This window comes from Eucalyptus grandis, chromosome 10 (assembly GCF_016545825.1).
Source record: "Eucalyptus grandis isolate ANBG69807.140 chromosome 10, ASM1654582v1, whole genome shotgun sequence".
NCBI classification, from domain to species: Eukaryota; Viridiplantae; Streptophyta; class Magnoliopsida; order Myrtales; family Myrtaceae; genus Eucalyptus; species Eucalyptus grandis.
The window spans coordinates 6,020,806-6,089,851 of NC_052621.1; the positions used below are offsets into that span (position 1 = coordinate 6,020,806).

General features: G+C 40.4%; 9 protein-coding genes, 1 long non-coding RNA gene and 1 other non-coding gene across 15 annotated transcripts in view; 4 read left to right on the top strand and 7 right to left on the bottom strand.

The window, feature by feature from the left end:
* Positions 1-6,695: 6,695 nt before the first annotated feature.
* On the top strand, positions 6,696-8,109 carry LOC104421389 (inactive protein RESTRICTED TEV MOVEMENT 2). The gene is made up of 2 exons (XM_010033313.3): positions 6,696-7,009; positions 7,278-8,109. Exons 1-2 carry the CDS (start codon positions 6,910-6,912, stop codon positions 7,985-7,987), a joined length of 810 nt encoding a protein of 269 aa, XP_010031615.1. The 5' UTR covers positions 6,696-6,909; the 3' UTR covers positions 7,988-8,109.
* A 57-nt stretch (positions 8,110-8,166) lies between these two features.
* On the bottom strand, positions 8,167-13,342 carry LOC104421392. Its single transcript, XR_005546771.1, has 12 exons — positions 13,126-13,342; positions 11,985-12,337; positions 11,794-11,881; positions 11,556-11,683; positions 11,069-11,460; positions 10,815-10,978; positions 10,394-10,474; positions 10,137-10,303; positions 9,928-10,033; positions 9,565-9,815; positions 9,242-9,443; positions 8,167-8,827 (listed from the first exon to the last, which is right to left on the bottom strand). It is a non-coding gene; the product is annotated as a 5-methyltetrahydropteroyltriglutamate--homocysteine methyltransferase (transcript).
* A 2,381-nt stretch (positions 13,343-15,723) lies between these two features.
* On the bottom strand, positions 15,724-23,212 carry LOC104421390 (5-methyltetrahydropteroyltriglutamate--homocysteine methyltransferase). 5 transcript variants are annotated; one of them, XR_720992.3, is made up of 13 exons: positions 21,927-22,276; positions 21,736-21,823; positions 21,498-21,625; positions 21,011-21,402; positions 20,757-20,920; positions 20,367-20,447; positions 20,110-20,276; positions 19,899-20,004; positions 19,537-19,787; positions 19,214-19,415; positions 18,432-18,796; positions 16,888-16,944; positions 15,724-16,124 (listed from the first exon to the last, which is right to left on the bottom strand). XR_720992.3 is itself a non-coding variant. In XM_039302754.1 (12 exons), the coding sequence occupies exons 1-12, from the start codon at positions 22,274-22,276 to the stop codon at positions 16,941-16,943; spliced, it is 2,298 nt and encodes a 765-aa protein (XP_039158688.1). In that variant the 3' UTR covers positions 15,724-16,940. The 5 variants fall into 5 exon arrangements, 3 of the variants coding, with proteins under 3 accessions (XP_039158688.1, XP_039158687.1, XP_010031618.2); XR_001981788.2 differs by having other exon boundaries at positions 18,419-18,796; XM_039302754.1 differs by having other exon boundaries at positions 15,724-16,944.
* A 2,657-nt stretch (positions 23,213-25,869) lies between these two features.
* LOC104421393 (molybdopterin biosynthesis protein CNX1) lies at positions 25,870-33,003 on the bottom strand. The gene is made up of 13 exons (XM_010033318.3): positions 32,732-33,003; positions 31,758-31,884; positions 31,345-31,475; positions 31,116-31,217; positions 30,795-30,878; positions 30,317-30,544; positions 29,898-30,088; positions 29,705-29,809; positions 29,246-29,554; positions 27,819-27,976; positions 27,632-27,738; positions 27,085-27,141; positions 25,870-26,338 (listed from the first exon to the last, which is right to left on the bottom strand). The coding sequence occupies exons 1-13, from the start codon at positions 32,921-32,923 to the stop codon at positions 26,120-26,122; spliced, it is 2,010 nt and encodes a 669-aa protein (XP_010031620.2). The 5' UTR covers positions 32,924-33,003; the 3' UTR covers positions 25,870-26,119.
* A 2,304-nt stretch (positions 33,004-35,307) lies between these two features.
* Positions 35,308-38,468, top strand: LOC104421394 (BTB/POZ and MATH domain-containing protein 5). Its single transcript, XM_010033321.3, is given in 5 exon segments — positions 35,308-36,025; positions 36,443-36,555; positions 36,558-36,787; positions 36,914-37,193; positions 38,018-38,468. Coding segments are annotated over 5 exon segments (1,521 nt in total). The 5' UTR covers positions 35,308-35,315; the 3' UTR covers positions 38,206-38,468.
* Positions 38,395-39,510, bottom strand: LOC104421395. The gene is made up of 2 exons (XM_010033322.3): positions 39,083-39,510; positions 38,395-38,923 (listed from the first exon to the last, which is right to left on the bottom strand). The coding sequence occupies exons 1-2, from the start codon at positions 39,354-39,356 to the stop codon at positions 38,763-38,765; spliced, it is 435 nt and encodes a 144-aa protein (XP_010031624.1). The 5' UTR covers positions 39,357-39,510; the 3' UTR covers positions 38,395-38,762.
* A 2,347-nt stretch (positions 39,511-41,857) lies between these two features.
* LOC104421396 lies at positions 41,858-45,043 on the top strand. Its single transcript, XM_010033324.3, has 5 exons — positions 41,858-42,269; positions 43,247-43,311; positions 43,391-43,451; positions 44,326-44,472; positions 44,687-45,043. The coding sequence occupies exons 1-5, from the start codon at positions 41,975-41,977 to the stop codon at positions 44,812-44,814; spliced, it is 696 nt and encodes a 231-aa protein (XP_010031626.3). The 5' UTR covers positions 41,858-41,974; the 3' UTR covers positions 44,815-45,043.
* A 184-nt stretch (positions 45,044-45,227) lies between these two features.
* On the bottom strand, positions 45,228-51,764 carry LOC104421397 (T-complex protein 1 subunit eta). The gene is made up of 14 exons (XM_010033325.3): positions 51,622-51,764; positions 51,221-51,481; positions 50,462-50,587; positions 50,176-50,379; positions 49,445-49,614; positions 49,231-49,366; positions 48,885-49,001; positions 48,605-48,724; positions 48,412-48,510; positions 48,204-48,293; positions 47,052-47,139; positions 46,766-46,854; positions 46,594-46,668; positions 45,228-45,618 (listed from the first exon to the last, which is right to left on the bottom strand). Exons 1-14 carry the CDS (start codon positions 51,634-51,636, stop codon positions 45,520-45,522), a joined length of 1,689 nt encoding a protein of 562 aa, XP_010031627.1. The 5' UTR covers positions 51,637-51,764; the 3' UTR covers positions 45,228-45,519.
* Positions 51,765-53,368: 1,604 nt separating this feature from the next.
* On the top strand, positions 53,369-54,138 carry LOC104421398. Its single transcript, XR_720993.3, has 3 exons — positions 53,369-53,477; positions 53,597-53,757; positions 54,083-54,138. It is a non-coding gene; the product is annotated as an uncharacterized LOC104421398 (long non-coding RNA).
* An 8,683-nt stretch (positions 54,139-62,821) lies between these two features.
* Positions 62,822-65,386, bottom strand: LOC104423458 (GDSL esterase/lipase At1g71250-like). Its single transcript, XM_010035947.3, has 3 exons — positions 65,175-65,386; positions 63,759-64,391; positions 62,822-63,099 (listed from the first exon to the last, which is right to left on the bottom strand). The coding sequence occupies exons 1-3, from the start codon at positions 65,371-65,373 to the stop codon at positions 62,861-62,863; spliced, it is 1,071 nt and encodes a 356-aa protein (XP_010034249.3). The 5' UTR covers positions 65,374-65,386; the 3' UTR covers positions 62,822-62,860.
* A 774-nt stretch (positions 65,387-66,160) lies between these two features.
* Positions 66,161-69,046, bottom strand: part of LOC104421399 (F-box/WD-40 repeat-containing protein At5g21040) — a 3,069-nt gene continuing 183 nt past the window's right edge. Inside the window, exon 2 of the mRNA XM_010033326.3 lies at positions 66,161-68,747. Coding sequence (XP_010031628.1) covers positions 66,911-68,659 — 1,749 coding nt within the window. The 5' untranslated portion in view covers positions 68,660-68,747 and the 3' untranslated portion in view covers positions 66,161-66,910. The remainder of the gene's footprint in view (positions 68,748-69,046) is intronic.

The window sequence follows — 69,046 nt, forward strand, 5'->3', positions numbered from 1 at the left end:
TTTATTTATTAATATCACCAAAAATCCAAAACTAATACTTCAAAGACAAATTTACTCCAATTTTTTATCATCAAAAATCTTAAACGGATATATGTATGACATATTTACCATCCATTAGCTTCTGTCAAATTACTGACTTGGATGCTCCATAAACTTAATGTGGCAAGTCCATGCGGATGAATAACATGTTGATATCATAAAAAATCTCAAATTATGAAAATTGATCTAAAACCATTTTTTAGTTATTAAGATCCCAAATCAGTACAAATATGACACATTTACTCTCCATTAGCTTCCGTCAAATTTTACTATTAAATTTAATGAGAACTCAAGATCGCCTTCCTCTCCATCAAGTCTTTCATCATTGTCTCCGACTAAAGTCGCGGAAATTGCCAACACCATTTAGCGCCAACTTTTTAGTGACATTTTTAGTAACTTCAGTATGGCCCGAACAAGTACCACTATATGGCGTAACCATTGCCTAATGTGGCATCTTGTGTCAGAATATTAATGGTGCATTAAATCCTTGCAAATTTCTTCTAACCAAAAAAAAAAAAAAAAAAACCCTTCCAAATTTTACTTGACTTCTGTTAATACTCCCTCTTCAAGGTGAGCATAGGTAGCGTCTGTTCACAAGGGTTACACGGTAATTGTTAGACTATCAAACCCCATTCAAAAGAGAGTACTAAGCATTTGAGGTAATAACTTTTCTTCATAAATCTAAGTGAAATTTGACAAAAACTAATGGAAAGTAAGAATTTTACCTGTGACAATTTAACGTTAGCTAACAAAGACCATAATTTCTCTTTATGATTATCCAAGGACTGCTTCAAGGCACTTGTATAGTTTGGGTTAAAAACCCAAACTAATTTTACCCATGACAATTTTTCAAATACGAAGCACTGCGAAGCAAATCCTAAATGTTTCTCCCTTGTATAGATTTTTCTAGTTATCATCAATGTGTCGAGCACAATTCTTGTGATCTGCCTCAAAACCCAAACTATAGTCCTCAAATAGTGTGCACTGACATAATTTTACCGAAATATACAAGTGCCTCGAAGCATAAAATTATGGTCACGGGTAAAATAATGGTCCTTAAATAATGCATGGTAACATAATTATACCCAAAAATTTAGCATATACCTACTTCAAGGCACTTGATTATGCGGCAGAGAGATTATAATTTGATGGTAAAATACAACAAAAGCTAACGGAGGGTAAATGTGTCATGTATGTACCAGTTTAAGATTTTTGGTGATCCAAAAATTAATTTGGAGTAAATTTGTTACATGCGTACCAATTTATGATAAATTTGTCATAAGCAAAACAGTTTTAGATTTTTCGTAGTATTAACCCATTAATTAATCCACGTGAACTAACCACATCAAATTCACGTAATATCCAATTCAATAATTTAACGGCAAAATTTGAAGGAATTTAATAGAGAATAAATATGTTACGCGTGTACCGGTTTAGGATTTTTGATGATTAAAATATTAGTTTGAACTAAATTTTTTATTGAAGTACCAGTTTGGGCTATTTTATAGTATTAACTCTTCTTCTTCTTCTTTTCCAAGCATGCAACCCATTCAAACTAATCCCTACTCTTGAGTATAGATTGAGCAATCTTATAAAGAAAATGACAATGAGAAATGTCGAGAACTCTTTGTGATGTGATCTTAAATTTTCAATATATATAATATGTTCATAATTTTTTTTTTAAATATTAGCAATTCAACAATTTAAATGGGATATTTGAAAAGTGAGATCCATCTATCAATCGCTTCTATTTCAACATGTTCTTGCCAATTTACTTGATAATCGGCCCCTAAACAAAAATATTAGTTAAATTGCATATAAGTATTAGAAGCATTTCAATGAAACCCATATAGTTACAGTGAAGTTAATGGACTAAAGCAATGGGAGGGTTTTGAGCATACTTGAATTAATTGGATTAAGCTTGCAGCAATATAAATTCGGCCAAGCTCTGAACTATTAAAGAATAGCCAATATTTTTATGGGTAACGAAAGTTTGAAAGTTGGAGATTGTATCACAAGATTTTTGGTCACATGAAACACAATCGGCATAACCTTCGTAATTAGCGGTTGATTGGGAAATAAGTACGCGTTTGATTCGACTTTATCAAAGTCCTTTGGAGCCGTAAAAGCCTTTTAGGTAAGACGCTTTACCAAATTTTACTTGCATTTTGAGAAATCCCTTTATACTTAAAACCCTTTTATATTTTCTGAAAAGCTTTACACCGAACGCTTTAAGGAGAATTGATAGTGGGGTGGATTATTTTACGATTCTCTAGGCTTGGTATATTGACTTTGACCATGCAAAAGACGAAGGGACCGCAACTATAGAGGATTCCCCCACACACCAAGCTCGACGAACCTCCGGATTTTCACACGTTCGATGCAGGAAACGCACGCCAATGAGGACGGACGCACTACGGACGATAGGAGAGAGCAGCTGGAGAATACATAGAGAAAGGGCTAAATACGTTAAGACACTCCTGAGGCTGTCCACTGAGATTGAATCCGCCGCTAGCTTCGCACTGTGAAGGTCATCTGCTCCGGAGTTCCCTCGCTTGCCAGGCATCACACCTTGCCGTCGCGATTAGCACCCGCGCCGGGGCCTTTGCTCCTCCTGCCAGCTTGCTCCGGTGATCTCTGCCGCACCACCTAGCAGCAACGCCCATCCTCATTACAAATTCTCCGAGCTCTTCGCATTTTGCTGGTTTTCCGGCAAGTTCTCACTGTCACACAGTAATCCCGGACCACCCGCCGCGAGCTACCTCCAAGCGAGTTCACTAGTCCCCATTGGACAAACCTTCTATTTTAGGTAATTTATAGAGCTATTCCTATTTCAAATATATTTAGGGCCTGTTTGTTAAAATTTATTTCTGTTCTCAGGAACACAAATTTTTGTTTTTTTTATTCCCTGGAAACAAAAAAGAATGAAACGCGTTTGTTTGCGTTTTTATTCCAAAATTATTTTTTTTTCCCGAAACACATCTGAACGGAAACAAGAAACAAAAAAGTTGTTTATTATTTCTGAAACAAAATTTAGGAACACTTTTTCTCTCTCTTCCATTTTCTTCTCTCTTTTTCTTCTTCTTTTCTTCTTCTTTTTTCTTTCCTTTTTCTTTGGCCGCCGAGCGTCGCCGGCCCTCGGCGAGGCCGACCTCACGCCAAGCTGGGCGAGCTCGATCTCACCTAGATCCGGCGAGGCCGAGCTCGCCTGGCCGGCCGGTGAGGCCGAGCTCACCCGGCGATGCTCGGCCTCACCAGCCACCGCTGTGCCCGGCGGCGTCGCCGGCGGTGGCCCAGCCGACGCCGAGCCTCACCGGCCACTAGATGAGTTTAGCCTCGCCGATCCGGGCGAGCTCAAGCTCGCCCGACAAGGCGAGGCCACCGGCCAAAAGAAGAAAAAAAAAAAAAAAAATAAATAAGAAAAATAAGAAAGAAAATAGAAAAATTAAAATAAAATATTAAAAAAATAAAAGAAATAAAAAAAATTATACAAATTTACCAAACGTGTTTCTATTCTTTTTATATTTCTGGAACAAATTTACCAAACGCGTTTTTTGTTCAAAATTGTTTCTGAAGCGAGAAATATTTTTTCTATTTCTGTTCCCGAAACAATTTTTAAACAAAATGTTACCAAATGCACCCTTAGTTACCTATTTTGGATTATATAATTCTAAGGTTTGGAGTGAATTTTTAGGCATATCCCAATTAGGAAGTTTTCCGTTTGCGTTGTGCATATAGAAGATTTTGATATTCAAGAATTAAGACGTTTGTTTCCTATTTTGAATTGAGGAGAATATATGATTACATGTGCTTGTCATATTGCATCTAGGTAATTTAGGAAATTTTCCTATTATGAAATATACAAAAAGAAATTGCATAATATTTAGAAAGGAAAATTCTAAATAATGACCTAAAATACTTTTATTTTCTCAAATAAGAGCCTGAGTGGACATAGTTTCAAATAAGGATTTAAAATGCCCTCATTTTCTCAAATAAAGACTTGAAGTGAATATTATTTTAAATAAAGGCTTAAAGTTGCCATATCAGCCTTAAGGAAGAGCTTAACTCACCGGTTGATAATGATATTTTCACCATTTACTTTTTTGAATTTTTTTCCCTTTTTTCTTTCTTTTTTTTTTTTTTATGTATTATAAGAAAAAAATAGAAAAAAATGCCCTTAACCAACTAGAATATTTAGCCAATCAGAGATTAGTTCCTTATTTAAAACTATCATGGTCATTTCATACATTTATATGAAACTGTCATAACTACTTCAAACCCATATTTGAGAGAAGGTCCACTTCATACTATTATTTAAGAAAATAAATGTATTTCAAATTCTTATTTGAAAATTTTCCTATTTAGTATAGACCGCATGCATTTTAGTTTCCTAATTTAGAATTGAATTATTTACTAAGTTTAAATGAGGTAATTACATATTTTAGATATTTTTTCGTATGAGCCTTAGAAGAAAATCACAAAGATATAACAAGCATATCTCATTTAGGATTAGTTTCATATTTCTAGGTCATCGCTGCCATGTCATCGTTGCCATAACTTCATTGTTGCCAAGTCGATTGCCACATCGTCACTACCAAGTCATCATTATTGCCATGTCATTTAATTGTAGCGTGTTTGACCTTATATAAACTAGATTGACTGGCATTGAAATTAGATTGCATATAAATTCGTGTCACATGGCATAAGTATAATTAGAATTCATGCGTGTTAAACTTAAATTAAAATTTTGTATAGCTTAGTTTTCATAAATAAGAAAAACCTAAAAAAAAAAGTTACTTAAAAGTGCGTAAGTATTTAGAAATCATATTTAGACTAGGCATAATTTATGATTAACACTTTGTAGATATTTGGGAAATTAATCATAATAAGGTTATGCTTTGCTTTGCTTAAGGTTAGCCATATTTCTAGCAATCAATTTATTGTTTTGATTTATTAAGTGTTACATTATTGATTGTACACTTGCATAATCACTCATCGCATGTTATTAACTTAGGCTTAAAACCAACCAAATTACTTGCAAAAATATTTTTGAAAATAAAAAAAGGTGGCCATGTCAATGCCGGCCGACCAATTTTGGCCAGAATGACTAAATTGGTACGATCGCAAAAATTTTAGGACTTAATTAGCCAAAAAAAAAAGTCTAAGAACTGAATTGGCACAATTGTAATAAGTTTAGGACTTTTTTGGTAATTTTCTCGAAATGGCATTAGACTTATTTAACGTAATCAAATCCCTATATCTGTGAACCTCTCTCTCGCATTTTACTTAGGTGCCCATTAGATCAATGGCAACTCCTAAATAAACTATTGGCATGTTTAAATTGATTAAAACCCAAAAGTTACAGTTTGTACGGACTCAAAGTCCGCTCTTAGTTTTTAGTTTAGCAGTTCATTAGCTCTCATTTTGGTGGTTCACCTAAAGAGGTCGCAACTGATAAATATTAAGAAATTAGGTTGTTTAGCATTTCTCAAATATACAATACACTACTTGATTTTTTCAATTTTCATGTTTGGGATTATATAAAGCTTATTATGCGTTCCTGCACTGCAAATCATTAAGATAAAGCCAAGCTAGATAGCCAAATCCTTGTTTCCTTGGGTTTTTTGTAATGCAGTGGAATTCCAATGGGAATCCTCGTTCCCCTCCTTGGGGGGAACCATGATTCCTTTCCAATTATAATATTTCCCCTAAGTAAAGTATTAAGGAAATCTGTTATTAATTAATATGCATAACGATTGGAAAAATATTCCTTTTTTAACTTTTAAATATAATAATAGAATATCAATTATTGCGATTGATATTAATTAATCACTACTGATGAATTCTTAATCAAGCATGTAATTGTTAATATATTAATCAAGATAAGATATTTTAAAAATGCGACTATAAATTTTTAATTACTTATATTGTCTTTAGCATAAATTTTTTAACTATGATTTTAGCACAATGTTTAGTAAATTATTCTATGTCTGTTGGAAATCCTTTACAATGGACAAAATAAGAGGCAAAAATCAAATGTTTGAGCGATCATTAGTAGGTTGATGGTGATCAAAACACAATTCTTTTCTCACATCATTTAGTCCTACCATGTTTCGTTTCCTATAGTTTACCGACTAATCACACATTTGGAAAAATAAAGCCAAATCCGTGGGCAGTATAAGTAAGCTCGCCTTATATCTCTTCATATCATATAAAAATCGGGATTAGACAATGTTTTAGCACTTGCTTCACAATGAAGCTATTCATCTCGATCGTAACCTATGACCATCATGCGAAACATACTTCGATGTTAAGAAAGAAAAAAAGGGCATTTACAAAGCCTTTTAATTGTCGGAGTCGGGGCTTTTCTCAAGATTTGAGAGAGCATCCGATTCACATTGTCAAAAGATATGACAAAAATACAAGAAAACCAAGAGAATTAATAGTCCTAAACGAAGTAATACTCTGAAATTAAAATTATAATTATTGAAGTCATGATTAAAGTGCCCTATAACCGACCTCAGTGCCACAATAAACAAGGGAATTCTAGACGGGGAATCTCATTCTCAGTTATCTTCCTGAAGTGTCCACAAGAGGCAAAGAATATCAGCTTTTCTTCATGCATGGAGATGAACAAAGCATACGTGTGGCCCTCGGGCAGCCAACCAAAAAGGCCTAATACACAGAACACGATCATTCAAGGGGAAAACCCAAGGAATAACAAAATCCCAAAGGAAGCAATCCCCCCACTCTTGGCTTGTTGGGTTATAAAACTCACCGAATCCAAAATTTCTTTCTTCACCGGACAATAAGACCTTCCTCTAATTCAGAGAGCAGAGCGCGCGCACAGCAGAACACGAAAGGGCGAGGATGGGCACAAGAACGCCGGCCCGTGAGTACGAGGCATTCGAACCGACCACAGACTGGGCACGAGAAGGAGGATTCGACACGTTTCGCATCCATCTGCCAGGTGATATGAGATTCGAGTCGGGGCATTTAGTCATCATTTCTTTTGAAAGTGGTTAGCCATCACCTTCACTACATAAGATCACAGATGATGTACCAAAAAGAAAATACACATGCTGGTTAAGAAGAGAACATACAGAGAAGAGATCGGCATCTTTGATAACAACGATAATCCCTGTTGTATATTTCCTTAGTTGGAAGTTGGCGTTATTCTGCCAAATAGTCTCAGAGTCAAAAATCTGCTTAAATGGAATGAATTGGTTATTCAACAGGTTTTACAAAGGACCAACTGAAGGTTCAACTCACATCGACCGGCAATTTTAGGGTCACGGGAGAGCGTCCAGTTAGCGGCAACAAATGGATCCAGTTCCGCCTAGAAAGGCCTATTTCATCCAATCACGATGATACCAACGTCAGCGCAAAGTTCGAAAACAGCATCCTTCTTGTCAAATTTCCGAAGATTATCGTTCAAGCCGAACCCCGTCCAGAGGCAAAACCAGCAGTCCAACCTATTAAGCCCCCTGAGCCCACGCCTCCGGTGGAACCTCCAAAAACCGGTCAAAAACAGGATACCAAGGAGCCGCCGAAAGCAGAAAAAGCGCCAGTTCCAGCAAAACAGACACAGGAGAAACCGAAGAAATCGACAGAGGATGAAGCGAAATATGGACCGGAAACGGCTTTACAGAAGAAGAAGAGCGAAGATTTGGCTCAAAGGAAAGCAACTGAAGAGGATCACAAGTGGGGCGAAACTGCAAATATAGGCAAGAGGATGGAAAAAGCGGGAACATCGGACGCCGGCGACATTGGTAAGCCCAGAGCCGAGATTTACAAGGAAAACGTTGGGAGTTACGTCACAAATCCAAGGAAGCTAAGGAATTTGATGAACACCATGGTGGCAGCTCTGCTAATTCTGGTGCTTGGCCTGTACGTGAAGCACGTACTCAGGTCTCTTGGAACACCCAAATCCGACCCAGAACTTTAAGCTTGCAAAAACGATTTGTTGCTCCACAGTTCATACAGCATTAAATGTAATTCTAAGTGTGACGAGTGAATAATGTGCCTTCTACATATTATAAATTATTAACTGATATTGATTCTATTTTAGATTTTGGTACATATGAACCAGTTCACAATTCACGGGCAAACTTCGCTCTTGACATATGATAAATTCCCTCAAGTGTTATTTATTTTTATTTTTTTAAAGGGGTTGGGGCCGTCAGAGAGAACGATAAATCCAGAGTACAGAGAAATAGAGAGAAAACCTACTCCAGTACAAGTACGAGTACTCTGTATACATGACCAACTTGTGAAACGTGAAGAAAAAAAAACAAAGACAAAAATGTGGAATGTTCATCTCGCTAAAAAAGGAAGGGAGGGGGGGCCACTTATTTGAGCTTTCGACGGAACCTTCACATCACAAGGATCACTAACATCTCATAATTACCTAGTAAACTCACTTAGCACTGGCAAGCTGGCTGCGGAGGAGCTTGGCGGCGGCAACCATGTTGCTCAAAGCAGGCTTAACTTCAGAGTATTTGCGGGTTTTGAGGCCACAATCGGGGTTGACCCAAAGAATGTTGCTCTCAAGGACCGCAAGCATCTTGTTAATTCTATCAGCAATTTCTTCTGTGGATGGAATTCTGGGCGAATGAATGTCATAGACACCCGGACCAATGCCAGCACCATATTTCACTCCTTCACGGAAAACTGAGAGCAGCTTCTCATCTGATCTGGAGTTCTCAATGGTGATCACATCAGCATCCATGTTGATTATCGAGTGGATGATGTCATTGAAATTTGAATAGCACATGTGAGTATGGATCTGCAAATCAAATCAGGTTAGCCGTTCAGTACTAAAGGGATGCCGTCTTTGCTATCTTTTCCATTAAATCATAAGGCAGGAACTAAAGGCTTGATTCCCTCCATATTTCCTTACTATAAGTTCATGCAGTGAATAACTAACAAGAAGATAGCAAGATAATAACAATCTTTACTCAGACAACAAATGCACTCTCAATTGTAAAGAAATCTACTAATCAGTTCAGCAGCAGTTCCTAAATCTACAGATGGATTTCTAACATTTTCAAACCAGGACCAAATTCAGTCACCAATTTAATAGAACTAGAAATTAATTCCTAAGCTCTCATTCATCACAAGAAAGAAAGAATGAATGGTATTATTATAATTGACCTTTTGGGATCTGTCATCAATTATCAAGAAGGGAATGGAAAGTGACCTGGGTAGTATCTTTAACACCACAATTAGTGATCCTGAATGAATGAACAGCCCAGTCAAGATAGAAAGCCTGCTCGGACTTCCTAAGAGGCAAACCCTCTCTTAATGCAGCCTCATCAATTTGAATAACAGTGACACCGGCTTTCTCAAGATCCTCAACCTCGTCCTTAATAGCCAGAGCAATTTGATAGCAGGTTTCAAATCTGCAAGAGCCAGGTATCTTTGAGCAACAAAGGAAACAAGAAGAGAAGCCCACTAATCAGCAGGTTGAAAAAAATCTTGCTTCCTTTCTTTTCTCTCTCCTCTCCTCTTCCTTTTGTTTACCTTGGTTGGTCATTTCTTACAAAAGACCAGTTCAGAATGGTAACAGGACCAGTGAGCATTCCCTTCATGGGACGTTTTGTCATGCTTTGAGCCATTGAAGACCAAAAGACTGTCATAGCCTTGGGACGGCTGACATCACCATAGATGATAGGTGGTTTAACACATCGTGACCCGTAAGATTGTACCCACCCATTGACAGTGAAGGCAAAACCAGACAATTGCTCCCCAAAGTACTCAACCATATCATTCCTCTGCATCAGCAAGATCCAGGAAAGAACAGCAAGGAAACTTGTAAGCCTTCTTTCAGAAAAGCTATTTTATACAAAAATGGGATTTGAATATCCAGATTATACAAAACCTCACCTCAGGCTCTCCATGTACCAAAACATCAATGTCAAGCTCTTCCTGAAGCTTGACAACTTTGCTGATCTCCTCCTTGATAGCCTTGACATAATCATCCTCGGAAATCCTAATATTCCAGGAGAAGTACAGCTTATAACTCACACAAATTCAGGACTGAGTAAAAATCACTCTCGACAGAACCATAGGTGGCGCCAAAGAAAATTGCTTACTTTTTGGCCTTGTATTCCCTGCGTACTTTTCTAAGCTCCATTGTCTGAGGGAATGAGCCGATGGTGGTGGTGGGAAGAATTGGAAGGTTCAGTTTCTTCTGCTGAGCATCTAGCCTGGCACTCACATTTGTGGCCCGGCGGTGATCAGAGCCCTTTAGAGCAGCAGCCTAAGAAATACATTTCCATGAATTAATGGGAACTGTCACACTGGGCTTTCAGAATCTCAGACTGTAAAATAGTTGGGTTAAATCACTCACAGCCTTTTGGACAGCCTCATTTGTCACCCTCGGGGATGACTTTCTCGAAGCTAGGGCGGCAGCATTTGCAGAGAAAACAGTCTGAAGATGCTCAGAAAACAACAAATAAAGTGAGCTTATAATAATGTGCCCCAACTTATCCAAACCAAAAGATTTAATATCTTGAAACAAAGGACAGAGCACATACAGCAGGGTTGTTGCTTGGAATGAAGGAATAATTAAAGTTTATAACAAAACAACTAAAATATATTTGAGTCCGATATTGCAGACAAATACATCCAAACAGTCACACATAAATATCTTTACCAAAAAAACAGTCACACATAAATACTTAACATTGTATATGCCCTTCCTTTCTGGAAATTAATCAATTTGGAAAGAAAATAAAATGTTCATAAACAATCTCAGCATCTGCCAGTACCTCATCCTTCAGTCCAAATAATGCCTGGGCCAAGGCATTTACTTCAACAACTTTTTGAGCAGCAAATGCAAGCCATGACTTGATCTCTTTATCCAATTTAGTTTCATTTACTAGGTCCACGGCAGTGTGAAGAAGAGAACAGGATGTTGAAACAACGACCTTATCTGACAGGTCATACACAAAGCGTTAGTCACTTTGCAAATAGATTTCAAGTTCATGCAGAATTCTATAACTGTGCTATGATATATACATACCTTTTCCAACGACGCCCTCAAGGGCCTGCAGGGTTTTGAGAGATGAATCCAGATCGTTAGCCCAAATGTTTCTTCCATCTACTACTCCAGCAAAAAGATATTTTCCAGAAGGAAATCCACCTTTAACCAAATCTAGGGTCTTCGTTCCACGAACTAGGTCAAATCCAAAGCCTGCAATGCCTTTCAAAGAGGTGAGTGTCTTGTACGCCTCTGCAGGCACGTCAGCAAAGTATGTCTCGATAAGAATACTCAGGCCAGACAGGGATGACTCTAGCTCTGAGTAGGCATGAGTAAATGCTTGCAATTGGTGAGAATCGAGATCCTTCACAAGAGTTGGCTCATCAAACTGTATCCAGGTGGCACCTGCTGCCTTCAGTTCAGCAATAACCTCCCTGCATAGACAAAATTTAGTTGATGCGACATCAGAAAATTCACTATCAATGAACCATGGGTCAGGAAACTATTTCAGAGATGCTCAGCCCCCTACTTGTAGATTGGAACAATCTTTCCGATAAGGGAGAGAAGAGAAAAGGATTTCTCAACACCCTTGGCAGGTTTGGAAAGCAACAAGTAGGAAACAGGGCCAACAAGGACTGGAACCGTATCAACTCCAAGCTGCATCAGAGAGAAAATTAAGAGCTTCAGGAAACCAGGGAGAAATTCTCTCAGAGAGAGAGAGAGAGAGAGAGCAACAGTAAAGTGATAAGCTGATTTAGCACACTTACAGCTCTGGCCTCCTTGAACTCATCAACTGCCTTATGAGATGCATAAGAGAACTTAACATCTGGTCCTAGCTCAGGGACAATATAGTGGCTGTAAATAACAAAACAAAAACATTATAACCATTCCACAGACACAGCAACATGAGAATGAGGATATACTGGGAATATGGTCACAATGTGAGCAGAGAACTCACTAGTTGGTGTCGAACCACTTGGTCATTTCCATAGCTGGGACAGAGGCATTACCCCTCGCCATGGAGAAGTAGGTGTCAAATTCAATCTCACCCCATTCCAGCCATATCTGGGAGGAACAGCACCCAGCATAGCTGTGGTATCTAACACCTGATCATAGTAAGAGAAAGTATTGCTGGGAATGTATTTGATTCCGGCAGAAGCCATCTGCTTCCATATCGATGCCCTCAGGTCAGCTGCCACCTTCTGCAACTCCTCAGCACTGCTCTTCCTATCCCAGAAAGACTCCAGCGCGAACTTCAGCTCTCTCTTGGGCCCCATGCGAGGATAGCCAACGATGTGGGACGCCATAGCTCTGTTTCATAACATTCCGCAGATATCATTTCCGTGAAGAAACATAATTGAAAAGGTGGATGCACCATGCTACAGTCAACCACTTAAATATCCTTCCACTATAAAGAAACATCACATAATCATAAACTCCGAATCCATCTATCTGTCCTCCCATCAAGTTGCGTATCAATCCGACACACCTCCAGCACAGGACGACAGACCAGACTCAAGGTTAATCTACATAATTACAAAACTGAAAACGCTAGCCAAGTCTCAGCGAAATTACGGCAAACACCTTGTCTCCGCCATCTTGCGTGGGAGAGGGAGATCAAATAAAAAAATTACCCGGACTTCGACCCGACTTCCGTTTCAATCCTTGTAATCGGGAACACACCGACCAGCGGACAATCATCCCCAAAAACGACCTAAAGAAACCATACCCTCCGAAACGAAACCTCGAGCACAGACTCCCCGGGCACACTCATCCATCGAGAGCGTTCGAACCCAGCACAAATGCAACGATCAACTACTTCAGGCTTCACCTTACTCTTCATCCCTCAAACACTTAAAAGCCCCAAAAAAAGGAAAAAATTAAAAATTAAAAAAAAAACCGCCAATCGAGCACCTCAAGCACCGCGACTTCGGATCCTATTAAATCCTATCGGAGTCCCTTTTTTTTTTTCTTTTTTTCCTTTACATCATCGGAACGACTCGACCGCACCAGTCGGATCTATCATAGCGGGAAGCAATCGCAAGCGGCTCCGTCCATCGCCGAGGCGGGGACCGGGACGGCGAGGGGCGCGCGCGTACCTGACCGGAGGCGGACGGAGAGCGAAGCGGAGGACGGAGAGGCGGCGGCGGCGGGTGCCGGTGCCGGTGCCGGTGCCGGTGCTGATGCGGGCGGGAGAGTGGCGGAAGTGGAGAGAGTCAACTGAAATGAGGCGGAGAGATTGGATGGACGGCGCGCGGGAGTGGAGAGAGACTTGGCCCATCTATTTATAGAACCGCAAATCCGCACGCCCGCACGGCTCTTCTTCTTCCTCCCTTGCCCGGATCCGAACCTGACTGTGGTGGTTGGAACTTGGATATACTCTTTCGGGTGCGATTTTTTTATTAATGAATAATGACGTAAATGTGTTTAAATTTCGACTTAATGTCAAATGTGATTTTTGAATTTTAGCCAAACATAGAAGTTCACCATTGACCTTTTAATTTATTCAATGTAGTCTTGAATTTTTTTATACATATTCAATTTAATATAATATATTGAATATTTTTATACAATCGATGCACTAAATTAAAATATATACCAAAAATTTAAGGAGTGCGTTATACAAATTAAAAGTTCGTAGTTTACTGACAAGTTTAAAAACATTTATGTTATATACTCTTTTAAAAAAAAATATTAATTAATTTAGTTGTTTATTTTTGTCTTTTGGTGATTTTTTCATTTTCCTTTTGGCCTCACAAAAATTGTTTAAAGCAGTTTATGCACTTCAAAACTATTCGAGGGGAAAGTAAATATCTTGAAGCTTTCATTCTAGAGAATGAGATTCCAATTCATGCGCAATTCAACCTCTTGATGATATCAGTCCAAAAGAACAACTCTAGAGAATGAGATTCCAATTCATGCCCTGATATCAATCCGAAAGAATAACTCTTTGCAAATCCTCAAATCCTGACACACGTACGACAAGCTTGTATATATATGCGTCGATGCAAGTTTGCTTGAAAGTTGACCTGATCGTCATATATATTTTTATCATGACTCGAAATTTTATATGTAAGGGGGCTATGCTCCGAGTAGAACTCAACAAATGCAAGTATTTACCTCTAATATGACTTATCTTATTGAGATCAATTTTTAACATCCAGCTTAGTTCTTACTTTAGACATAAGGCCTTTTGTCCTTAATTTCTTATGCACAAGATCCTTACGAAGATGATTACAGAGCATGCCATCGGAATAAAGTGCTATCTTACCAGCATGAATAGATTCATATTTTGGAAATGCGTAGATCTTGAGTGTTGATATTAGAAAAATCATGTCTTTCTATGAAACGAATTTTGACGTGGTGGGAGGCAGCATCAATGGTGCCTTAAGAGGGCAGACGGGAGAGAGAGAGAGAGAGCGGCAAGAAGTGACCGGAGAGGCAACGACGATGCCGATGGTGGTTGGGGGCTGTGGGTAGGCGCGGCAGCGGTTGGTGCCCTGGTGGCAGGTGAAGTTGATGGTACTTGCAATTATCATAATAACAAAAAAATATAGATCATAGATTGTGAAAATGGTAGTGGAATTCTGATAGTGCAATCATTCAAATACGGTAGAATTTACATGATGATGCAAATATTACTCCAAAGATCACTGGGAATTCAAGTAAAATCTGATCGGGTCAGTCAATGATGTAGATATTGTAGAGGAGCTACCCGTGTCTACATCTCCAGTATCTACATCATTGACTGACCTACCACCGAGAGATGATTCAGCATCATCTGAAATGAGGCCTCTCTCTTACCTAAAATCAAAACCTATGACAATTTTCTTTTATAGCAGTCCCTGCTAGTGTCCAGATCAACTTTCGTGCACCCAAAACAATCTTAAGGATGCACTTCCCAAATATGATATATTCAGAATCTCTCATTGAGTAAAGGCTGGAACCCCAAAAAAACGCAAGTAAACTACCTCACCATCCAAATCAACACCTTCAAGCATGACAGGTCCATCGCATTAAATATTACTATGTTTAAATTTATCAGCTTATGATACTTTTGAAGTCACTTTTAACATTAAAAAGTTGCTAAGAAAGTCACTAATTACTTGTCCATATTACTAACGAGTAATTTTTAACTTAAAGTTGCAAGAAACCGCGACAGAAGTACTATTCTTTGATAGGAGAAAACTCGCTTTCTAATAAATAAAGTTTCTGGTCAATGTGAAAGGCAGATTTCCAATCATCCACGTTTAAACTGCGCCACCAACTTTTAGCAGTTTTAGAATAACTTTACTTTTCTTTTTTTGCCGTTAAGAAATTACTTTTACCTCTTAAAAGTAACAAAACGTGTAACAAAATCACTAATACTCGACATGGGAAAACTTCTTTCTTGTGAAAGAATAGTTTACCAACTAATGTTAAAGTCCTTTCTCCTGTAATATATAGAAACTTGCTTTTTCATAGGAAAAGTTACTAATCAGGTTAGTAGGACAGACGGCATGCTAAAACTGGCCCTTCACATCTACCCATCACCACGACATCTCGCATTTTTGTGATGCAACTAAAGCACATGCGATGACTGGACTCTACTAATTCAAGAAAATCTTAAAGACTTCAAATCACCATTCAAATGTCAATTCGACCGCATGACTTTGTTCCTTTTATTCAAAGTATATATATAACTGTGTATAAGCAAGTGTTCATCAGATGACTTGTTACTAAGAAACTGTCCACCGACCATCCACGTATCACGGAACTTGCTCACTACAGAGGCCATAAGCATGATAATTCTCTAGGTAAGCTAACACTTTGCCTCCCAGTAGACACAAGACAGATAGTTGTAATAATTTACAAGAATGAAACTTCACCTCAAATATCATCAGTGGCAACACGAACAACCACATTCTGTTTCACTGCCAGAGGCCGACTTATAACTACGTTCCCAGGTGTCCGTGGGCACTGCTTGAGCACGAGGGACATGATGAGGATGCTTCTCTCTCTTGTCTCCCTTGATTTGCTTCAAGGCGTGCTTGAGGGCAGGCAACAAAGCATCCATGCATTCCGCAACAGCATTTGGATTGCCGGGCATGTTAATGATCTGTGTATTTTTGGCATCACAATTCACAATGTGCAGAAATCAAGGAAGTGAAGCATCTTCATATTTCTAATAGTGAAGCATCTTCATATTTCTAATCCCCCGCGTGTTCGACAATATCAGAATGCTTCCACAAATATCATATGAAAACAGAGATATACAAGATGAGCTATTATATAATCGGGGCATCTCTATATTAAAATAATAAAAATATGTCAGTGAATTGGAAATTTTTAGTGGATCATCCTTAGGACTTAAAAAGCAGGTGAAATATATGTTGCTATGTTTTAAAGGAAATTCATACTGTTTGGAAGGAGAATTGGCCGATGCAGCAATTTCAGACAGTTAATTAATCAACACAACTTCAGTTCAACTAATTTAAAAGGGTAACTTTCCAACAAATTAAACAATAGAACACTTTAAGAAAAATCTGTATCCAGAAAACTGCTCTTTTCATCTTTGGAAGTGCAGCTATTAAAAGAAGTGCAAAAACCAAAGTCGCCGAGTTCAGAAGCAGTTTAAGACTTCAAAAGCTATCCGAATGCTGGTTTGCCAATTTTCCACAATTTAAAGCTCAACAACAAGTGGGAGCAATTTGCTATTCTAATGTTTTTACAGTTGGTTACTTTGTGGAAGGTCCCTAACAGAGGTTTTGACTTTTAACTGTGCAGTCAAATAAATGACTTCCCAGATATAAAAGCCACTAAGATTTTTTATTTCGTTGCACATTAACATCAGTTATGGAGGAAAATATTTGTAGCATTTCCAATGAAGAGCCTCTTATTCCAGCAGCAGCACGGGAGAGCATCGCAAAAGGTGTCACCTACACAAATTAAGGACAACCAAGTTCAGTAAATTAAGGTAAGTAGATCGACATAATCTCAGTACAGAAAAAGTTAACTTTGACACTGAATATTTTCAATAATAACATAAGCAAAAGCAATTTTTTACTGATATCTCCTAAATTAAACAGCAGTTGCTCAAGGCTAGTATGAGTCCCTTCCTATTGGTCAGCCACTTCCTTTCACCCAGACAGAGATTTGACAGTGAACTTCAAAGAGTACATCAACTTTCTTACTCATGATATTAATATCGTGAAATAAATCAATAAAGTCATTACTTAATAATATTAATGCATATCCTAAACAGAAATGGTGAAATAAACAAAAAAGAATGTATTCATCTAAGGAGGACATCAACTCTTGGCCAAAAAGGAGTAAATGTCAACTGCAACTATCCCTTAAATCCCTGACAGAAAACTTCATGTTGGACGTCTTGCACCAAGCTGGCACTCGTCAGGGCATATAGACAGAACTAGGGAGTTACTTTCAAACTTTCCTGCATCATTACATAGAGTAAACCCGGGGTTTCTTTTTCAATCAACTCTTTTGTTGCTTCAGGAGTCACATCCCTAGGAGTGAAGCCAGTGCCACCTTAAAGAACAAATGGCAGAGGAGGAGAAACAGAAGAAATCAACAGAGGATGAGCAAAAACACAAGGAAGTCGAAGAAGAGAGCAAGAAAGCAGACGAAGCGAAATATGGACCGGAAACGCCTTTACAGAAGAAGAAGAGCGAAGATTTGGCTCAACTGAAGAGGATCAGAAGGGGGCGAAACTGCAGATATAGGCAAGAGGATGGAAAAAGCGGGAACATCGGACGCCGGCAACATTGGTAAGCCCAGAGCCAAGATTTACAAGGAAAACGTTGGGAGTTACGTCACGAATCAAAAGAAGCTAAGGAATTTGATGAACACCATGGTGGCAGCTCTGCTAATTCTGGTGCTTGGCCTGTACGTGAAGCACGTACTCAGGTCTCTTGGAACACCCAAATCCGACCCAGAACTTTAAGCTCGCCAAAACGATTTGTTGCTCCACAGTTCATACAGCATTAAATGTAATTCTAAGTGTGACCAGTGAATAATGTGCATTCTACATATTATAAATAATTAACTGATATTCTTTCTATCTAAGATTTTGGTACATATGAACCAGTTCACAATTCACGGCCAAACTTCGCTCTTGACATATGATAAATTCCCTTTATTGTTATTTTTTTTAAAGGGGTTGGGGCCGTCAGAAAGAACGATAAATCCAGAGTACAGAGAAATAGAGAGAAAACCTACTCCAGTACAAGTACGAGTACTCTGTATACATGACCAACTTGTGAAACATGAAAAAAAACAAAGACAAAAATGTGGAATGTTCATCTCCCTAAAAAGGGGAGGGAGGGGGAGCCACTTATTTGAGCTTTCGACGGAACCTTCACATCACAAGGATCACTAACATCTCATAATTACCTAGTAAACTCACTTAGCACTGGCTAGCTGGGTGCGGAGGAGCTTGGCGGCAGCAACCATGTTGCTCAAAGCAGGCTTAACTTCAGAGTATTTGCGGGTTTTGAGGCCACAATCGGGGTTGACCCAAAGAATGTTGCTCTCAAGGACCGCAAGCATCTTGTTAATTCTATCAGCAATTTCTTCTGTGGATGGAATTCTGGGCGAATGAATGTCATAGACACCCGGACCAATGCCAGCACCATATTTCACTCCTTCACGGAAAACTGAGAGCAGCTTCTCATCTGATCTGGAGTTCTCAATGGTGATCACATCAGAATCCATGTTGATTATCGAGTGGATGATGTCATTGAAATTTGAATAGCACATGTGAGTATGGATCTGCAAATCAAATCAGATAGCTGTTCGGTACTAAAGGGATGCTGTCTTTGCTATCTTTTCCATTAAATCATAAGGCAGGAACTAAAGGCTTGATTCCCTCCATATTTCCTTATTATAAGTTCATGCAGTGAATAACTAAGAAGAAGATAGCAAGATAAATAACACTCTTTACTCAGAAAACAAATGTGCTCTCAATTGTAAAGAAATCTACTAATCAGTTCGGCAGCAGTTATTCCTAAATCTACAGATGCATTTTTAACATTTTGCAAGTGGGGACAAATTCAGTCACCAATTTAATAGAACTAGAAATTATTCCTAAGCTCTCATTCATCACAAGAAAGAAAGAATGAATGGGATTATTATAATTGACCTTTTGGGATCTGTCATCAATTATCAAGAAAGGAATGGAAAGTTAACCTGGGTAGTATCTTTAACACCACAATTAGTGATCCTGAATGAGTGAACAGCCCAGTCAAGATAGAAAGCCTGCTCAGACTTCCTAAGAGGCAAACCCTCTCTTAAAGCAGCCTCGTCAATTTGAATAACAGTGACACCGGCTTTCTCAAGATCCTCAACCTCATCCTTAATTGCCAGAGCAATTTGATAGCAGGTTTCAAATCTGCAAGAGCCAGGTATCTTTGAGCAACAAAGGAAACAAGAAGAGAAGCCCACTAAGTAGCAGGTTGAAAAAGATTTTGCTTCCTTTCTTTTCTCTCTCCTCTCCTCTTCCTTTTGTTCACCTTGGTTGGTCATTTCTTACGAAAGACCAGTTCAGAATGGTAACAGGACCAGTAAGCATTCCCTTCATAGGACGTTTTGTCATGCTTTGAGCCATTGAAGACCAAAAGACTGTCATAGCCTTGGGACGGCTGACATCACCATAGATAATAGGTGGTTTAACACATCGTGACCCGTAAGATTGTACCCACCCATTGACAGTGAAGGCAAAACCAGACAATTGCTCACCAAAGTACTCAACCATATCATTCCTCTGCATCAGCAAGATCCAGGAAAGAACAGCAAGGAAACTTGTAAGCCTTCTTTCAGAAAAGCTATTTTATACAAAATGGGATTTGAATATCCAGATTATACAAAACCTCACCTCAGGCTCTCCATGTACCAAAACATCAATGTCAAGCTCTTCCTGAAGCTTGACAACTTTGCTGATCTCCTCCTTGATAGCCTTGACATAATCATCCTCAGAAATCCTAACATTCCAAGAGAAGTACAGTTTATGAATCACACAAATTCAGGACTGAAAGTGAAAATCACTCTTGACAGAACCATTGCTGGCGCCAAGGAAAATTGCTTACTTTTTGGCCTTGTATTCCCTGCGTACTTTTCTAAGCTCCATTGTCTGAGGGAATGATCCAGTGGTGGTGGTGGGAAGAATTGGAAGGTTCAGTTTCTTCTGCTGAGCATCTAGCCTGGCACTCACATTTGCGGCCCGGTGGTGATCAGAGCCCTTTAGAGCAGCAGCCTAAGACACACATTTCCATGAATTAATGGGAACTGTCACACTGGGCATTCAGAATCTCAGACTGTAAAATAGTTGGGTTAAATCACTCACAGCCTTTTGGACAGCCTCATTTGTCACCCTCGGGGATAACTTTCTCGAAGCTAGGGCGGCAGCATTTGCAGAGAAAACAGTCTGAAGATGCTCAGAAAACAACAAATAAAGTGAGCTTATAATAATGTGCCCCAACTTATCCAAACCAAAAGATTAGATATCTCGAAACAAAGGACAGAGCACAAACAGCAGGGTTGTTGCTTGGAATGAAGGAATAATTAAAGTTTATCACAAAAAAACTAAAATACATTTGAGTCCAATATTACAGACGAATACATTCAAACAGTCACACATAAATACTTAACATTGTATATGCCCTTCCTTTCTGGAAATTCATCAATTTGGAAAGAAAATAAAATGTTCATAAACAATCTCAGCACCTGCCAGTACCTCATCCTTCAGTCCAAATAATGCCTGGGCCAAGGCATTTACTTCAACAACTTTTTGGGCTGCAAATGCAAGCCATGACTTGATCTCTTTATCCAATTTAGTTTCATTTAATAGGTCCACGGCAGTGTGAAGAAGAGAACAGGATGTTGAAACAACGACCTTATCTGACAGGTCATACACAAAGCGTTAGTCACTTTGCAAATAGATTTCAAGTTCACGCAGAATTCTATAACTGTGCTATGATATATACATACCTTTTCCAACGACGCCCTCAAGGGCCTGCAGGGTTTTGAGAGATGAATCCAGATCGTTAGCCCAAATGTTTCTTCCATCTACTACTCCAGCAAAAAGATATTTTCCAGAAGGAAATCCACCTTTAACCAAATCTAGGGTCTTCGTTCCACGAACTAGGTCAAATCCAAAGCCTGCAATGCCTTTCAAAGAGGTGAGTGTCTTGTACGCCTCTGCAGGCACGTCAGCAAAGTATGTCTCGATAAGAATACTCAGGCCAGACAGGGATGACTCTAGCTCTGAGTAGGCATGAGTAAATGCTTGCAATTGGTGAGAATCGAGATCCTTCACAAGAGTTGGCTCATCAAACTGTATCCAGGTGGCACCTGCTGCCTTCAGTTCAGCAATAACCTCCCTGCATAGACAAAATTTAGTTGACGCGACATCAGAAAATTCACTATCAATGAACCACAGGTCAGGAAACTATTTCAGAGAGGCTCAGCCCCCTACTTGTAGATTGGAACAATCTTTCCAATGAGGGAGAGAAGAGAAAAGGATTTCTCAACACCCTTGGCAGGTTTGGAAAGCAACAAGTAGGAAACAGGGCCAACAAGGACTGGAACCGTATCAACTCCAAGCTGCATCAGAGAGAAAATTAAGAGCTTCAGGAAACCAGGGAGAAATTCTCTCAGAGAGAGAGAGAGAGAGAGAGCAACAGTAAAGTGATAAGCTGATTTAGCACACTTACAGCTCTGGCCTCCTTGAACTCATCAACTGCCTTATGAGATGCATAAGAGAACTTAACATCTGGTCCTAGCTCAGGGACAATATAGTGGCTGTAAATAACAAAACAAAAACATTATAACCATTCCACAGACACAGCAACATGAGAATGAGGATATACTGGGAATATGGTCACAATGTGAGCAGAGAACTCACTAGTTGGTGTCGAACCACTTGGTCATTTCCATAGCTGGGACAGAGGCATTACCCCTCGCCATGGAGAAGTAGGTGTCAAATTCAATCTCACCCCCATTCCAGCCATATCTGGGAGGAACAGCACCCAGCATAGCTGTGGTATCTAACACCTGATCATAGTAAGAGAAAGTATTGCTGGGAATGTATTTGATTCCGGCAGAAGCCATCTGCTTCCATATCGATGCCCTCAGGTCAGCTGCCACCTTCTGCAACTCCTCAGCACTGCTCTTCCTATCCCAGAAAGACTCCAGCGCGAACTTCAGCTCTCTCTTGGGCCCCATGCGAGGATAGCCAACGATGTGGGACGCCATAGCTCTGTTTCATAACATTCTGCAGATATCATTTCCGTGAAGAAACATAATTGAAAAGGTGGATGCACCATGCTACAGTCAACCACTTAAATATCCTTCCACTATAAAGAAACATCACATAATCATAAACTCCGAATCCATCTATCTGTCCTCCCATCAAGTTGCGTATCAATCCGACACACCTCCAGCACAGGACGACAGACCAGACTCAAGGTTAATCTACATAATTACAAAACTGAAAACGCTAGCCAAGTCTCAGCGAAATTACGGCAAACACCTTGTCTCCGCCATCTTGCGTGGGAGAGGGAGATCAAATAAAAATTACCCGGACTTCGACCCGACTTCCGTTTCAATCCTTGTAATCGGGAACACACCGACCAGCGGACAATCATCCCCAAAAACGACTTAAAGAAACCATACCCTCCGAAACGAAACCTCGAGCACAGACTCCCCCGGGCACACTCATCCATCGAGAGCGTTCGAACCCAGCACAAATGCAACGATCAACTACTTCAGGCTTCACCTTACTCTTCATCCCTCAAACACTTAAAAGCCCAAAAAAAGGAAAAATAAAAAATAAAAAACCGCCAATCGAGCATCTCAAGCACCGCGAAGTCGTTTTTTCTGTTTTTTTCGGGTCATCGGAACGACTCGACCTCGCCAGTCGGATCTATCATAGAGGGAAGCAATCGCAAGCGGCTCCGTCCATCGCCGACGCGGGAACGTGACGGCGAGGGGGCGGGCGAGGGCGGGCGCGTACCTGACCGGAGGCGGACGGAGAGCGAAGCGGAGGACGGAGAGGCGGCGACGGTGGCGGGTGCGGGTGCCGGTGCCGGTGCCGGTGCCGGTGCCGGTGCGGGCGGGAGAGTGGCGGAAGTGGAGAGAGTCAACTGAAACGAGGCGGAGAGATTGGACGGACGGACGGCACGCTGCAGTGCAGAGAGACTTGGCCCATCTAATTTATAGAACCGCAAATCCGCACGCCTGCACGGCTCTTCTTCCTCTCTCCCTCGGGTCCTAACCTGACAATGGACGTTGGATATCTTCTTTCGGGCGCCTTTTTTTTTTTTTCATATATTTTACGGAATAATGACATACATATCCATGAATTTTCACTAAATGTGAAACGTAACCCTAAATTTTAACTCAATATGTAACGCCGTCCCTGAATTTTAATTTATTTAATGCGATCCCTAAATTTTTTGTACCTTTTCAATTTCGTGCATGGATCATATGAAATGCTTAATATCATCCTTCTATTAGTTTAGCGTTAATATTAAGTATTTTTATACAATCGAGACACTAAATTGAAATATACATAAAAGATTTAGAGATCATATTATACAAATTAAAAGTTCATAAATAATGTTACAAGTTTTGTTTAAGTTCAGTGACAAAATTTAAAAACTATTTATGTTATTTACTCTCTTTTTAAAAATATTAATTAATATAGTTGTTTATTTTCGCATTTTGGTGATTTCTTCTTCTTGTTTTTTTGGTGGCCTCATAAAAATTGTTTAAAGTAGTTTATGTACTTCAAAACTATTCGAGGGGAAAGTAAATATCTCAAAACTTTGACTCTAAAGAATGAGATTCCAATTTATGCCCAACTCAACTTCTTGATATTAGTCCGAAAGAAAAACTGTAGAGAATGAGATTCCAATTCATGCCTAGATATCAATCCAAAAGAATAACTCTTTGCAAATCCTTAAGTCCCGACACATGTACGACGTGCTTGTATATATTTGGGCCGATGCAACTCGACTCGAAAGTTGACCTAATCGTCATATATATTTTTATCATGACCCGAATTTTATATGTAAGGGGGCTATTCTCAGAGTAGAACTCAGCAAATGCAAGTATATACCTCTAATAGGACTTATCTTATTGAGATTAACTTTTAACATCCAGCTTAATTCTTATTTTAGACATAAGGCCTTCTGTTCTTAATTTCTTATGCACAAGATTCTTATGGAGATGATTACAGAGCATGCTATCAGGATAAAGTGCTATCTTACCAGCACAGATAGATTCATCTTTTGAAAACGTGTAGAACTTGAGTGTTGATATTATAAAAACTCATATCTTTCTATGAAACGAATTTTGACATGGTGGATAGTAGCATGAATGGTGCCTTAAGGTGGCAGACGGGGGGTGGTGCTCTTTGTGGTGGTGCTTGGTGGAGCAGAGTAGTGTTGACACAGAGAGAGAGAGAGAGACCTCTTTGTGTTGTGCTCGGTGGAGCTGGGTAGTGTTGAGACAGAGAGACAGAGAGAGCGGCAAGAAGTGACCGGAGAGGCAACGACGATGCCGATGGTGGTCAGGGGCTGTGGGTAGGCGCAGCAGCGGTTGGTGCCCTGGTGGCAGGTGAAGTTGATGGTATTTGCAATTGTCATAATAACAAAAAAATATAGATCATCGATTGTGACAATGGTAGTGGAATTCTGATAGGCCACTTATCGGATAAAGGTGTGTTACAATGCACTCAAAACATAACGCATGCATTAATCGGTGAGAATTGCCTTAAGTTCTGATAGTGCAATCATTCAAATACGATAGAATTTACATGATGATGCAAATATTACTCCAAAGATCACTGGGAATTCAAGTAAAATCTGATCGGGTCAGTCAATGATGTAGATATTGTAGAGGAGCTACCCGTGTCTACATCTCCAGTATCTACATCATTGACCGACCTACCACCGAGAGATGATTCAGCATCATCTGAAATGAGGCCTCTCTCTTACCTAAAATCAAAACCTATGACAATTTTCTTTTATAGCAGTCCGCTAGTGTCCAGATCAACTTTCGTGCACCCAAAACAATCTTAAGGATGCACTTCCCAAATATGATATATTCAGAATCTCTCGTTGAGTAAAGGCTGGAACCCCAAAAAAAAAAAAAAAAAAAAAAAACACAGGCAAACTACCTCGCCATCCAAATCAACACCTTCAAGCATGACAGGTCCATCGCATTAAATATTACTATGTTTAAATTTATCAACTTATGATACTTTTGAAGTCACTTTTAACATTAAAAAGTTGCTAAGAAAGTCACTAATCACTTGTCCATATTACTAACTTTTGATAGGTTTTCAAGTAATTTTGAACTTAAAGTCGCAAGAAACCGTGACAGAAGTACAAATTTTTTATAGGAGAAATCTCACTTTCTAATAAAGAAAGTTTCTGGTCAATGTGAAAGGCAGATTTCCAATCATCCACGTTTAAACTGTGCCACCAACTTTTAGCAGTTTTAGAATAACTTTTCTTTTTTTGCCGTCAAGAAATTACTTTTACCTCTTAAAAGTAACAAAACGTGTAACAAAATCGCTAATGATCGACATGAGAAAACTTCTTTTTTGTTTAAGAATAGATTACCAACTAATTTGAAAGTCCTCTCTCCTGTAATATATAGAAACTTTCTTTTTCATAGGAAAAATTACTAATCGGGTTAGTAGGACAGACAGCGTGCTAAAACTGACCCTTCACATCTACCCATGACCACGACGTCTCGCATTTTTGTGATGCAACTAAAGCACATGCGATGACTGGACTCTACTAATTCAAGAAAATTTTAAAGACTTCAAATCACCATTCAAATGTCAATTCGACCGCATGACTTTGTTCCTTTTATTCAAAGTATATAAATAACTGTGTATAAGCAAGTGTTCATCAGATGACTTGTTACTACGAAACTGTCCACCGACCATCCTCGTATCACGGAACTTGTTCACTACAGAGGCCATAAGCATGATAATTCTCAAGGTAAGCTAACACTTTGCCTACCAGTAGACACAAGACAGTTGTAATAATTTACAAGAATGAAACTTCACCTCAAACATCATCAGTGGGAACACGAACAACCGCGTTCCGTTTCGCCACCAGAGGCCGACTTATAACTATGCTCCCAGGTGTCCGCGGGCACCGCTTGAGCATGAGGGACATGGCGAGGATGCTTCTCTCTCTTGTCTCCCTTGATTTGCTTCAAGGCGTGCTTGAGGGCAGGCAACAAAGCATCCATGCATTCCGCAACAGCATTTGGATTGCCAGGCATGTTAATGATCTGTGTATTTTTGGCATCACAATTCACAATGAGCATAAATCAAGGAAGTGAAGCATCTTCATATTTCTAATCCCTTGTGTGTTTGACAATATCAGAATGCTTCCACAAATATCATATGGAAACAGAGATATACAAGATGAGCTATTTCACATATAATCAGGGCATCTCTATATTAAAATAATAAAAATATGTCAGTGAATTGGAAAATTTTAGTGGATCATCCTTAGGACTTACAAATCAGGTGAAATATATGCTGCTAGTTTTAAAGGAAATTCATACTGTTTGGAAGGAGAATTGACCGATGCAGCAATTTCAGACAATTAATTAATCAATACAACTTCAGTTCAACTAATTTAAAAGGGTAACTTTCCAACAAATTAAACAATAGAACACTTTAGGAAAAATCTGTATCCAGAAAACTGCTCTTTTCAACTTTGGAAGCACAGCTATTTAAAGAAGTGAAAAAACCAAAGTCGCCTGGTTCAGAAGCAGTTTAAGACTTCAAAAGCTATCCAAATGCTGGTTTGCCAATTTTCCACAATTTAAAGCTCGACAACAAGTGGGAGCAATTTGCTATTCTAATCAATTTACAGTTGGTTACTTTGTGTAAGGTCCCTAACAGAGGTTTTGACTTTTAACTGTGTAGTCAAATAAATGACTTCCCAGATATAAATGTAAAGCCACTAAGATTTTTTATTCCGTTGCACATTATCATCAGTTATGGAGGAAAATATTTGTAGCATTACCAATGAAGAGCCTCTTATTCCAGCAGCAGCACGGGAGAGCATCGCAAAAGGTGTCACCTACGCAAATTAAGGACAACCAAGTTCAGTAAATTAAGGTAAGTAGATCGACATAATCTCAGTACAGAAAAAGTTAACTTTGACACTGAATATTTTCAATAATACATAAGCATAAGCAATTTTTTACTGATATCTCCTAAATTAAACAGCAGTTGCTCAAGGCTAGTATGAGTCTCTTCCTATTGGTCAGCCACTTCCTTTCACCCAGACAGAGATTTGACAGTGAACTTCAAAGAGTACATCAACTTTCTACTCATGATATTAATATCGTGAAATGAATCAATAAAGTCATTACACAATAAGAATAATGCATCTCCTAAACAGAAATGGTGAAATAAACAAAAAAGAATGTATTCATCTAAGGAGGACATCAACTCTTGGCCAAAAAGGAGTAAATGCCAACTGCCACTATCCCTTAAATCCCTGACAGAAAACTCATGTTGGACATCCTGCACCAAGCTGGCAGTTGTAGACAGAACTAGGGAGTTACCTTCAAACTTTCCTGCATCATTACATAGAGTAAACCCGGGGTTTCTTTTTCAATCAACTCTTTTGTTGCTTCAGGAGTCACATCCCTAGGAGTGAAGCCAGTGCCACCTTAAAGAACAAATGACAGTGGCAAAATTCATGAGAACAACGTGAAGGCGGTTTCAAGATTAGAAACACGGTGAACTCACCAAGAGTGAGAATCAGATCCATCTTATCAACATCAGCCCATCTCTGCAGAATATCCTTAATTTTCACCACTTCATCTGGGACCACGGCAGTTGCAGCTACTCTAGCCCCTCCTAACCTTTCTGACGAAGAATTAACGACCGTAACAGCCCTTGGACCACTGCAAGTTTGAACTATTTCCAGATTATGTATGTCAGGAAATCATGTTCTAATCTTTCTACAACTTATTAATGTCTTCAAGCTCCAAACGTGCAATAGAAATATGAGGAAAGATAACTTGAAAACAATAATTCATCATTCAAAGGTTAGCATCTTCAACTTGAACTCAAGAAAACTCCTGTTCTCTCATCCTCGATTTTTTGCATACAACTCTATTCACTTATAGAAAGAGGAAAGGCTTTATATTAAGAGCAGCTAGTCAAAACCAATTATATTTTCAATTTCCGGAGCCAAGTCAGAGAACTAGCTGGAATCTTTGGATAACAAAGCTTCAGCACCAAAAGTCTCTTCTTTAGCAGTAATACTAAGCTAATGAATTCTGAGAAAGACTCAAATCTATAGTTCAGCGTTCCAGTCAACGTAGAACAACATACCAAAGTTGATAAAGTAGCAATAGCAAAACTAGGAGCTGACTTTCAATAGACAAACATAAATATTATATTCTCCATCTCTTAAGAAATAGAAATGGAGATATAAATGCATATACAAAAGACAAAGAAAAAGAATTTGAAAGCAGCAACAGCTCTGCTGGAAAAAAAATCCAGAATACACAAAAAAGGTTGAAATCATCAACTACTGTTTGAAATAGTAAGAAAGGACAAGAAAAACACTAGAATTGATGATAGGGCTCTATGCCCTTAATCTGCACAAAAGTTCTCTTAATGAGGTGCAGAAAACTGTAGCAAAGGCTATAGTACTTCCAAGTCATACTTTGGTAGGAAGCAATATCAATTCTGCCATTTTTGCTCTGGCATCAGCAAAGTGACCTCTTTAAAATAACGATTTAAAGAGGTGTATCAAGATGCATGTCAGAGACATCAGCCATACGTTTAAGCCACATAACAGTTACGAATTGTCTCAGACCTACCAAGCCAGCTTAATTCACCACACGCAGATGTACAAACCTATTCTCCATCCATCGCAATTAATCAATAGGGAATAGAGAAAAGTGACTCCACAACAGCAGAATTCCAACTTTTAATTTTTGAAATATGGTGAGGCTTTGCTAACGAGTCACTCAATTTTTTGACGGACTTTAATCATTATCATTACCGATTAAAACAAAATATTTGTTAAAAACCTGTGAAAAGAGGAACAACTGCCACCAGGATAACAAGGACGTTTTCCAGCATGTTCAGCAATGGGTAAGCAATAAAGACTGCAGTAAGGCAACATTCTACCCTAACAAGAGAAATCATTGAAATGCTACCTCCGATCAGGCCCAGCTCCGGATGCAACAGTGTCACTCACGGTCAAAATTGCAACCCTGTATGCACCTTCTTGATGTCCATCAGCAACAGTATCTTGAGATGGAGTTACTTGCACCACAGAAACTGAATCTGGCAATAAGGGACTCTTGCTAGGAGCACTAGCACTTAGATCGGATATTGTAATAGCTGGGACTGAGGTTCCAGCAGGTATTACAGAGCCTGTTGCAGGAAGCACTAACAATGCATTTGCAGACTTCATGCTGAGAAGGCGGCTGCTCACTTGATGGCCAGTACTCTCAGCAACAAAACTGAAACCCACAAGTCAAGTTGACCACCAATCATTTCCACACATATTGAAAGGGCTTTCATTGACCAGTTTATAGAAATGAGGCCCTCCTGGTTTGGTTTGAAAATAGTAGAGCTCATCAAAGGGAAATATAGACTGCAAAAAGACTAACCCAGGAGTGCCAGATCCATCATTCACCAACCACCTGATGATGCCACGATGATACTCAATCCGGACTGGATCTGTCTTTATGGACTGCTTAAGACGCGCTTGTACTCTGTGAAAAATACACCAATTAAGGGGGATCTATTTAGGCCTTTTGTGCAAAAATTGTTAAGTGCAAGTAATTTGACAAGAACAGCTACCTCAGAAGCTTTGGGTTAGCCCATCCAGCAAGATACCGTATTGCTGGAACTACAAAGAGATTAAAGCAGACTATGCAGCTAACTGGATTTCCTGGTAGTCCAAATGCAAGAATTCTATTTGATGTCCTACTTTCAGCAGTATTTGCAGTAATTTCTGCAAATGTTAGCGGTTTCCCAGGTTTCATGCAAACCTGAAAATGTAATCAACACCAGATAGAAGGTTATTTTCATCTTTCATCAACTAAGAAAGTGACTGACATAGCTGAAATAAAAATTCGCTTTCCATCAAAGGAATTGCAGAAACTCAACAAATTAGTCTAAACTGATGTTTGCTAGAAATGCCAAAATGCATGCAAGTAATGTGGAGAGTTAAATTTCCCAGGAATTTAGCTGGAAACTTGTGCATGGCCGATAGTTACCTTATTGAAATATACTTTACCCTGCTTTTCCAGCAAAGGCTTGATAAAGTCTTTGTCTCCCATGGAAACACCGCCAGAAGTCAGCAAAATATCAATCCCAGAAGATAAGGCACTTTGGATGATCCTTTCAATTTCTTCTTCATCATCTCGAGCAATGCCAAGATCAAGAACTTTACACTGTTGTTGCATAGCAGCAGCTAATAACATTGCTCGATTGGAATCGCGAATCTGTTCAGCTAAAACCATCTTAATCATTAAGGCTGCATCTCATGAACAACTAAACCACCTGTAACTGATAGGACAAATATGATCGAATGGTAGAGAAAAGGACTATCCAGCGCAAAACACATAACAATACAAGGATGAGGGAGTAACCTTTTAACAATCCTTCACACAAATTTATCTAAACATCTAATATAGGAAGAAGAACATCTATTTAATTCCGTGAAGCTATCAGCCATAGCACAGAAAGTCATACCTGGCCCCGATTCAGACACTTAGTACTCGAATCCACAAGTTCATCTCCAGTAGAAAGGACAGCAACTGTGGGGTAAGGATAAACCTACATGGAGACATTAAATATTAGCACGAGTACTTATCAGAGATTACACACCTATCTCATGAAATCATGGAAACTGGTGAGCCAACTCTAGCAAATCTGCTTAAAGCCATTATTTTCCCATAATTTTTGCATATACACAAGTAGATAAATGCATGCACGCAGTGATTGGACACGCGCGGGCATGCGCATCATGCACATGCGCGCGTGCAAGAGAGAGAGAGAGAGAGAATGATGTACTTTAACATTGGTGACCCCAACTGTAGCGAGTAGACCAACTTCTGAAGGACCTATCCTTTCTCCAGCTGTAAGTACCATGGAATCTCTCTCAATATCATATCCCTAGGCATGGCATTTAGAAAAAAACCTTTGACATGTCGAGCTTATGGTTTAGGAAAGAATTTTGATAACCAAGAAACAAAAGATTCAAAATTATGCCTTCACTTGATGTCAAAATTAAAGGTCATACCACTGGACGAATATCAACCCCTTTGCTAGTTTGAACCAATATTTTCACTCGCTTTTGGTCAGTCAGAGAACCTTTCACTAATTCAGTGTCCTCAACTTGAACTACTGCATCAGCTCCATCTGGTATAGGGCCTGGAAGAAAGATATCGACTTGAATGGAAATTCGGCAAAAAGAATCTTGAATAAGCTGTACAAACTATATCAGGGTAAGCTTTATGAGATTCCGATCCTATAATAAGGTGATACTTATCGGATTTCATTAACTAAAATATTCATGTGATTTAAATCTTATTGCAGTGAAACGCTAAAAATTTACATCCCTCACACCTTCAAATGAAAGAGTTCCAAAGAAAAATTCTCCAATCCTCACCTATAATTAGATAGATGGTAGTGAGTTGAAGATGAATGACTCACCTCCAGTTGTTACATAAGCAACAGTTCCTGGAGTCACGATAACACCAACTCCATCATTTCCAGCTCTTGATTCAGTAATTACAGGATACTCACCAGGCCCATCTGAAGCAACTACTGCATAACCATCCTGCAGGCAATCGAATTCACTCAAGGAAAACATATAGCCATTTTTTGACGTTCTTTACAAAACAAAGGCAAGCAGATGGCAGGATCCTATTTTCACAATATATGATGGAATCTTTGAGAAAACCCAACAACATACAACGTCATACTTAAGGGGTGCAACAAAAGAGAACTATCCATTTAACCAAACCCAATTAAGGGAAAAGACTCTGTTTATCATTATTGCAAGAGCTAATCACAACATCCAAACTGAAGATTGAAAGGGGACCTACTGAACACTGGTTGAAAGAGAACCTCCAGAAGCAAGGAGCCCAAGTTGCTATCTTAGTAGGACTTTACGGATCATCAAGTCTTAACCAGAAAATGGTTCCAATCTTTCTATTGCAGTTCAATAATGATTTCTGCCTCGAAGAGTACTGCTGTTCATCTTAGAGACGGAAAAACATTTCCACACAACAGCATTCATGCTACATAGTCCGCTTAAAATCCAAGTCCCGACGCAACCAATTGCAAAGACCTAACGAAAGGAATAGCTCAGACGGCCCAACAACATGCGACATCAGCATCGATTGCTTTGGAAGTTCTAAAACAGCATTACCTATTCCTAGCAAAAACAACAATCCGAACATCAATAGCTACATTGACTATTAACAGCGTATCCAATAAGCACGCTAACTCCCGAACGAAGACGCACATCTCGAACGCTCGATCATCCAACACGTGCATCCGCGAAATGACCGGCGAAAGACATCATTCCGGTCGCACCGCAGAGCACACCCGCGCGCGCGCGCGCGCGCTTTTCAAGAGCAGTTTCGAGCAAAGAGCCAGCAATCGAAAACTCGAGCTCAGACCTTGACTGAAGCCGGATACGGAGGCAGAGGATCCGGAGCTCGGATGTCCTCGGCGAGGACCTTCCCGAGAGCGTCGTGGAGAGGCACGGCGACCGGCGGCAGCCGCCGCGCGGCGCCGAGGACTATCCGGAGAGCCTCCTCCGGCGGTATCAAGGCCGGCTTGGCGGCGGCGGTACCGGCATTTTCTGCCATTTTGTATGATGGTGACGAGCCGGGAAGTCAAGGGAGAGAGAGATACCAGAAGCTGAAGGTGAAAGGCGTTTTATAAGCTGGCTGAGGATTCTGATTCTGATTTGGCTTCTTTATAAAGATGAAATGATAGAGCATATATTATTATCTATGCCAGAAAAGAAACATCAAATAAAAGCATGAAGTGAAGACAATACGGAAAAAGGGGAAAGTGAAAAAGACAAAAAAACCAAAAGAAAGGAAGAAAAGAGAAAAGGAAAAAAAAAAAGAATACTGATTCTGATACTGATTTGGCTTATTTATAAAGATGAAAGCATATATTATCTATACCAGAAAAGAAAAATCAAATAAAAGCATGGAGTGAAGACAATATGGAAAAAGGGGAAAGGGAAAAGACAAAAAGCCAAAAAAAAAAAAAAAAGAAAGAAAAGAGAAAAGGAAAATAAAAGATAGAAGAAAAAAATTAATAATAAATTCGAGAAAACATTATTTTAAAATATCGACATCAGTAATATCAAGTAAAATGATTAGTGTTTATATCATAATTTCCGTTCAAAATTAATTGAATTAATTCAATTGATAAAACATGAAAAAGTTTTAGATTTAATTAACATTATTAAAAGATTTAGAATTAAATTAATAAATTGTAATAAAAATAAGATTTTCCATATAATTTGTCATCAAAAAAGGCAATCTCGTGGGGTAAAAGAGGTGACGAAGATCCTTTATTACATCCAATCATTTATTAAGGTCACAAAAGATCTTAATTGTTTAGAATTTCCTAAATAAATTCGTTCGTGAATTTATGATATTGAGACGTCATATGAGACGCACTAAAGTAAAATGCCTGAAAAAGCAAATCGATTGCAAGTGAAGGTACAACTCAAGATATTTATCCATAGCCAGTCATAAAATGGTCATAGATGCAGAATTTTCTTCCAAATCCTCAGCAACTCCTTTTCTACAAGATGCCCATTGACCATTGACCATTGACCATATTTAATCAATTGAAGAGAGTACTGGATTCCTAGAGATTTTCTTTGTCTTTTTCGAGTATGTCTTAAATGCAGAATTTGCTTCCAAATCCTCACCAACAAAATGCCCATTGACTACTGACCATATTTAATGAATCGAAGAAAATACTGGATTTCTAGAGGTTTTCTTTTTGTCTTTTTTCTGGTCGGTTTCCCAAATTATGTAGCACACTAATTGCAGGGAAAAAAGGTTAAAAAACACAAGGAAAAGCCCCTTCAAAATGGTCTGTAGCATCTTTCTTTACCATTTCCAGAGGAGAGCTCATCCAGGAAGTTCTCTATCTGGTCTTGCCTAGGGTCTAAGCATTCCTTTCAATCAGCTATTGAGGTAATCTCTCTCTCCCCCCTTTCTTTTCCATTTTCATTTCAAATAAAAATAGAGAAATTTTTTTCTTAAATTTACTTGTTAGTGCTATCAATGTTTGGAAGTTTGACATCACCAAAGAATTCATAAATAAATTTCACTTATACCAATTAAATTTTAAAAATTTTATTTTTGTATTTTTATATTTTTTGTAGGTTTTTTCTTCTTCTTTTTTAATCAATGGCCACAAGCAAGAGTCGAGATGCCCTCACTAGATTGATGTGAAGGCCACATGCCCTTCATTGACCAAGATCGGGGTGAGGGTGAGGTGGCTTTCGCCGTGGCCAACCCCGCCTACTCTTACTCCAAAAAATCAAAAAAATTATAAAAATAAAAAATACTAAAACTTTATTTAAAAAATGTATACATAAGTACTGATCATGTTATGCAAAATAGCTGGTATTTGCATCAATGATTTCAAATAAAAATTAACTAAATAAACTCAATTAACAAAATGTAAAAAATATTCGAACTCAATTGATATAAGCATAATGGATTTAAGATTTTTTTGATAATTATCCTCTTTATCAACCAGTTCATTGAAGGATTTGCAATTGCCTTTTATACCCTATCGGCATCCATTCAACCCTTTTTTTTACACCAATTTGAGGCTTATATTTAGACAGTCTTTTATACTCATCGCATTTTGTTACATTACCACAAGTTTCCAAAGCTTTTCGAATCTATTTTAATTCCAGCTTTATTTCGAATTAACAAGCGCCAAAATTCAGGTATGCGACTAGCGTCAATTTAATTATAATTTCAAACCGAACTATAAAGCTCATGCAAAAATAAGACTGGAAATTCACTCCTTCCACCAGAATAATTAATTCCGAAAATCGAGCAAAAACAAAAAAGCTCCAATTCGTATTTATTAAATATTCCCCCCCCAAAAAAAAAAAAAAAAAACCACTCGAGCAATTTCAGTTCCATTTCAACGCTTAATTCTCGTTAGACCCCCAAAAAAAAAAAGGCTTGACTCTGGGAAAAGACCAAAATGACCTCCGGAGCCTTCCAGACCCGCACGTGCCAGTCAGATGACCTCATCATCTCCCGTCGACGCCCCCCACCGCCATCGCCATCGCCATCGTCATCCTCAAAGCCCTCTGCACTTCTGCAGAATTACAAGAAGATAGAAACCGAAATCGCAATTGAAATCTCCGGCCCCCAAATTCCGAGCCCTAATTTTGAATTCCCCATTCCCCTTTCGAAATCTCCGCCGCCGCCGCAGCCGCAGCCGTCGTCATCTTCTCTCCCTGCGAATCGAGTGTCTCCGGTCTTATATGGACTTCGGCTTCCCGTGCAGGCGATGGCGCTAGAGGCGGAGGCCCCGATGCTGGCCGCGGCGGCGCCGCCCACGACGTCGCGGTCGGTGACCGAGACCGTCAACGGCTCCCACTGCTTCGAGATCAAGGGCTACTCGCTGGCCAAGGGCATGGGCATCGGCAAGCACATCGCCAGCGACAACTTCACCATCGGGGGATACCAGTGGGCCATCTACTTCTACCCCGACGGGAAGAACCCGGAGGACAACTCGACCTACGTCTCGGTGTTCATCTCGCTGGCCAGCGACGGCGCCGACGTGAGGGCGCTGTTCGAGCTCACGCTCTTGGATCAGAGCGGGAAGGGCAAGCACAAGGTGCACAGCCATTTCGATCGGTCTCTGGCGAGCGGCCCCTACACTCTCAAGTACCGAGGCAGCATGTGGTGAGTCCTTTTTTCCTTCTTTCTTTTTTCATTCTTGAAATCTTGAATTTTTCTTTTTTTTTCTCTTTTTTGTGTTTGTCTGGATTAGGTGATGGTTTTCCTGCTGATTATTGTTGATTAGAATGTGGCATTTGTACTTTCGGATTAACGTAGTGTCGAATGTGTGATGAATATGGTGGAATTTGTATCCCATCGATTCGACACGACTAATACTTGATCAATTAGACTGAATGCTATCTCGAGAACGAGTATAAAAACTGAGTTGAAGTTTCGACATTGAGAGAAGAGTGTCAATGTCCTCTTGAGGTGGTGGAGAAGTGAACATTGAGACCTCTTGTCCCTGTATAGTGTTGTCTTTGTCAGATTAATTCTGAGCAGCAAGAGAATGAGTTATTTGCTGCTTGTGATTTTTCATAGGGGATACAAGCGATTTTTCAGACGATCTCATCTTGAAACATCGGATTACCTGAAGGATGACTGCTTGAAGATAAACTGCACTGTAGGAGTTGTGGTTTCATCCATAGACCGTCCATTTTGAATTCAATCCGAGTCCCGGAGTCCAATATTGGAACTCATTTTGGCATGCTACTTGAAAATATGGAAGGCTCGGATATTACTTTTGATGTGTGGGGTGAGAAGTTCCATGCTCACAAGTTGGTGTTGGCTGCTCGCTCCTCTGTATTCCGATCTGAACTTTTCGATGGAGTGGGCGAAAATAAGCAAGAGATAGTTGTTGATGATTTAGAACCTGCAGTCTTCAAGGTGAAAGTTTTTGTTATTTACTTTATTTGAAGGTGCTATAAGAGATATGCCCTTCATTGTTTTCTTTAAGCTTCGACGGTAAATTTTTCAAGATTCATGACCTAAGTTTCATTTTGTGCTAGACAGGCTTTGCTTTATTTCATTTACACAGATAATCTGCCAGAAGATGAAAAGTCAGTGACATCTTGCTCAGGTCATGCATATTCTATGTCTGAGACCTTATTAGTGAAACTGTTAGCGGTGGCAGACAGATATGGTGTGGACAGACTGAGAATAATGTGTGGGTCGTACCTCTGCAAGGATATATCTGTCACCACTGTTTGTGAAATTTTGGCCTTGGCTGACCGTTACCATGCGAAGGAACTGAAAGCTGTTTGCCTGAAGTTTGCAGCTGAAAATCTTGCAGGTACATAATTTTTTTTTTTTTTTGAACTTCTTGTCAGGACTCAGGAACAATGTTTCTACTTTTCAAGAAATTCTGGAAGGCTAATTTGAACCTTCATTGGATGGGAAGTTGTCTGGTAGCACTACCACTTCTAGTTTGAAATATTGATTGTTTGCTTGCTTGTTTTTTAGTTAATCCTACAGAGTGACATGACATCTGTTCTCTGACGGGGACAGATTCTGTGAAGATTTCAGAAACTTTTAAATAGAACAGGTGTTGGGGGCTTCTAGGTTTGGTTATGTTTTTCTTTTTGGGTAAGCCATGTTTTTAGTTGGATTTTTTGGGGGGTTATAGCTAGTGAAGGCAACATAGTTTCGGTGTGAACAACAATTTTACATGATGCTTGACAAAAGGAAAAAAAAAAAAAACTGTGAAGAGAAGAAACTGTCCCTTTGATTTTTCTTGCGTAGCAGTGGTTGTAGGGCATGGCTCACCTTAAGTTCTGGCGTCTAGCTAGTAGACTCTGCTACAATCCTTTAGCCTGTGTAGGATTCCCCTGCTGCTTTAGTTTGATTATGGTTTATTTCAGTCCTTGTAGTATTTGGGTGTTTTGTTTGGTAATCGTACTTAAAAGTTTTGAGAAGCAAAAGTCATTTTACCGTAGGAATAGAAGGGAAGATGAGTGGAAGGCTTCATTTTCTCCTGAGTTTAGCACCAGGAGAAGATAAAATTTGTGTCCTGGCTATGATGCTATTATGCGATGTTTTTGCCATGTTCTGTGGGATGTCTGAGTGATTCTTTATTGATTTGGATATCCTACATTTACCCTGGCTCTCTTATTGCAGCTGTAATGCGATCAGACGGCTTCGAGTGTCTTAAAGAGAACAACGTTTCTCTGCAGTCGGAGCTTCTTAAAACGGTGGCAGGTTGCGAAAAGGACTTAAGCCCTGACAGTGGAAAAACTCGCAGTGTGTGGGCACAGCTCTCTGATGGCGGTGACAGCCATGGGAGGAGGGTTAGACAAAGGAACTGATCCTATGCCATCTGCTTTCTGTAAATAGAGGTTGATGCGCAAATGGGAAAGACAAAAAAAATTGCAACTGCAGGAGAAAAAAACATTAACAATTGATCAAATGTTTGTCATGTATATTATGATATGATTCAGTTGTAGTGCTGAAAGAAAATTGTTCATTTCAAATTGGTAGGAACTAATTCGTGCTGGTGTCTGAACCGTTAGATTTTATTTGAAAAGGAAAAAAAAAACAGCAGTATCTGGAGAAGTTTGAGTCCTGTAAATACAAGCTTGAAGTGAGGAACTATTGCATATTCCGAGACTATCACTCTCTTTTATTACCATATGATGAGGGATTCAATACGGCATAGGGTTAGCGTATGGTACTTGGATGGAAAAATAATACTAATACCCTCTTGCCGGATGGAAAAATAATACTAATACCCTCTTGCCCTTGCTGCGTCCTGTTGGAGTTTTGCTAGTATTGAAGTGGAGAGTCGATGAATGGTCTTTACATATAAATGAACAGAGCATGAGTGCTATCATGCTTAAAATTTCTTCTTGCGGAGGTAGCAGTATCAGCGCAGGCTAGACTTGAGCTCTTGGATTTTCTTCAGGCAAGATATGGCTCTGTCGAGAACAGCATCAATCCTACTCCGCTTCGGCGACGGGCCGGCGGTTCTGACGCCCGCCGTCTGTTCCACCGCTCTCTTCTTCCTCTTCTTGGAGGTTGATGATTCTGCTCGCACACCATTAAAGCAGCTGATCAGACTTACATATAGTGGTCTAGAGAGCTTTGTCTTCACACGCACCACGGGCCTAAGAGAAGCACGCACGCAGGCAAGCAAGCAAGCAAGCATGCACCATATCTGTTAAGAAGCAAAGCAGAGACCCAAACCTTGAGTGCCGACTGAGAAAGAGGAGGGAAGCGGGGAGGGGGTGTGGTGGTGAAGCAGATGCTCGGACTCGAGGAAGAGGATGAAGGACTTGACCTCCGCCTTGAGAAGGCCGAGGCGGCCGGGGTGCTGCGTCTCCAGCGTCTCCAGCTCTTCCTTCGCCTGCGCTATCATCCCCCAGCACGAACAGTCCATTCTCCCCGTCTCTACACAAGCGCGCACGTACACTGAGTTATTTAATGTCTTGGTGGCAGGGGAACGGGGATTGGGGGGCATGCTTTGGCAGGGTGGGGAAGCTGGAAAGTGGAGGCTATTTTAATTCAGGTAATGAATGAATGTGTCTTGTCCGGTCGAAGGCTCGTTGTCCGAGGTTTGCTTATGGGAGAAGGGGAAAAGGCGTTTTGTCTTTGCTCATCGATGGATGGATGGATTTTTATTATTAGAATACTGTCCTTTTGGAGGAGAAAATATGGGTTCTGACCAGGACCGACATGGGGATTTGACATTGTCCCTGTCTTTATCAGTAATGATGCCTCTCCCTATTTAATCCCGTTCGTGTCCTGTTACAGGTCGTCCTTAGGAAACGCGAATGATGCCTCTCCCTATTTAATCCCGTTCGTGTCCTGTTACAGGTCGTCCTTAGGAAACGCGAATGATGCCTCTCCCTATTTAATCCCGTTCGTGCCCTGTTACGGGTCGTCCTTAGGAAACGCGATCCGGATTAGATCGATCCACCTCTGAATCCAGAAATCAACCGTACGATATTGATTCTTCATTTTTAGGATTAGGAATAGATGGTGTTGAGCTCGAGAGCTAGACGAGTCCGATCCAATATTAAGATTAATCCAAGACCAACATTTTTCAAAAGGGAGAACTGTATATATCCATTTTTTCAGTCGAAAACGTACACATACATTTATTTATTTTGTTGGGAAATTATATATATATTGACAATGCGGCATTGAGCAACTAAATAATGACCAGACCAACAACAAACAAATTACTATTAGTTTTATTGATGGAACATCTCATTACTTATATTTATCCAACTTCAATATGTGAACTCTATTTATCCATGGTAATCCCCTTGATATGACAATCCATAAAAAAGAAGACAAAAGAAATATGAATTGCTTAGATTTACCTAATCTAAACCTTTTTGGTATTCTCAATATACTCTTCGACATTAATAGACCTACTCAATCCAAACCACTTAATCATTCTCACTCCTTCAAGCGAATCTATTGTGGCATAGCCATGGCTATAACCATATCAATGACTTGTAGTGTCCTGTTGTCTACAACCCTCGAATTCACCAAACTCAAAAGGGAAAACCACTAATACCTTTAAGTCCAACTTATTCAAAACATGGAGAGACAGCTCCCACCGCCAATCACAACCAAGTGAAACATTCCATTCCAACAAATCTAAGCCCGTCATCCACAACACCTCATGATAGATGAATCAGCAAAAATAAAAAGAAAAAAAAAATGTGAATCAATGAAAAGAATCAAGGGCTCACCTAAAGCAACGGAGATTCAGCGAGCGCAAGCAAAAGCACGAACAAAAGGAGAAAAGAATTGTTCGCTCAGTTCAAATGAGTACAAACAAGACGAAGAGATGGAAATGGAAGATTTCAGCATTAATATGAGATTAAGGGAAAGAGTGAGAATGAGACTTTGAGAGAGGAAAGCGGCGGTAGGAGAGGAGAGGCACCTATAGTTATATACTTAGGGTTTGGACCAACTATAGGATTAGTCCAAGTTGAACCATCCCTAAAGCCCCAAATCTAAGGACCAACCAGTATAATAAAGGTTTCAACTGCACCTAAGATTGGGGGATTTGGGGATTGGGGATTGGCCCAATCCCCTTAAGAATCGAATCTTGATTAGCCGAATTGGGCCAGTAGGAGGTCAACCTTGGACCAATGCTCACCCCTACTCATCATTTCTCCGCCCAAAATTGACTTAGACAATGTTATCCTCAAAAGGAGGATACGTTTTATTGACTTAGCTTTGCTATTAATGCCATGGCATGCCGCTTTTGTCTCATCATCACCCATAATTAATTCAATTCATATGGATCCAGATTCAAACGAGTATCATTAAAAACAAGAACAGGGCAAAGTATCATAGTGCGCAAGCTCAATGCTGGGAACACCAACTTAATCCCACACCATTATTGTTAGTTCTATTCATTAATTTAGAGAATCATTGCTAGATTTTCTCGAGAGATATAAAGAAACAAATGTAACAAATTACTACATAAACAAATATGTGTTTGAAACAGCAAAGCCCCATAAAGTGTTTTAGTTTTAAAATATTCCATTATGAGAAGTGTTTTAGTATAACTCAATCCCACGCCATTGTTATTTCTATTCATCAATTCAAAGAATCATTGCTAGATTTTCTCGAGAGATATAAAGAAACAAATGTAAGAAATTACTACGTAAACAAATATGCGTTTGAAACTGCAAAGCCCCGTAAAGTGTTTTAGTTTAAAAATATTCCATTATGAGAAGTTTAGCAAACACCTTATTACTATCGCGGGGACAACACATTTTCTTTTGCTATTGTGTTTGCAACAGAGAAATCGTATAAATCACTCATAAGATAGTCTAATTCATAGGAAGAAAAAAGCAAGGACTTTTGAAAATTCCACCAGCAATAACCCAACAGAGAGGGCCAACTGTCCAGCTTGGGCAACCTTGTTATCCACATCAGACCTGAGTCCATAGAACATTAAATGGCTGCCACATAATCCATCACATGTGCTCACAAAAGCAGCATCAATATCCTTTCTTTTGGCCATTGTATCAATGCCCTTCACCAACCCATTTCAAAAACAGCTTCCCATATCGATTGTTAAAAGTGTTTTCTTCCGTTCTTTCTGAAATGGAAATGACTTCGCTGTCTCTTTCCCATGCCAGGCTCCTTCCAAAGCCTCTGGTGACCTACTGCACTTCCTCTCTATCGGTCTCAGCTCCAAGCTTGCCCTCAAAAGCTTCAATCCCTGCTCACACTCCACTGCTCTTGAATTGCTCAATTAGCTGCTCAGAACAGCTTCGAGGAGCTAAGATAAGAGCCAAACACCGGCAGCGAATTCTTGGGCCTGTGTATGCTTCTTCTGAAGCTGAAGGGCCTCCTTCAGCTGATGTTGTTGCTGAAAAATGGCTTCTTCAACCTGTTGGTCAGTGCCCATTTTAGATCTTTGTGTCTGTTCATTTTTCCTTTTTCCTGCCTAACCTGATCTTCTCATGAGCTCTTTTTCCCCCTTTTGATAGGACTGATCTTTTTTCTCCTTAGGGGGTTTTCTTGATATTTCTGAGGAAGATGATGTGGGTAGAGAAGTTTCGGTGCCGCCAAGGCTTTTGTGAGATTGATCGCCAGAATATTTAAAAAAAAAAAAAAAAAATTCTGCTTCACTATATACTCGAGCACTTCATCGGGTTAGAACTTGACAATTCTAATCATCAATTAGGCTGGAATTTAGAGAATGGAAACAAGGATACTGGCCAATCCCAGTCTCCTACCTTTTTTCCTAATAAACACTGTTTGTATTTCCCTATAGCTTAAGGGTTCTGCACCGGACGCTAATTACCTGAAGGTGACTGCAACTGCAACACCATTTTAGCCCCACTAAGATTTGGTACTTATCCAAACTTCAGCGATTCACGTTCAGTTGGAAGTAAACTTGAGAAGGCTAATAACACTATCGAATCGTGTTTAATGGGGATTGAAGCAAGGAGAGGAGGATGGGGGAAAAGCAAATTTGCTTCTGATAAATAAGGGTCGAGGTGCTTTCATATGCAAAACATAGTGCAAATAAGAGCTTCTTGTTCTAGTGCAAATAAGAGCTTCTTGTTCTACTGTCCAGCTACCTTTTAGAAATATGCATTTAACAATTTCTCAACCGAAAGTTTGAAGAGGTATAGAACATTCTCATACATCATTTTTCCCGATTTGATCCTCTCCCATTCGTGGCCTTTGATGCCAACTTTTTGGGATTCCCAGTGTTTGCAAAAAAGCTCCTCAGGAGAAATAGTCCTAGGTTTGGTTGCTCTTGCTAACTTCTTGTGTCATATGCAGACGAGTCTTCCAACTTCTGCAATTTTTATCTGAAAGGACGACAGTCTAGTCTCACTCTTTTTTTCGCTTGTCTGTTAGGTGATGGAGATACAAGACACATAGGTTTCAAGGTTGATATGCCAGGTGCCTTTGAAATTGCTTCTGTAAGTACGTTCTATCTATCCTGCACAATCATCCGACAATGTACAATGAAGGCAACTGAATTGCATTTGATACTTCTAGAACTTGGTCACTGTTGGTCGTCTCCCAGAAAAAGCAGATATGGTGATTCCAGTTGCTACAGGTACATATCTTCCAACCCGAGAGTTTTCTTTAATTGCTAGTCCTCTTGGCAATTGCTCCATTCCTGCAGAAGCTGCAACTGTCTATGCCCAGGCAAGCAAATTCTTGGCCGACTCTTACCAAAGTCCATTGTGAAATAGTACACATCGGAGAGAACCCACTTTGCTGCCCGGTGGTTGAGTTCACGGAGACATTTGAGGGGTGTACTCTTATGTCTTATACAGTGAACGGGAATTCACTTGATGCAATGACACCTACAGTAGAGAAGCAAGTCTTCCAACAATATTTGCTGAGAGTGTCGTGGTGAATTTAATTCATCAGCCTACTGAATAAGTGCCGAATTGATGACAGGGCTTGCTAGACCGTCTCTGCTAAAGCATGTAGGCTACTAAAGTCACTAGGAATTAAGGATGATGCCGCTTTGCAATCACATTAAGGTTTTTCCAAATTTGGCGTGGTGTTCTGTCTTAGACATAGTGTTGTCAATGTTGTGATTTGAACGTCAACAGTTGCTCTCAAGAGAAATTCCCTATCGAAGGTTTTTCCAAATTTGGCGTGGTGTTCTGTCTTAGACATAGTGTCGTCAATGTTGTTGTGATTAGACCGTCAACAGTTGCTCTCATGAGAAATTCCCTATCCTGTGCGCTCGTGACCAATATTCATGGACAATTATTGCGGAAGTGTATCATGTTTATTCTGCTTGATTGTGGCCAGGGTCAAATCCCATATGTCCCCAACTTCCTTCAGGCAGCGTTAGGGGGAAATCCATAGTCAGTGTCGTTGAATCATCTGAGTCATTGAGTCTCCTCTTTTAGGAAAACCATCCTGTTCATGCCTTTGAGAGCTGAATGTTGCCTTGTCCTTGACTCGAGCAGTTTCGGGCCTTCATGCTCGCATCCAGAAGAAAGAAGGGAGCCTTTTGGTCACCGACTTGGATAGCACCAATGGGACATTTATCGACGACCGGAAGTTGAGACCTGGAGTTGCAGCCACCGTACCACCGGGGAGTTGCATTACATTCGGTATCTTCCCTCACTCTTGACATATATACGTTTGCCCATTTTGGTCTCGTACTTACTATTTTTCTTCAGCGATTTTGCGGTTTCTCGTGGTTAATATCAAGAAAGATGTCTGAAGTCCAGAATGTCTAATGACAAACTGCACGAATACGCTGATAGAAAGAATTGTGCTGGCTCAAACGCTGACCATACCATTATTATATTTTTTCTCATATAGGGGATACGCATCTGGCGATGTTCCTAGTCTCGAAACTGCAAACCGCGGAAGCTTCTTCCAAAGACGAAGAACCCGAAGAGAAACCAGAGCCCGAGAGCTCAGAGGGTAGTACTGAATCGGCCACCTGAAAGCACCGCGGCTCTTTCCCACCATCACCTGGAAATAAATGCGGCCTTCACCGCATGGTTGAGATGTATCTGCACGATTGTACGTTCTTCTTCGTACGCTCGAGCCATAGAAAAGAGGGTTTTTTACATGTCCCCACAAATTAATTAGAGGGCAAATGATGGAACTCCTACGATTCTGAGATGACCATCTTTGTCTACTACCAAAATAGCTTTTGCTCTGGTCTTTCTACAATGTCTTCACTTTTTGAATACTTTTTTAAGTGACAAGAACATAATGGCTTGAAAACATGCCCGAGTCCTTTGACACCCTAGCGCACATGAGAAACCATGACCAGCTGAATACATAACCTAGAAAAATTCTTAATTATAAGCGGATAGTGCATAATTACGTCGGCACGGTCCATAGCATCAGGGAACTAAAAGGTTGCGCAGCCAAAATTTCATATCACAAATAGATCTTTTTATCCCACATCAAATATCTTCAATTGCCAACCAGCAATCATTAGAGGAAGAGAATCACCGTCCTTATACAAAAATTTGATTAATAAATTGACCATCCCATCCAAAGCCATCTCACTCTGTAAGATTCAAGCAGGGTCACACAGGTTTCGAATCACGACCCCGGAAAGGACTGGACGATGAACACTGGCACGATGATAAAGAGAACCAAACCGCTACAGAATCGTTTCCATGGTTCTGAGCAGCTCATCGCCTTCTCATTCCACGTCCACGCCCACCACGGAAAGCAGCTCCTCCACGCCCTCTGCCACCCATAGCAGCAGCATCTCCTTGGGCACTCTCAGACTGCAGCAGGATATAAAGAGAAGAAATAATAAAACATTCCTTTTTTTCACTTACCTCGCCCAAAAATCCATACAACGTATCTCAAACAAAACATATAAGAAGTCAACATAATCATAAATTGCCCAATCCATCAGCAAAAGAAAGATTTTATCTACAATAGTCTGCATAAGCCACAAAAGCATGAAAAGGTGATCTCTGAGAGCTTGATAAGCATTTGCCAAAATTCCAATTGATGAAAGAGTTTAAGACAGATGTTCAATAGACAGGAGTATCTGACACTATACTAATCCATCGTAAATCAATGTGTCAGGAGTCAAGACCATGGCAAACAACAGACTTACATCCCACAACATAATTCACAGTCACATATATACAGTTTAAACTTCAAGCTCACATATTGAGAGAACTGCAAAACGTTGATACCTATAAGACCTATAGGTTCTATACATCCTCTGCGCATACAGTACTCAGACATTTCTAAAAACTGAATACCACTAACAATGTACTGGGATTATGTCATCTATTACTTTAATAACAACACCACACATGACATGAAAAAAATCACCTCCCAAAATCCACAAGTTAATAAGTTGGCCACAGTGGGAATTCCAAAGCTTTTATCGACCCCCAGAGAGCAGAATCCATGTGGCAACTAGCTAGTTACTTAAGCCTAAATATATTTGCAGAAAGCAATTTGAGCATAGGAAATTAAACCTAATTAAACCTATTTGCAGAAAGCAATAGCCAGAAGACGTTTGAAGCGAACCTAATTAAACCTCGCAGGAAATTAACAAATCAAGACACTCGTCCTATGCTAAATCCTCAACATCTAAAATTTTTGGAAAGTTAAAAATAATATATCCAAATCAAGAGATCTGCAGAAAATTATATGCAATGAATCTCCAACTCTAAGAATACATAAAATCAATTATGTTGGCAAGGAAAAGAACCAACACAAGGGAACAGTAACATTACCTTAGGGTTCTTTACTGTCTCATCCACACTTAATACAAGGCAAGCAGCCTCAGTAGCCGCATTTATTGCATTAACCTGCAATACACAGTACACATTGATCATGGATGTCAAAAGGGTCAAATCCAGCAATCAACTCATACTCTCATTGCAAAAATTAATCTTTCCCAAGCACCTTCACAACAGATGGCTCCCAAACAAAGTTGGCAAAAGAATCAGCAATTCCACCGGTGTTAATATCCACTCCATAAGGTGCACCTTCTCCTGTTGGAACCACATTATGAGTGCAAGTAATGCATTAAAAATCTCACTTAACCTCTGTAATAAGTTTAGCCAGATAATCATATCCCCAAGGAATGAAAGTATATCATCTCTACTAAATCACAAGACTCATAAACAAACATATGTATCACTAAGTGCAAAAGAAGAAAGCTATAAACCCATATTTAGAAGAGGCCAACCAGATGGGAGAGCATGCTTCTGCCTCAATTTGTTCAACACGTCAGTTGCATCAAAGCCAGCATTGTCACAGAGTTGACGAGGAATGACCTGTAAAACGTGGACGATCGTCATGATTAAGGTGGCATCCGAAATAACTTCTGCTTTTCGAATTTGGTGCATATTCTACATCAAACCCCTTGAATCTGAAAGCGTATACACATGCTCACACACCCACGCACACACAGAGATAGTTGAGTCATCTTCATAAATTTTCCAAAAGTGCTAATCTGGGGCTTAAAGCCATACCAAACAGGTCCCACATGTTCCATAAACAGTTGCAGCCTTCATACAAACGTACGAGACCAAAATGCTCCCAGTCTCTATGCACATCTTTTACTCTATATTACCTATTGCCCTTTGAGTTTCACAGACAGATGCCAATTTTTCATGCGTTATGGCACTAATTATCTATCAATGGCAATAGATCATATGACCGTACCAAATCCGTTCAATTAATTTTCAAGTTGGTAAAATGAACAAATTTGCACACTAACACTATATAAATTAAACTATGCATTTCTTGCTGACTTTGTATTGGGATAATATTTTTGTTCTTAGCACATCCAGAAATTGTCCAACACAGTAAAATCAGCATATGACAAACTCTAGACTATCAATTCAAGAATTATAATGATCTGAACATCTCTCATGCATTTGAGCTTGCTGGCATATCCTCTGATACATTAGCTCAGACAATAACAAGAACCAAGTGTGGAAAATTAACCATGCATTCTCACATGCAAAAGAAGAGGAAGTATATGCACACCCCTAATTCCGACAACAAAACTTCCATTTTTATGCCAGACCATTGGCATCAACTTTATTGGCCATCCCATATTACGTAGGAAATATTTTTTTTCTCATCCATTTCTTCATTAGCAAAGGCCACAACCAGCTCCAAAACTTCATTATTACAGGCTTAGTATTTTGTCAAACAAGGTCCTAACAGCTTAAATTAATAGTCATGCACGAGTTGTCTCAATGAAACTATTGAATTTTCAAGACATCAAATTTTTTCTTATATGACAAGGTGATAAATGCATTGTCATGTGAAAATTTAAATGCAAACAATGCATCATATAAGCATCTCAGCAAGAGCAAAACAATTTTACCTCAAGTGCCTTGGCATATGAATTAATAAAAAGCTGCGATTTCCCTGCAATTGTGCGTGCATGCTGCCTCAAATATCGACTTATCTCCATCTACACAAGGAGTAATGGCACGTCAAATCATCAAGAGCAAGACCACCATTATATGGGAGAAACATTTTGACCACAAAAAATAAAAAATAAAAAGGAGAAACAATGAATGTGGTCATACATCTATAGCGCCGCCACCAGCAACAACAGTGGAGTTCTTCAGAGCTCTTCTAACAATCATGATTGCATCGTGTAGACTCCTCTCAGCCTCTTCAATGAACTGATATCAAAGCAAAAAGCCAAAGATCTATGTAAATGTTATCTACCATATTAATACAGCTATTTGGCACTGCATATTGTGGCCAAGAGCAGACCTGATCCGCTCCACCACGAAGAACAATAGTTGCTGTCAGACCTGATGGGCACCCACTGAATATGTTAAACCTTTCATTCCCAACTTGCTTTTCCTCAAAAATTTCGCAAGTACCAAGAACCTACAAGAAAAAAAATACTCAAGATTAGTTCGGGTAGAACAAGACAGTCTAGTCTTCAACTCAAACCACACACAAGGATTCATAAACCTTACAAAATGGCATCAGAACTCATCTGACAACATAGATATGCAAAATAGAAGTAGCACTGAAAGCTATATACCTCATCGATCACATTGTTAACAGATGTCTGTACAGTTCCACCAGTTGCAGCAGCAACCCTTAGTAGATCTTCCTCAGTCACACGACCAGCACAAAAAATATCTCGGTCTGCGAAATACTGCTCAACAGGGGTAATATAGAGAACATAAGCAAAAAATTACCAACACATGAATGGTGCAGATGATATTCTCTAAGAATAAAACGGAAAAATCCCCATTACAATTTTGGAATGGAAACTACTGCTCAACCATTGAACAACAATGAGCAACATTAAAGCTAACGTACACAAGAAAATATATATATATTAAAAGATCGCATGGCTTTGAAAAGACCAGGTTAGCAGGCACCTGTGTAGCTAAATCGCCAATGGCTAACCGTGACAGAACGACTTTTGCTCCACTTTGAACACATTTATCCAGTTTGTCATATATAATATTCCATTCAGCATCAACTATCGATTGATATTGTGAGGGATCTGAAAGTCTGCAGAGAGTGAATGGTGCTGAACGTAAGAAAAAGTTTACTTGGCATGAGACTTATTTAATCTATGAAAAAACTCACCTGATCTCAGCATTTTCCTTTTCAGATTTCAGTTCCAGTTCAATGTTCAACAAAAGTATTTTGGGTTTCAGAAACTTCTTTGGCTGCTGTTCGAAACCTGCATAGGAAAATGTCTTCTTAAAAGCAACACCGTCAACAAGGAATGAATCTCTCATGCTACCACCCGGCACCTGGAAAGGCAGACAATCACAATTTTAGATTCACATCAATCTGTGTAACCAATCTGAACCCAACTAACTAACAAATCAAGCTTGCATAAAACTTTGCTGAACATGACTCCAAAGACCATTGAAGAACTTCCAGAAGTCAGACAACATATTAATGCAGGTCAAAATGAAGTTGCTTCCCGTAGATCTCTTCTTCATCAGTAAAAAGGTGTGAACATTGAGGAGGAATAATGGCAAAACCAGTTTAACACTTTTTTTGGATAAGGCAAAATCAAGGTAACTTATTAACATATGAAAGTGAAAGGTATTGAAATTCATGCTAACACTTTTCAACAGGAAGCTATAACCAGCGCTTCACGTAATAATCATCAGCTAAATACATGAACCATGTTCCAGAAATTGACTAGGACAACACATCAGAATAGGCAAGAGATGGGAAGCAATCAGAAGAGGACATGAGATGAATGGGAGCAAGAACTTCCTCTTAGTCTAAAAGAGGAACATCAATAGACACCAAGTTCTCTTTCATTATGCATGGTAAGCTTCTAGGAAAATGCAAACTACCTTCTTGATTCCAATCATATTCAGTCTGTCATCAGTTCCAATTGCAATAACAGCATCAACGACCATTAAAGCAAAAAACTCCTTCTCTCCACCAATGAGTTTCGAAGAAAGTGTTGTAGCAGCACATTTAGCCAACAAGCTCTTCTTCTCCTCCAAGCTTTTCCCTTCTATGCTAATGGCTAGTTCTTTGACCTTCTCAATTGCCTATGATTCAATAATTTCACAGTAAGAGACGGAAGGACATCTCAATCATGTGAAGAACAGGAAATTAGTTCAGCGCACATACAAGAGAGCATGCTGTCCGATAGCTACGAATCAAATTCTGAGGATGGACCCCGTCTTCAATAAAAGGTTTAGCCTCTTTCAAAAATTCTCCCGCAAGTAGAACCACTGTAGTCGTTCCATCACCAACCTGCGCAAGCAGCAAGTGAGGATGTACCTTAAGTAAAGAAAAATTCAAGACAAGAAGCAATAAGGCAACAACTAAACAGCGCCCCTCCATTCTCTGCAAATCCATAACTTAAAGAGAAAAAAATGAAGCATTATAGCCATATGATACCAAGGATCTCGCATAATGTATAATCCCCAACATTCATTTGGAACCAATTGACTCTAAACCCACTTAATAATAGAAGCTCTATGACATTCCCAATGAAATTGACAATGTGAGCAGCCGACTCTGCAAGATATCAAGACACTATGGAACAGTGGAAATTTCAAAAAACAGCAGTTATCGCTCACAAGGTGACTACCGATAGACTCAGAAATGCCTGCAGCATTGATTATAAGCTAGACATAACTAAGCGCATCTCGATTCCAGTCTAGAAAATAAAGAATCCACCATCACAATGTTATAAAACTTGAAAGTTGCCAAAAACACACGCGGCTACTGTCCCAAAACAACGAAGAAATCAATCGTGACCGGTCGCTTAGACTTCACGAACAAGGACGAATTAAGCACAGCGGAAGACAAGAGGAACACTATCATCTCCCAAAACCAAGAGAAAAGATCCATCCAGGGAACAACGGAATCGGGGGGGCGCACCTCGGAGTCCTGGGACTTGGCGATGTCGACGAGGATCTTGGCGGCGGGGTGGACGATGTCGAGGAGCTTCATGATGGTGGCGCCGTCGTTGGAGATGGTGACGGCGCCCTTGTCGTCGTGGATCAGCTTGTCCATGCCGCGGGGGCCGAGGGTGGTGCGGACGACGTCGGCCACCACCGTGCAGGCGTTGATGTTGCTCACCAGCTGCCCCTTCCCCTGCGACGTGTCCGTGCCTTCCTTCAGCAGGATGATCTGCGGTTGCTGCTCTCCCCCACATTTCGCACACCAGAGCCAAAGACAAGAAGAAGAAGAAGAAGAAGAAAAATGGTGAGCGTCGTCGAGGCGAAACGCGAGCGAGGCTCGTCGTTTTGAGGACCGAGTAGGGGAAGAGCGGGACTCACCAGCATGGCTGCCATTGTCGCGGATCGGAGCTTGCAGAGGAAGAGAGAGAGAGAGGGAGAGGGAGAGGGAGGGAGGGAGGGAGAAGGAGGGAGAAGGGGGACTAGGGTTTTTAAGTGGGAGTTTTTTTGGCTCTCTGGTGGATTCTAGACTGGTGGGGGTGGAGTGGAGTGAGGGCCAATTTGGGAATTTTAGTTGGATAGGAGGGAGGGGGTGCAAATAAATAATAACTGTACGATTAGAGTTTATTCTTCTCCTTTAATTTTTCTTTGAGAAAAAAAAAAAGAGAAAAGCGATAATTTTTTTTTTTGGAAAAATCTCAAATAAGAAGCCAAAGTACCTTTATCTTCTCAAAAGAAGACCTAAAGTAAAGTCTATCTCATCCAAAATGATCATTTAGTCTCAAACAAGGATCTCACTCGCCGGCCGATGAACAAATGCATTTCCAATTCATATTCCGATAGCTTGATTAGGGGTATTTTTGTTCATTTCTTTTAAAGAATTTCGGTTGTCTTGTTTTTTCTTTTTTTTTGCATTGTTCATTATCTTCTTCATCTCCCTTTCATCATCTTCTATTGTCACCTGGACTATGACTGGCTAAGCTTGATCGATATCATCTCCATCGAGCGTCGTCAAGAGGAAGGAATTACAGCTAACATACGCAAAATTTTAATCAAGAGAGAGAAAATGGACTGAAGATGAGCATGGCGTTGGGGAGGGCGCCGAGCATCGGGAGGAAGAGGCCGCCGACGATGCTGGGCCCCAGGATCTCCAACAGCAGCTCGCTGCCATTGGACAGACTTGATGGGCGAGCCCTCGCCCAGGGCCGGCGAGGGGTGTTCTGTTACAGTATAGTGGATGTTATCTTAGTTGCAATATCAGTATCATACTCATGACAGGATGATTACGAAGACTTGCCCACATTTAAACTAAATGCATGAGTTACTTGATTTTTGGGTTTGAAAGAGATGAGTTGTTGAGAATGGTTCTACCATGCTATGAAAGTTGCTTCGTTGTAATAATCACTTATGAAGAATGCAACTTTTGGTGATCATGGAATTGTGTAATGTCTTCAGGGTTAGATGGTTGGAATAAATAAAGTTGGACAGTTTTCACATGGTCTGTGGTTAATTTCACAGTAAGGATCTATTATCAATTTCCAATGGACAGAAGGTTGGTGATTAGATTAAGGATCACCTGCACTTCTCACTTTGATTGGTTACTGTCTAAAGCACATGATAAGTACAAGCCGTGTTGCTCTCTATGAGCAGTGTTTTCCAATGGTAGAATTTCAACTTACTGTCTTCAGCGCTCTTCTACCAATTTCCAAGACACAGTCATGTCTTTCTTCATAGACCTTTCACATTGGAGTGCCCTTTTAAGGGATATGTGAATTGCATCCATGGGACACATTAGTGGAACTACAGAGTTCCTCTGTTTGTTTCTTATATGATGAATTATGCATGCATCCATGCCTTCTTCCTGGCTTTGTTTTAAATAAATCCTCTAGTCAATCCAGTCGATGATAAGCAAGGCTGAACTGGGAAATTTATTTGTGTTAAGGAGAAGTTGTTTGAGCCTTTTCACAATGAACGGTTCCTTCTTTTCTCTTTGTAAAAATTGACCTAGTACCTTGCTCTATTGTATGTTATTCTCAAAAGTTAACACTTGTTGCGGCAGGTGACTGTCAATACGGGGGGGAGTTGTCTTCTTTGGGCTATTTAATCTGCCTAGTATTGGAGATGCATTTCCAAAGGAAGCTGTTGCTGTTATAAAGATATCATCATCTAGGATGGCCACGTAATCCGAACGCCTAGGCTATGAATTTGCGAAGTGGTTGGGCATCCAAACTCCTCAGGTTGTTTTGTAGGATAAAACATATTCCCTAGGCAATGATACTATCTCTTCCAATCTAGGCAGCTTTATCTGTTACAATCTTTGTTCTTGCCAGAATTTTAACATGTTGTAGTATTGCAGGCCAGAGTCATTCATAATTCTAGCCCCGAATGGCTTCAAATAAAGGAAGCTGCAGAGCAAGCAAAAATGACAGCAATTTCAGAGGGAGATGATATTGGTGAAGTGACATGTGCAGAACTCTTGGAAGCTCTTGAGCTCGGTTGATGCCTTCTTCTGATGAGGTGTGCCTTACACTGAATTTGAATCTTTAATCAGGTTCCTCCATGCTGTTCCATGGAATATTCTTTGATTGGCTTACCTCACAATATTGGATATTTTGGTAGATTGAGTTTTTGTTTTATCATATGAGTCTCAGTTGTTTTGGTTCTTCATTATCTTATCACACCAGATTATGGTCTCCATCATACCACAGCAGTTGCACAATGTGCTTCTTTGATCCTTCCATGGCCATAAGAGAGAGCATGAGATAACATGCAATTTCTCCGGAATGCCTCCACCATTAAATTTTTTTCCCCTTAAATTGATGTAGATGTTTGTTTTGAACAGTTATGTACATGGTTCTCCGTTAATGAAAAGTTCAGCTGCATTTGAGTCTCGGGAAGCTGCAGAAAAGACAGCAGCAGCTATTGGCAGGGTCTTGACGCTGGACCTTGTGATCAGAAATGAAGACAGACTTCCTTGTCGTCAGCTACGGTAACGGGGAAATCTTGCCAATCTTTGCAAGCGTCGGCCGCTGCCGAGGCCATGCCCTCGCCGGCCCTCACCAATGGCCGGCGCTCGTTGGCCCTTCCCAAGTTTGATGGTCTTGAGAAGAAGACGAACAAGGGACGAAGAAGATACACTGCAACCATTGACCCAAAATAAAATATATAAAAAAAAAAGAACAAGACAACTGAAATTTTTTTTTAAAAAAAGGACAAAAATACCGTTGATTAGGCCACCGGAATATGAATCGGAAATGCATCTGTTCACCGGCCGGCAAGTGAGGTCATTCTTTGAGACTAAATAACCACTTTGAGTTCTTATTTGAGATTTTCTCTTTTTTTTTTTGTTACTAACTTACCGACGGAGAGATTAAATTAATTGGCCAGATTTCCAAATTAATCCCCTTTTTTTCCAAGTAATTGCACAGATTTTTACTTCCAATCGGTACCATTATGTTGACTCATGGTGATCTGCTAGCGTTAGAGAAGCCCGTGGGAGCAACGGGAACTCTTCCTCCACGTGCCCATCTTACCTAATGATAGCTCATTTAATTATTAAACCACATTTATTTAAAAATTTAAAATTTGCAAATAATTAGCAAATCTAACATGATATCAAAGCTTAAGGTTCACAGTTCAAATATTTCTAACCTCGTTTACCTTCCCAATTAAATTTGTCCACACTTAGAGAGAGTGACAAGATTGGATTATGTGCACTGGCGTCACAGGCAATCTATCTCTCGTCCCATACATCAAATTTGGGTCGCCCATCCATTTGAGCCTACGCGGAATCAGCCCACATCTCATCGACAAGCCCGAGATTCGGTGAAGTAATACAATTTTCCTACACATTACTAGCGTCAACGGGCCAATTCGGTTTAGGTCTCCATCTGTCCACAACCCACATATAACCCTTCGGTTTGGTTTGCATATCCTTCTCGTCCTTTTTATTTATTTATTGTTATTAAGGAAAAAATGCGTTAAAAATCATAAAATTTGTCATTAAAGTACAATTAAAGTCCTAAAATTCTCAAAAATTCAAATAAATCCTTAAATTTGTCAGGAAAGTACAATTAATGGAAGGAATTATCGGACCAATTTCATAATTTTTATAATTTATTTACACTTTCTAAAAAGTTTTATAATTTAATTACATTTTTGTATCTAGTTTTAAAACGCTTATATCTTATTATCATTGTTTTACTTTGTGAGAACTGCCAGTGCCGAACATTAGAAAGAAGATTTGCTATGCAGTAGGTAGGCCCGCGAGCCAGCTCCCACCCTCCCACCACCATAGGATCGCCCTCAGAAAAATCGAACCCTATCTTTCGTCAAGAAAACCTGCTACTGATTCTCATCGAAGCATGGCGACACCGCACAGCTGTCGATCTCAGCCATTCAAAGAGTCAAGATTTATAACAAAAGATCGTAGCTGAGCGAACTCTTCAAGAGCTACATCTATCATACTATCATTATTCCAACAGAGTCGCGATCTTGTCAAACAATACGCCAGTAGAAGGGTGTAAAAGAGCACAAACTAAAAGAGGAAGACACAGAGATATAACGCCAAGGCACGCCATATTGCATCCGTCTGTCTACTCGTTTCCAGTCAAAAGATAAATATCCCAACCGCTCGTCGAACTTCCCGTACGGTGACTCGATCCTCTGCAATGTCAAAGGAAAATGTTAAGACATGTATTTGGCAGAGGGAAAGATCAAGTAGAGAACAAGTTGCATATGTCCGTTTCTTGTTTCAATATGAATGAACCAACTCATTTTTGCTTTTTTTAGATGTAGTTGCTCCTCCAGCCATGCTGGGCAGCAAGCCTGGGTCACAGGGGCCACGTCGTTCTAGACCAGTACGAGGGGAAGCACCACCATCTCGACTAGTCATCACCAGAGCAACCCAGCGGTGACGGATCCAAGAAGGTGATGATATTATGGATCGACGGCTTCTCTTTTGTTTCATTTTGTTCAGCAACTTTGTTGGTGAACCAGCAACTGCCAATAGTAACGCAAAAACTAAGCAGGAGCTCGAAATTTTCCCTTACCAGAGTAGAGTGATGATGTCGGGCTTGCAGCTCGGGGTGCCACTGAGGATCATCCAATCGCCATCACCTTCGCCGTCAGTTGGAGCCGTGAAGGTCACGCCCATGCACGAGACGTACACGTCGAACACGGGCACCCACCACGGACCCAAGTGTAGCCTCCGCTTAGATTTCGCCACCACGTCGATGGTCACCTCCTCGCCATTCAACGAGCTCACCAGGCCCCTCACCCCCACGTCGTTGACAATCATCAGTGCTGACAGGGCCTCAGCTCGAACTGTGGTCACGTTGTCGGGGCCCTGCGTGAAGGCAGGAACGAGGGAGGGACGAGAGAGAGCGAGTTGGCCATCGAAACTCAAGAGGAGCTTCATGTGAGGGTACTTGACGGCTATGAGCTTACTGGGGTTCTTGATGGAGAGAGCGATGTTCCATCGGGCGGTGATGTGGGTGGTGGAGATGTTGAGGGACGAAAGGGAAGAGCCCGGGTCGAGCCAGAACTCCGGGGGCATTAGGGCGGGTATGGCAAGGAAGATGACCATGAGGAGGCCGAGAATAGTGGGTATGGCAAACGCGATACAGCGGCCGATGATGGGCTTGCACCGGTTGGACTGCAGCGGCCCTGGTGACGGTGACGCCGGATCGCTGGTAGCACGGGGCGGGACGGCATGGGGGGCTCTCATTTTGGAATTTGGGTCGTGTGTTTGTTTTTCTGCAAGTATTACTGGGGGAATTTGTGTTGGGACACAGGAATTTAGAGGAGGAGAATCACGCAAGAGAGAAGGTTGCTTCCTCGACACCCCGGACTTACAAAAAGGTGATATTGACACCCGGGGAGTGTTGGAGCCAATGACCCACAATCGCGAGCGGGTTTGCTCGACGAGGACAAGCTCGTGTCGGGTTTGCTAGATGAGGACAAGCTCGGTTCATATGCCAGATGAGGACAAGCTCAGTTTGCTCGACGAGGAGAAGCTCGTGTCGGGTTTGCTAGATGAGGACAAGCTCGGTTCATTTGCCAGATGTCTCCTCATCCATCAGGCAAATGAACCGAGCTTGTCCTCATCTAGCAAACTCGGCACGAGCTTCTCCTCGTCGAGCAAACCCGCTCGCGATTGTGGGTCATTGGCTGACAATGGCCAATGTCTTGATCTGACACACCCGGGGGGTATGACTTTTGTTTTATATTTAAAAAGAAAAACACTCTTAGAGAATAAAAGAGTAGATTCTGCAAATGTATTAACGAGGTCTACTCCTACCAAACTTACAATGTGTTAAAAAGTGAAGCAAGGCCATCTCGAGGAAAACTGTTTTCCCGCATCATCATTTCTCTGCCTGCTTTAGTCTTATCCAAGTTGATCATCACCCCAGATTTTTTTAACGGATTAAGTTTATGGTGTTATAATCTAAGGACATTCTAATGATTTCATTTTTCACATCCAAGAACTCATGCATTAATTGAGATATGTATACCTTATGTTTTTCTTGGTTCTGTTTTTGCAAAAGATAATCATACCTTTCACCTCAAATGGATATTATTGAACCTAATTATCTTTAAAAAGCACCCAACTTTAATTCAAATCTAAATTCTATCTCAAACTTATTTTTTTATCTCATAAAAAAAAACACAAACTTTTAATTGATATTTAAATCCGACCCTCGTCGGATTTCTATTCAATGATGCTATTGAAGATGCGACGTGTCATTCTACGTGCACTTGGTGGACAAGGCTGTGTTGATGTGGAAAGATCGCACATATTTCTCGAGCTTTTCCTGATTCTGGACAAAGCCAATCGCGAGTTCAAGGTTCTATTTTCCTCAGGTTCCGGACATGCTCAGATCCAACGAATTGCTGATTTATGCCATGTTTCCCTGGGTAAGTCATTTCTTTAATTTATTTCAATTTTTGTCGCCAAAATACAAGCTTGTGCTTGATTTGAAACTGTTCATATTCCAACAGACGCTCCTAAGGACAATATCCATGAGTCATCGGATACAAGTGGAATGACACGCCAATCATTTAAGGGGCATCACTGGGTGACTCAATTTGATTACCAACCGAATTGATATCCAAATTAAAATTGGTGCTATTTTATGAGACAAAAAAGAAAGATAAGCTAGAATTGGTAGCCACATCACTAGTTATATTCATATATACATACATAGATATATACATATATTTATATAATTATGAGTCAAGAGACGAATGTTGTTTAGTTATTTGCCCGCTGACCTTAAAAAAGTAATCGTTCGACCATTATCACGTCTTCTAGCATATCATTCAAGTATGACTATGTGAAATCTTACATAACGATTTGGAGAATAAATAGGCTGTTTTAAAAAATCATTTTGGATTACAAAAGCATTTCTACATCGGATCATACACAGATTATATTTTCAATCAAGCACAAATGCATGTGGTATTAGGCTTAAAGATGGAGTCTAACTTCATGATAAACATTACACAATATAAGTTACTGGAAAATAAACTCCAAAGCCTTCGATGATACGCTTATGATACCCTCTAGATTGTAGCAGTTCATTAGTACACAAGTGAATCTCTAGCTCTAGAAATGGAGGTTACTCATTTGAATCCCACCAACTATATACAAAATGTTTTAGATTAGAACCATTTGTATAGGTCATATGTCTCGACTTCATCAGTTCGTAGAATTTACTAATCGGACCTGAACTATCATAAAAAAAAGAAAGGACTGCCAATTAATCAGTTTGCATAGAGTTTTCAAGAGTGTATGTAATGGGGATACAATGAAACAAATAATCCAACCATTAATACAAAAATAGTTAAGACAAGAAAGATAAAAGGAATTTGGTCGCAATAGGGGGGAAGAAATAGAAGAAAACCGCAATTGCTTGAGTAGGCAAAGTTCAGCTATTAACTAGCTTTGGCGCTAAAAAAAAACTCACGTTAGATGAGATCCAAAATATAATAGTATGATATGATCTTCATTTTGATTGGAAATATCAATAAATAATAGGATCAGATTTATTTGAGTCGTTCTCCGACGTCCTTCTTTAGGTAACTTATTAATTTTATATTCATCTACCTTATAAGCATCTTAAATTTACAAGCTTCTATATGAGTTTATCAATGTGTGATTTACCCGCTATTGAGTCTCATTTGAGTTGCTTACCAATAACTATTTTGTTTTTCTTTTAAAATTGGATTGATCCACTAAAAATCCTAAACCGATACCTCATTATACATTGAAGCCAAACTAAACCTTGTCTCTCAAAAATCCCCCGGGATTTCACTTAGGGAGTTTCAGATCAAGACATTGGCCGTTCAGATCAAGACAATTTCGAGTGTACACCCCATGGTGTCAAATCAATTCGATTTCGACCCTATTGACCATTGGGGGTGGTCATCCGCATGGTGCCTCAATGGTCAATAGGGTCGAAATCAATTTCGAGTGTACACCCCATGGTGTCAAATCAATTCGATTTCGACCCTATTGACCAAGTGTCATCCGCATGGTGCCTCAATGGTTAATAGGGTCGAAATCAATTTCAAGTGTACACCCCATGGTGTCAAATCAATTCGATTTCGACCCTATTGACCAATTTTTCGTTGATAAAGGGGTATTTACATGGGTTTGCCTTGGTATCGTGTTCATACCGTCGTATTCACTTGGTCAATAGGGTCGAAATCGAATTGATTTGACACCATGGGGTGTACACCCGAAAAATCGTCATTTTGAAGAGAAAACGACGATTTGAAGGGTCGTCGACCCGTCGACCACGAAAGTTTCGACCCTTTTGACCTACCGAACTTTCAATATGTTAAAAAGGGAAGCAAGGCCATCCTGGATGCTTCTTAAGCCCAACGAGGAAAACCGTGTTTCCCCGCATCATCATTTCTCTGCCTGCTTTAGTCTAATCCAAGTTGATCATCATCCCAAATTTTTTAATGGAGTAAATTTATGGGGTTATAATCTAAGGACATCTAATGATTTCCTTTTCCCCATCCAAGAACTCATGCATCAATTGATATATTTATACCTTATGTTTTTTCTTCGTTTCTGTTTTTGCGAAAGATAATCATACATTTGACCTCAAATAAATATTGATGAGCCTAATTATCTTTAAAAAAACACCAACTTTAACTCAGATCTAAATCCTAGCTCAAACTTATTTTTTTGTCTCATAAAAGAACACAAACTTTCAATTGGTATTCAAATCCGGCCCTCATCGGATTTCTGTTCAATGATGTTGCTAAAAATGTGATGTGTTATTCTACGTATACTGGGTGGACATTCCTGTGCTGATGCAGAAAGATCGCACATATTTCTCAAGCTTTCCCTATTTTTGGACAAGCCGATCACAAGTTCATCAAGGTGGTTCTGGACATGCTGAGATCCAACGAATTGCTCATTTATGCCACGTTTGCCCTGGGTAAGTCATTTCTTTAGTCCATTTAATTTTTTCGCCAAAATACAAACTTAAATGCTCACATTCCTCCTCTCGCTTGATTGGAAACTGTCCATATTCCAACAGAGGCTCCAAACGACCACATTCGTGAGTCGTCGGATGCAAGTGGAATGACACGCCAATTTTTTAGAGGGCATGCGACTCAATTTGATTAGCCCCTTCCCCTTTCTGTTCCAGAGCACGCACCGATTTTCTTCCTTTTTTTTCCGATTCACACGCCATTCGCCACCGCTCTCGCAATTCCTTTGCTTCCGTGTCGGTCTTCGTCTTCGGGCGTTATCTACCGCACGCACGCACGCACTTTCTCCCTTCTATCCCTTCCCGCTCGTCCCTTTTTTGTTCTTTTCTGGGGCTCTCTCCCCGCCGCTGTTAGCTTTGCTTTTCGTGGGTCTACTTTCCTTGAAATTGCCTTCTCTTTATTATTATTATTATTTTTTTCCCATTATTCTAGGAGGGCTCGCCTCGCTTCCCCATTTTAAGCCCATTTCCTCTCTCCGTCTCGAGCTTCCATTTTAACTCCTCCTCCTCTCTGTCTCGCCCTCTTTTCTGCTATCTCTGAAGAATTTCTCCGCAATCTTCTGCCACCCCTCTGCTTCTCTTCGCTTTTGGATGTCATCAGCGGCAATAGCCAAAATCTGATGCAACCCTTCTGCGAAATGATGCCCCCGGTCAAGTTCACTGAACACTCCACCCACACCACGCTCGTGAGACACGACCGCCATCTCAACAGCCCGAAGACTCGACCCGAGATTACACAGCGAATGTTGTTTAGTTATTTGCCGATGACTTCTAAAAAAAAAGAAAAAATCAAATAAAGATATGAAGTGCTCTCGTTTTCTTAAATAAGATATTAAAGTCGGTATTATTTCAAATAAAGACTTAAAATAGAACTTGTTTTAAATAAGAGTCTAAAGAGAGCATATTAATCTCAAAAAATGACCTAACCTCTCTGGCTAAAAGGCATTTTCTTCTTTTATCTTTAAATTTTTTCCTTTGTTATTTTTCCCTCGTACCGATGGAGGGAAGCCGGACTCCGACGAGGGTGGGAGTTGCCCTCGTTGGATTTGGCAAGGGATGCCCTCGCCTAATGCCAGCAAGGGCGACCTTTGCCAGCAGTCAATAGCCATGTCCGAAGAAGGGAAGAGGAAAAGAGCAAAGAAAAAGAAGAAAGGATGATTTTTTTTTTTTTTTAAATATAGTTACAATTTTTTTTTTTATCAAAATACCCCCTCTTCGTGGCTAGAAAAGACACCGCCAACCAAAGGCACTTATTTGAGAAGATTTGGGCAACTTAGGCCCTTACTTGAAATAATTTGGTCACTTTATGTTCTTATTTAAAATAATGTCCACTTTGGATCCTTATTTAAGAAAACTAAAGTACTTGAGACTCATTTTTGAAATTTTCCCTTAAAAAAATCATTAGAGCATTATCACATCTTCTACCATATCGTTCCAAGTATGACTATATGAAATATTGCATAACGATTTGGAGAATAATAAATAGGCTGTTTTAAAAAACCATTTTTGGATTACAAAAGCATGTCTACATCGGATCATACACAGATTATATCTCCAATCAAGCACTAACGCACGTGGCATTAGGCTTAAAAGATGGGGTCTAACTTCATGACAAACATTACACAGTATAAGTTATTGGAAATAAACTTCAAAGGCTTCAATAATATGCTCACGATACCCTCTAGATTGTAGCAGTTCTTTAGTGCACGAATGAATATGTAGTTCTGGAAATAGAGGTTACCCATTTAAATCCCACCAACTATATGCAAAATGTTTTAGATCGGAACCATTTGTATAGGTCAAATGTCTCGACTTAATCAATTCATAGAATTTACAAGGCATTCCATAAGTCTCCACATAATTGGACCTCCACTCCATGCCCTTGAATTATCATAAAAAAGAAAAAGAAAAAGACTGCCAATTAATCAATTTGCGTATAGTTTTAAAGAGTGAATTCTTCGTCTGTAACCGGCTTAACAAGATGGGAGAGTACCTAATTTGCCACCTTCTTGCGGCGAATCCGTACCAGACGAAGGAAAAAAAAAACATGCCCAGTTGACTAAGAATAACCCAAGTTGGGAATGGCGTTACTGCATCATGGCAGCATTTCAGCGGGAGAACGAGATCGACACCAATTCCTGGATATTGACAGGGCGGCATATACTACTCAACTCTTGCCCAGACCAGGCTGATTCGGCAAGCAAGCGATTGACGGCCTGGGTTGGATTGTAGAGATCCCACCACACATGAGCTGATTCTTCTTTGCAAGCCATCTCAGTCGAAAGGCAACCTATAAGCATACCCCCCTGGCCCAGCCCGCAGCATGCCGTTTCTACGTCTTCAAACCCTGCATCAGAAGGAATTGGGCAACAATATGTACATGCTTGCATTCTGTTTTACAGAGAATTTAATGACTTCCATAAAACTCATATCAGATTACGTACGGTATTTTCCAATGGCAAATTGGCAATCTACTAGATGAAACAAAACCACGAACACCGAAAAATGGGCTGCTTTGTTGATTTAATAGCTTCTGAACTTTGTTTTATCCATGCTTCAACGTCAACAGCAAGCAATGACTAAGCTGATTTTTTTTTTTCAGTGTGTTTATTCAGACATTGAGATTAATGTCTGTGAACGTCAATGAACTAACTTGCATGAGAATTATCTTGATACAGCATCCTAGTCAATCCAATGTCTCTGAGGCAACCACATCCTCATTCATCTGTGCAAACATGTCGATATCTTACCATTCTACGAAAATTATATGAACTTTTCACCCAATAAAGCTTCACTTCATTTAACAGAAGAAGATAGTCTGACAACAATTTGTCAGTTTCACTCGCATCAAATATTTCATATATGAATCATGGTTTTCACAGGGTTCCTTCAAGCAACTGAACTTAGTATGGAAGTGTGCAGATAGTTCTCACGTTACTTCTCAAACATTCTAGGTTCATATTGGCAACACATGGAAAAACAGGAAATGATTGAAAAGTATCATACCATGTCGCTGCGGGCTAGTGATGACCTCCAGAATGCCGTGGTACGTGTTACAGAAGACTATCTTAGCATCAGGTAGTTCTGCTTTGAGGTCAAAAATGCGCCCCTCCAGCATAGAATTGTACTCCAAAATAAGCTCATTCACCTCTTCCGCGCATATATTTCTCTCGCCGCCGCTTGATGTTGAATTCACCCGTTCCCATCTTATACGCGGCGTGCAACCCAAGGGCAAAATCCCCATGCAAATGATCTTTCTGGCATTCGCATTATACAGGCTTATTACCGCATCAATCATTTGATCAACCAGGACACGAGCAAATTCTTGACCAGTAAATTTGTGGGTTATGCCAGAGGAGGTGCGAAGGAAAAATTCGATGTAATCATCCTTTCCAAAAGACAGGTAAGTTATAGACGATTCCATGAACTCACGAGCACTTTCCTCGGCTAGGTGAAGCTGTACCAACTGAAACGTCTCCAGTACTTGGCGCAGCTGCTGGTTTAGAGACTGGAATTTCCGGCCACCGAAATTCAGAATCGTTGCCTCTGCTGACCCAAAGTTCATGCCCCTTAACAAACTAGCAATTGAGCCATTCTGAGCATAGAACGGCGGAGTATTCTGTATGCCCATTTTTTCAGCTGCAACACCAAACTTTGCTGTCATGCTTAAAATTTCAAAGAGAGCTTGGCCAAAGTAACAAATTAGTTCTTTCACTGAGAGCAAAGCATGCGGGAAATCAAAAGTTGGAAACCCGAACAGAGCTTTTTATGCATCCCTGATTGCTTATAAAACTGGAAATGCAGAGAGGACAAAAAGAGGGGCCAAAAGAAGCTCAATTCAGCCTGCTCTTGCTACCAAAGATCAATTGCAATTATGAACATAGATTACGAAGCGAGTTTAGGCAAGTAACTTCAAGTTCCACTGGTAGTTTAGCTTATTTCGACCATGCCGCAGTTTGTTTTCTTCAACCAATAAAGAGGGAAGCCTAAAACAGTTTATAAAAGGTAAGAGCTATCTCAGATCTTGCGCATCGGCACACAAGAACATCATGCCGATCACGAGCTTAAACTGACTAAACATAAGCGACCATAAACTCACGGGAAATGTATATCTCCAACCGAAAAAGCATTTCAAAATACTGCTCCAGAACATTAACTTGTGTAGAACTGATACTGGGCTCAATCTTTAGAATAGATGCAGGAAAAATCCTCCTTCTCACCTAGAACTCAGTACACAGAGAGAAACTCGACGTTGCAAACGGATTTCCATAAGCGGTAAGCGATGAAACCACAAACAAAACGATCACCACCGTTGGACCAAGAAAGGAATTCCCATATCAACACAAGCATTTCCAAGAAAGTGAGCAAGAAAATCAAGAACCGCAAGAAAGAGAGAGAGCGGCGCAAGAATCGACGCCGTACCCAGAAAATGCGGGACGAGAGTTTTGTCAGCGCCGCCGCTGCACGGGTGAAGAGACAGGTCCCCGTGGAGAAAAGGGTAGAACAGAGTATTGCCGCCGCAGTCCACCGAAGAGTCGCCCAGCACGTAGAACGCGGATACGTACGACCCCTTGGACGGGCTGATCATGCCCGCCGAAACCGCGAGGAACAGGATCAGCATCGCTCGACTCGGAGTCCGCAACTTCGACTTGTCCTCGACGCGTCCTCGGTCGTTCCCCGCGCGAAGTGAGCGTCGGCGCCGGTTACACCTCCGCGGCTCGTCGAGACCGTCGTCGCGGGCGATCGGCCTCATCTTGCTTCCTCGATGACGATCGGCGGAAGGAAAGGAGGGAGCGAGGGGATTCCGAGAGCTGCCGAGAGAACTGGGAGGCGAGACGGGAGAATTCGTCATGAAGACGCGCGGGAAATGGACTTTCAATACTTAACAATTTTCATTTATCTTTCGTGAAGTTTTAATTTCCGAATGATGAGATAGTCAACCAAAAAGTAATTTTCGAGTGGTTTTATTTATTCACCTTTTCCATCTTTTTGGTTTTCACGTCACCTGGCGGAAGCATTTAAAATTTTGTTATGTGAAATTCCGAATATAACATTTATATATTGACCGATATATTTACGTACGAATTTTAAAAACCACGAGGAGCGACTGACTTATGTTTTGCCGACATCGTGATTCACGAAATCGGTGACAGTTTATAAAGAAATTTTAATAATAAATATCCCTACTGCACTTATTAAATACCAATTTAGGGCAAGTCTTTAAAAATTCAATATTTACCTACTTGAAGAACGTTTCTGTCATAAGAAATGAAATATTAATCAAGAGCACGTGCGCGTATAAAAGTCGATTGATCGGCCTAACGCTTTTCGGTTACAAGTCCCTATTAACCGTATTTAATAAAGAATATTACGTAATTCAACATGTAACACGAGATACGAGGTAAATACACATCCAAGAACCATCACGCTTTTATTTCCAAATTCCTGCATCGTAATTATAGAAATTAAAGTAAATTAGTTTTACACCTGAGTGAACCATAAACATCCATCTATAAAATTATAGACTAGAAAACTTCAAACGGCTAGAAGAAGAAGAAGAAGAAGAAGAAGAAAAAAAAGAAGAAAAATAGAGAGAGAGAGAGAGAGAGTGACTAGGAATGCATTACGCAAGAAAACCATCGTTCATGCCGCCTATCTTGCTGTGCTTGTTCAATTACATTTGTTGATGTGATCGTATCATTCAAATTTGAGGCGATCAATTTGAATGTTCGAGCAGAAAGCTCATTGCCAGTACGAAGATAAATCCACTTGAACTCACTTTTACCAGTCAACTACACAGAGCATTAGGGTCCCTGACCGAAGAAAGACCCAACAGTCAAGAAGATCACATATAATCACCCTTCTCAATCAGACATGAAAGACCCAACACTCAAGATGATCACGTATAATCACCCTTTTCAATCAGACATGATCTGGAAATTGCAGGCCGACGGGCAATGCGCATAATTCATGTTGCTGTGGCAGGATTACACGAGGGAACTGAAATCAGGAAACTGGCGTCAAAGATGAAGTATTGATTGCTATAACTAATGGAAGTGATTGTACAGTTTCTCTGCTTTCACAGAAACTCAATGCTTATGAGGCAAATCACTGGAGTTTAAGCAAACAATCGAGTTAAAGGCGCCATCAGTCCTTCCTCATGCCTTCAGCTTGCCGCTCATACCTCGTTTGCTATGCCAAACACTGTTCCTGTCACCATTTACCGAGTTCTTGGCTGCAACGGAACATTGATCAGTCCGACCACACTTACTGTTCATCTCTATTTGAAGCCTACCACCCTTACTGTTCATCTCTATTTGAAGCCTACGCCGCCGCATCCTGTTTTCCAGTCGGATTCCTCTGAGTGCACGGGCCCTCCGTTCGATTTCCAAAGCTTGCGAGAAGTTCCAAATTCTAACAACTCCTTCCTCTCCGCCACACACAATGCGATCTGCACCAATGTCCACTGAGAACAGATCGCTAGAAAACCAATGGAGCATCCTCTGAGGTGGCTCCACTTTGGTCCGGTCCACACTACCAGTCTTCAAAATCTTCTTTGCAGAAGTACTTTTCTTAGTTCTCAGCAACTTTCTCACATCAACCAGTGCAAGCTGTCCATCAGCAGAAGCTGAAACGAGCCAGGGAAACTCAAATGCAAGTGCATATACAGGCCCTGAATGAGGAATCCAAGAAGCAACGTGGGAGAAATCACGGTCGATGAGGTGACTGATCTCAAACATGTGTATGGCTCCATCTTCCCCACCAGTGAAAAGGAAATCTCCTGTATGGCTTCTAGCCAACGAATAAGCATTACCACTGTGCGCATTCTGAATGACAGTCATCAAAGTCCCACTGTTGATGTCCCAAACATAAACATCTGAACCTGATGATGTGGCGACGGTGGTATCATGAGGGACAAGTCCCCAGATCCAATCACTGTGCCTCAGGACCCTCAAGCATTTCAGCGAAGTGCGATCCCATATGCGCACGGTCATGTCCCATGAACCACTATAAATCTTTGAAAGATCCAAAGCAAGGGACGTAACAGCTCCTACATGCTCCCAAAGCCGGGATTCACTATCTTGACTCTGATGACCCCTCAGGTCAAACAAGTGTGGAATTCCCTCAACAGCCCTCCAACATTGAATAAAGCCATCAGTGCCCCCGGCAACCAACAGCTTCGTATCAGCAGCGACTGCTCTCATCGTACAACCAAGAGGCCTAGACGACGATATAGACAACCCTTCTTCCAAGTCCCACATTCGAACTGTCGAATCATAACCTGCCGTGAACAAAAGTTTTGCCGAAGCCAAAAGGAAAACAGTCCGTACAGCTTCAGTGTGGCCATACAAATACTCAATGTTATAACGTCCCATAAATGTCCTACTCCTAAAATTCCTCTCCACAAAGAGCTCCTTCCATGACTTTTCATTGGAACATCCCGAGCCCAACAATGCCGGGGCACCCGGAAGGCCCCAGCGCTCGCGGTAAAATTCCTTCCAAGCATAATGCTCGGAGGCAAGCCTCTGGAAAAGTGTAGACACGCAGGAAACAATGCCCAACTCTTTCGGGTCAAGACAGTTGAGGATTTCAGACACTAACGCAGGAGGAAGGTCAGTCAACGACTGAGGAAAACACGACACGACACCATGAGACAGTACCTCTTTCCTATCGTGCAAGCTAGAATTTCCTTTCTTGAATTTAAGCTCCGACGCGTGTTCCGATTTCCCAGTTTCCTCTACAGTTGTTTCCAAGTCGAACACTTTGCTTTCCAAGTGCTCCACACCACAGTTCTCCGCTGGATCACTTATCTGCACCTCCGAATCGATGCGCTCTCCCAAAGAATCAACAACAAATGCTGACAGAATCTCAGATACGTGACTACCTCCTTGGCATTCAAATGCCATAAAAAGAATTCTCTAACCCTACAAGCGAATTCAAGGGACGAATTCGAATCCCCGAAAACCAGCAACAAGAATGAGCAACACTTACACCCTGCAAACACAAATGTCGAAGGGATTAATATCCGATCCCAATCGTTCTAACCCACCAAACCCGATCCGACAAACCCTAGCAAAAACGACACCAACGCCCAAAAGAGGTCAAACCCAGTAGCTAAAACGGCAAAACAATGGCTACGGAAGGAACAAAGAACGAAGATGGCACCGAAAAAGGGTCCACGAAACGATCATCGAACGAGTAAATAAACCCAAGATTCGAACTTTAAGTTCATCCCGGAGCAAAATTTATACAAATTACGGGGGAAGAAAGGGGAAATTATCAGAAGCTAATGA

Excerpts from the sequence above, each read along its gene's own strand:
- LOC104421389 (XM_010033313.3), top strand. The coding sequence starts at position 6,910 with ATGGGCACAAGAACGCCGGCCCGTGAGTACGAGGCATTCGAACCGACC. Across the intron at positions 7,010-7,277 it reads GTTTCGCATCCATCTGCCAG|GTTTTACAAAGGACCAACTG; the intron begins GTGATATGAGAT and ends GTTATTCAACAG.
- LOC104421390 (XM_039302754.1), bottom strand. The coding sequence starts at position 22,276 with ATGGCGTCCCACATCGTTGGCTATCCTCGCATGGGGCCCAAGAGAGAG. Across the intron at positions 21,824-21,926 it reads AAGTGGTTCGACACCAACTA|CCACTATATTGTCCCTGAGC; the intron begins GTGAGTTCTCTG and ends TGTTATTTACAG. Across the intron at positions 19,788-19,898 it reads TGGTACATGGAGAGCCTGAG|AGGAATGATATGGTTGAGTA; the intron begins GTGAGGTTTTGT and ends TTGCTGATGCAG.
- LOC104421393 (XM_010033318.3), bottom strand. The coding sequence starts at position 32,923 with ATGGCAGAAAATGCCGGTACCGCCGCCGCCAAGCCGGCCTTGATACCG. Across the intron at positions 31,885-32,731 it reads CGTATCCGGCTTCAGTCAAG|GATGGTTATGCAGTAGTTGC; the intron begins GTCTGAGCTCGA and ends GATTGCCTGCAG. Across the intron at positions 30,545-30,794 it reads AGTGTCTGAATCGGGGCCAG|ATTCGCGATTCCAATCGAGC; the intron begins GTATGACTTTCT and ends TTAGCTGAACAG.
- LOC104421395 (XM_010033322.3), bottom strand. The coding sequence starts at position 39,356 with ATGCCCCCCAATCCCCGTTCCCCTGCCACCAAGACATTAAATAACTCA. Across the intron at positions 38,924-39,082 it reads TTTCTCAGTCGGCACTCAAG|AATCATCAACCTCCAAGAAG; the intron begins GTTTGGGTCTCT and ends GTGTGCGAGCAG.
- LOC104421396 (XM_010033324.3), top strand. The coding sequence starts at position 41,975 with ATGGAAATGACTTCGCTGTCTCTTTCCCATGCCAGGCTCCTTCCAAAG. Across the intron at positions 43,312-43,390 it reads GTGCCTTTGAAATTGCTTCT|AACTTGGTCACTGTTGGTCG; the intron begins GTAAGTACGTTC and ends TGATACTTCTAG. Across the intron at positions 44,473-44,686 it reads GGGGAGTTGCATTACATTCG|GGGATACGCATCTGGCGATG; the intron begins GTATCTTCCCTC and ends TTTCTCATATAG.
- LOC104421397 (XM_010033325.3), bottom strand. Across the intron at positions 48,511-48,604 it reads TTCGTGGTGGAGCGGATCAG|TTCATTGAAGAGGCTGAGAG; the intron begins GTCTGCTCTTGG and ends CTTTGATATCAG. Across the intron at positions 45,619-46,593 it reads AGACAGTAAAGAACCCTAAG|TCTGAGAGTGCCCAAGGAGA; the intron begins GTAATGTTACTG and ends ATCCTGCTGCAG.
- LOC104423458 (XM_010035947.3), bottom strand. The coding sequence starts at position 65,373 with ATGCTGATCCTGTTCCTCGCGGTTTCGGCGGGCATGATCAGCCCGTCC. Across the intron at positions 64,392-65,174 it reads TCTCGTCCCGCATTTTCTGG|CTGAAAAAATGGGCATACAG; the intron begins GTACGGCGTCGA and ends TTGGTGTTGCAG. Across the intron at positions 63,100-63,758 it reads CACTAGCCCGCAGCGACATG|GGTTTGAAGACGTAGAAACG; the intron begins GTATGATACTTT and ends CTTCTGATGCAG.